The following is a 72,089-nucleotide window of genomic DNA, read 5'->3' on the forward strand; positions in this document are numbered from 1 at the left end:
TGTCTTCCATCCTTATTACTCACAGGTTAAAAGATTTAGATCAGGAAGGGTCATTTTGTATCATCAAGAATATCTAATCTAGTAAAATGAAACTTAAAGAAATTGAATAAATTTTTCAGCAAAATTATTCTACAACTTACTGAAAAATCTAACAGTTGAAGCTATCTCTTTATTTCTAGCCCTATATCATGTCTTTAGTATATAGTATATTGAGTTACTTCTTAATATTCTCTGTATTTTTATCCTTAGGTATCTCAAGACTACCCTTCCATGGGCCTCTTTTTGTCTTGATACTCAATAAATTTTACTTTTTGGAACCTCTATTCTGTTTTTTAAAATTTATTTGTTTTTAAATATTTTTGAATAAAAAATATATCTCCTACTTTTACTTTCATTTCTTTTCAGGAAAAAGAAAACATTTTCTAAACAAGTAAATATATTTCCCATGTTGGTTATGTTCAAATACATATACATATGTACACATGACTATGTATATACATATATAAATATAGTTTGTGTATGCTATCTACATATATGTGTATATGTATTAAAAATAGCCAACCCATAGCTGAATGAAACATATATATATATATATATATATATACATGCATGTGTTTGTGTGTATAAAATATGTATACATTAAACATATGTGTATAAATACAGGAAGTAGCAGAATATTTCATCATAAATCTTTTGGAATTCTGGTTTCTCTTTGCACTGATCAGAATTCTTTATTAAATTGGAGTTATTGATGTTAACAATGTTGTTTTTCTATACTTTGTTCTCTTGGTTTTGTTCACTTCACTCTCTCCCAATTCATAAAATTCTTTCTAAATTTCTCTAAAACCTAACCCTTCACAATTCTTAGAACAAAATTGTATTTCATCATATTTATATACTTTAACTTGTTCAGTCATTCCCCAAATGATAGGCATCCCCTCAGTTTCCATTTCAAGGCCATCACAAAAAACTGCTCTTTAAATAATTGCATTTATAAAGGTTTCCTTTTTTCTTTGGCATCTTCCTCCCATTGTATTGTTAATGAATTACTTTCTTTTCCATTTCTTATGGAAATGTTCATCCTATTCCCTGATAAACCACCTGAAAGCTATTTTTTCCCTAGAAATCTACCTTCAGTTAATTTAACCAATCAATGACATGTTAAGCAGTACTGCGTGTGTCATGTACTCTGCTAGCCATTGGATAGCTATAGTTAGAAGGGACTTCAGAATTCATCAAAAAACAACTCCATTATTTTCTATGTGAGGAAAAGTCAAATGACATTAAATTATTTGAGCAGAGAAACAAAAATGGAAACCATTGGTGAGAAGATTTGGATTTAGATCTTCTGATTCTAGAACCTGTGTATCTTCTACAACATAAAGTTCTCCAAGATTATTCACTTTTTTAAAACTCCTCTAATAAGGTCAACAGTAGGAAGAACTGAGATAGACTTTGTTCCTATGTCTACTTCTAGATCATTGATTATAATTACTCAATATTTTTTCCTAATTTGAAATTCGTCCTGAAACTGGATCAACTGACTCAATAACTGGTAGTCATATAAGGAAATGCTCCAAATAACTCTTGATTAGAAAAATGAAAATCAAAACAACTCTGATATAATCACCTCACACTTAAAAGAGTAGTTCATGTGACCAAAAAAGAAAATGATAAACATCAGAGGGGATTTGGGAAAAGTGGAACACTCTTGCACTGTTGGTAAAACTATGAATTAATACGATCATTCTGGAAAGCAATATAGACATATACCCAAAGTTTCATAAAATTATGCATACCCTTTGATCAAGAGATTTCACTACTTTGTATTACAAAGATATTGGAGAGAGGGGGAAAGGACCTACTTGTATAAAATTATTTTAGCATTTCTTTTGTTATTAGTAGCAAACAATTGGTGTCTATCAATTGGGGAATACCTGAAAAAAGATGTGGTATATGGAAAATTATTCCACCATAATAAATGATGAACAGGATGAGTTAAAAAATAAATCAGAATGGCTTATATGAACTGATACATACTGAAGTCGACAGAATCAAGAGAAAAGTGTATACAGTAGTAGAAATATTTTATAATGTTCATTTGTGAGATTATCAGCAAATGAATACTCCAAGATAACCTCAAGGGACTGATATTAGTAATAAAAAAAATCTATCTACATCCAAAGATGGAACAGTTAGAATATCATTAGAGGTCAAAAGATGCTATCATTCACTTTATTTCTTATTTGTTGTTGTTGTATATGTGATCTGTGTCTTCATTCATGACATGGAATATGGAAATACATATTTCATGAAAAGCACTGGTATAATCAATGTCAGAATATTCATCAACTTAGCAATGTGTTGTGGGACGGAGAAAATTTGAATCTCAAAGTGTCAAAAAACAGGACTGACCATTGTTTCATCCATTCTTCAGAAATTTCTGGATTAATCTTTGTGATCCTTACCTTTGGAGAGACATTTGATTATACATTCCAATATTAGCCTTTCAGATACTCTAAATGAAGGTAAAACACTTTTACGTACATTGCATAAAAACATTGTATATATGCATTTTCTGCCTCTATGAATGTTTTTGAAGTGATTTCTCTATTCTGCTAACATTTCCAATGTGTTAAAGCTGTTTATTATTATTATGTTCTCATGTCCTTATTTTTATTATTATTAGGAGTAGAAATAAAAGTGGCAACAGAAATATTGTTAACCAGGCAAAGGTTGAATTACAATTTTCCTATAACTATTGCACTTATGGGAGTTCAGATGATTTATGCTATTGATTATATACAACATCCACATTGAACTAGGGGGTTAAAGGGGAAAGAAACAAGGAGGCTCAGAATCACAACTCTCTGTTAGTCTTAAATAAGGTAGACATTCCACTTTTTTTGACCCATGAAATAACCATATGTATTTGAAACATTGACAATAGTAGCCAAAATGGAAATTTTACTTCTTATTTTTTAAGAGCTATCATTGTAACAGAGGTGGACTCATTCTGCTTGAACCCAGAGGGCTGAAATAGTGGCTAATTGCAAGTGGAAGTCAGAAGCTGATGTTTACTTCTCAAAGATGTGGGAGGTGAGAGTAAGAGAGATGGATGGTCAAATGTTGTTTCAACCACTGACCTTTTATTTCCATTACAATTCAAAGATTCTCTGACTATATAACTATAATAATTATGAGTTCTGCATTTTCTAATTGTATAACTTTTTGGGTGGTAGTGATTTTTTTTTGCTTTTCTTGCTGTTTTTTTTTTAAGTCCCTAAATGGAATACAGGCAGGAGTGTGAAATATATATTTTTAGAGAACAACTCCTTTGTAATTTTAATGTGTGCTTTATAGTAGGAATAAGAAACAGTGATTGCTGCTAATTTCAGTAAATTAGGAAGAGGCTATGGGGAAGCCAACTAGTAATGATGAAATGCAATCATGTGTAAAACAATATTGATTTCCTAACATAAAACTGAATAGATAATAAAATGCAGTCCTAAAATCTTATTCATTCGTATTATGAGAAAAGAGCAGATGCTGGTTTGAGCACCAAAGAAAAACACAGAGGCCATTGATAATTGCAACTGTTACTCACATTTTATACGTAGAACTCTCCATTGCTCATAATAGTTCACAACCCTAGTAGAAGATAGTATGAGAGAATCCATGAACAAGATTGTAACCAAATCACTTTTATCATGCACATAAATGACTACATTCAATATTTAGGTATAAATGAGAAAGGAAAAAAAAATAATCATATAGATTTTGAGAGTGCACATTTGTATTATAAATAGAACATATATATACCACCTGACACTATGCATCAGTGATCTTTTCCCATCTTTGTCTCAGAACAAAGTCAGTTGAGTAAACAGATTAAAGTTTAGGTTAAAAGAATGCTTAATAGTTAATTCTACCTCACCTCAAATCCTATTTTAAGGGAATATTCAAAAAATATTATCATGTACGCAATGAGAAAGATTTTAATTATTTTGCTGGTTAACATATCTGCAAGTCTGAAAGCTAAAGCTATATCTACCAATATGTCTCAGCAATTCAATGCCTAACCAATATCTTTAGAGTTGACAGAAGCCCAGAGAATGTGATTGACTTATAGTCACACAGTCAAGAAATATTTGTGACAGTACTTGATCCCAGGTCTTGCCAGCTCATGCATATATCCTATAGTCTCTTTTTTTTCTGGAGTTCTCTTTTAAATTTATTTTTCTTTTAATTTTTTCATTATTCCAAATAAAAAGCAAACAAAGAAAACAAGCATTTCCACATACAAAGATGAAGACTATTGATAGTAGTAAGTTAAATATCTGAGTTGGAATAAAAAATTCTCATCCTTTGTATGTAATGGTCCTAGCATGTTTCAAACTGACAACTTAATGAAAAGAACTAAATGACTAAAGATGCTTCAAGTTATATTTCACTTTAGCAAGAGAGGAAGCTAACACAAAAGCAGACCTATAGAGAGAACATTATGTTGTTTTTTGTTTGGTTGGTTTTATTTTTGCAGGAAGTAAGGGGGACCAAAAAAAAAAACAGAATATGCAAAGGCATGGGGAAATAAAAGAAAGGGTTGGGTGACAGTGATTACCCCTATGGCCAGGTAGCAAGATTCATTTCCCAGGAGTAAAGACATTGGTAATTATCTTCCTTAAACCTTACTTCCAATAGAACTATAGAAGAAAGTTTTGGAATTGTGATTTATTGTGGCACTTACTCAAGTGACTAGTCCATTGTGGAAAAACAAAACAAAATAAAACAAAAGAATTTTTAAAGTATATAATAATAAAAGATAATGGAATCATAGCAAAAAATAAACTAGTCAGGATTTGTAGTTAGTTAAGGAGGTTTAGGTTTTGAAGACAAGACTAAGAAAATATGGGAGAGAACAAAGAAGTCACCATTGAATCACTAAGTTGATTTGAAGTTCATAAGCCTTCAAAATGAAAGAGATCAAAGAAGTAATGTAAAGTAAAGAAGTAAAGAATGTAATACTCTAAGAGTAACTTCTGGTTATTATCTAATTTTCCATGTTTCAAATCTCACCATATGGGTGTTTGTGTAAGATTACATAGCTATTCAAATGGGTAGTGAACTGCAGATATAAAGTAAATAGACACTACCGAAAGTTAAATACAACTATGCTATAAAAATAAAATAGAAAGGAGAATTCATGCATACTTTTAAAACTGAAATATATACAACTGTACTTTAAAGACTCAATTTTTTAAACTTCCTATATTTTTCTATGCATATATGTGTGTATGTATATACATTAAGTAGAAGTCTGTATATACATTTGTATGTATATTGTATATGTATTTGTATAAATAATTTGATATTATGAAAATTTGGAACCATTAAAAGATTACATGTATTTGGGAATATCTAGGAGTTATTACAGTATCACTAAGGTAAAATTAGAAGAACTTCTCATCTAACTCCTTAATTAAAAAAATAAGGAATCAAAGTTTCAGTGAATGTAAATAATCATCTCTAAATAATAACAATGCTAAAAAGAAGAGCCTTGATTCAAACTCATGTCTTCATACTCCAGATCATGATCCTTTTGAAAATCATGTCCAGAAATATCCAAGGAAAATTTTATGGTGTCCAGGAATAGTCAAAAGAAGATCCTAAAATTATAGAGGAGGAATATAGGAATAATTGGTTTCTATTTCACTAAGATTTCCAGAAAAGATATGATCAAAAGTTTAGGACATTTGAGTTAAATATGTCAGAATCTCATAATGTATGAGTACTTGTGTGTATGTGAATGTGTAATAAAAAAAAGTGCTGTTCTATAAGTAAGGATTCCCATCTCTCCTCTGTCACTATCTGCATGATCTTACTTGTCAAATAGGTAGAAATATAACTTCTTAGTCCCAAGTGTAAGGGTTAAAACTATGGTTGAGACTGAATGTAATAAGTATATTTGTTCACCAAGGATTTTATTTATAAAATCCTAATGAAACACCCAAACTCAGCTAGAAATTTTATGGTGATTTAATTGATATAGTAGAGGAGATTAAGAAGAAGGAAGAAGGAAGGGGCTAGTACCAGGCAGGAAGATTAGGAGATCTAGAAAGTAAGGTTTTGTGTGTGAAGGAGGGAAGAATCAGCCTGACCTCCAAAGGGGATCATCAGCTAAGATGCCCAAACCTGAATCAGCTTAAGGGTAAAACTTACCACCAACACTCCAAGATGTTGAAATGCCTTGCACACTCTCAGCCAGGGTCGCCTCTCCAGGGAAAAAGGAGGAGAGAGGAAGTGACGTGCCTTATATAGACAGTTTTACATCACTTTCCTGCATCTCATCTGTACCAATGATGACTTAGCTTGACTTAGGACAACCGAGAGGTCTGTCCTTTTTTCTGCACATGTCTGTTGAAGGTCGTTTCCTTAGATAATTAAATCTTGGGTTTGATGAAGACCTTCCAAATCTTGTTAAACTAAGAAGGAAGGAGAAATGTAGAGTTTCCAAGATCTGATTCTGTTATTCCAAGTATCTCCATTGTTACTGATCAGGAAATAGCTAAATCAGATCTTCTAAAGAATGGTCTGATTAGGGTGGAATAACTTTAAAATTCACACAAGGTAAGTGGTAAGACCAAAATTTCAGATTCTTTCCACTTGAAAATACAAAGTCATGTTGCTGATGTTGAGAGCATACTTCCATATTGTACTATCATGTTCACAAAGTGTTAGATCCCTATAGCCTGTACTAGAGATAGGGAAAATAGGTACCCTGATAGATAGTGCTAACCTTGTAATTAGGAAAATCTGATTTCTAATCCTGCCTCAAAAATTTAGAAGTTATATAACTCTAGGCAAGTCACTAAGTTGTTCTCAGTATTATTTTCTTCATCTGCAAAATAAGAATTTTTAATTAATTTGCAGAGATAATATAGAGAACAATTAAATAGTATATGCAAAATTGCTTTACAAAATTCAAACATTTTTATTAATTTTCCCTTAACATTCCCACTTTATAAAGACCCTAAAGTTGACAGTAATAAAATAACTCACTCAAAGTCCTAGAGCTGGTCACTCAACAAGAATTTACTAAGAACTTTTTATTATGCCAAGAATTATATTCAATACTAGAGAAACAAAGACAAAAATGGCTCTTTCCCCTCAAAAACCTTACATTCTAATAGATGTAACACGAAAATATTTTATTCATATAAAATAGAGTATAAAAGGATGATTTCAGGACTTAGGTATTAGCAATGTGGGGAAATGTAGAGTAGGTCAACCACTTAAAATATTAAGTGAAAAAATTATAATTAAAAGTAAGTCTTTTCACACCATGCATATTGCTTTTTCTGATTTCCTTTTCAGACTGGATCTCTGATTGTTCTCACTAGGAAATGAAGAGTAACTATTATTTAAGTTTTATTATAATACTTTTCTATTTTCATTTTGAGGTTCGGAAAGCCAATGTTTCCTAACATTTGTATCATCATCTTAAGTTATTGCTTTAAATCTGAACAAAGCATATTCAAACCATATATGGATATATATGCCACTTTCCTTTTTGAACATTGTTGAAACAATAGACACAGGATTTAGGACAATAAAGAATCTATGCCATGGTATTAAGATACAAGATCTAGATTATTAACACCTGAAGTTCATGACCATAATTCACATTGGTCATGTCAGTAGTTAACAAATATGAGCACATAGGAACTGGATTTTATACCATGAAAAATCACAACTCCATAGTAATTATGAATTCCATACAAGAAATAAAAATACTACTTCCCAGCTGTGTGACCCTGGGCAAGTCACTTGATCCCCATTGCCTAGCCCTTACCACTCTTCTGCCTTGGAGTCAATATTGACTCCAAGATGGAAGATAAGGGCTTAAAAAAAAGAAATGAAAATACTTTTATTTTCATTCCTCATATGAAATTCAAAATCACTGGTGGTAGATTTGTTTCAGTGTTGAATATCTAATTAAAATATCTTAGGGATTTTTATTTTAAATGCAGTGCTTTTTGAAATTTAAGGATATACAAAACTCATTAATGTGATTATTATTATAAAACAAATATATTAAGTTTTATGCAGGGCTTCTAATTGAGGAGTCTTCCAACTGAGTAGACTCTGGTAGATTTTGTGGGTCAGAACTATGGTCTTCAAGAAGCCAATAACATCTCTTATGCCATGTGGCAAGGCTTCACTTTGGGGGTGTTAAGAGATATTTTCTTAATCTCTCCCTTTTTAGGATATGGACTTTAAACAATCACCCTAGTGCAAATATCAATAATATGGAAATAGGTCTTGATCAATGATGAATGTAAAACCCAGAAGAATTGTGCATTGGCTATGGGGGCAGGGGAGGGAAAGAATATGAATCATGGGGCCATGGGAAATTTTTCTTAATTAATCAATAAAACTAAATTTAACAAAGACTTAGGAAAAAAAATTCTCCCTTTTTATAATTGAGACAAGGGGTCAAAAATGTTTCTGAGTAGGAGCCCCCTGATATGAAAACTGTCAGTTGGTGATAGTTATAAAGGTGTGGCTGAGGGTTAGTCAGTTATAGCTAGCAGTTGAAAAGGGCTTTGGTTTCTGAATCCCCTGAGGAGGGAAGTGTGTGTGTGTGTGGCTCATTGTCTCTGGGACTATGAGGAGACAGAGAAATGGATTTAAGGCCTTGTAGCCCTATTGATTATTGATTATCTTGGGTAGATAGGTAGACAGATAGTGGGTAAATTATTAGATAGAGTAGAAAAGTTATACCAGAACCTGGCTCCAGCAGTAGGCACTGGCCACAAAGACAGAAATAATTAGAGTTTTCTAGAAAAAATTTAGTTAGGATTGGGATCTTATGTAGAGTTGTAAGCAACTATAAGATTTCTCTCACTTTCCTCCTTTCTATTTCCTATCCATATTTTTCTTAATAATAAATTAAGGTTTTGTGTTTAAGATGTTGCTTTCCTGACTTTTGTTCAAACTCCTACCCAAAAATGTAGCCCTTCAGAGGAACCATAGAGGAAATGATAGTCAAAATAGGACCATATTGAAATATTGCTGAATTTAATTATTTTAATAATGAATATATATTAACAAAATTTTATTTGAATTATAGAATATACTGTTTGTATGAGTCTATTTTTGTTCACTAGGAAGAATCTATATAGATATACATATATAAATTCAGAAAAAAATAATTTCATTTTTTTCCTGTAACAATTTCAAACATTGAAGTTAATACTATCTATATTTCAAAAGAAAGAACTTATATTATTTAATAAATAGAGGGGGGTGTTGGAATAAGAAGACCAAGGTCCATATCTGTCTTTAGCAATTAATAACTATGATCATTACAATGAATAAGTAACTACCTTTTCATCTCCTATGGAATCTCTCTGAAACAGTAAGTTATAGAAAAGTGGGTAATTTGCATCCTTGAAATGAAATTCCCATTAAGGATTCTATAAATGAATGATTATGAACTAAAAATCAAACTATTAGAATATTTATGTAGAAGTATGAAATACTAAGCTTTAAAATCAAGAGTAGTTTATAATACTATTTTAAATCGGGCAGTAATCTGCTGAAAACATTTGACCAATGAAGACCTGTGACCTTATAATGATACCTTGAGTATGGGAAAGAATCCTAGAGGTTATTTTTTTATAGCCACTCTTTAAATATTTTCAAATTGAGTCTCAGAAAGGTGAAACAACTTCCTTGCAGTCACACAGCTCATTTAAATCTCAAAGGGGTTTCAACCAAAGTTCTTTATGATTCAGAATCCAGTGGTCTCTCAAGGAGTCTTATCAATCAACAAAGACATATTGTTAATGAAGTTTCACAAACTTTATCCTCTTTGTCTTTATCTCTTCTTGCCAGATTAGATGATAGAAGTGGAAGAAACATTTTTTTTAACTCTGCCAATAAAACAGGGGAGAATGACCTTGATATTATTTTCCCTTTACAGTTTCTTGGTGATAAATATTTTTTTCTAAAAAAATGAATCATTAATGGTCTAAATACATTAACAGATAAATAGTACTCCCAAAAATGGTGTTTTTTTCTACCAGATTGTATGTAGGAGATCTATTTTATACATGCAACCTTTACTTATACCACAGATTAAATCAATTGTCTCGAGACACCAGAAAATGAACTACATGTACAGTTTATATCATGACCTATTACATATTTTCCTCAATGTCCCCAAACATTTTCCTTTTACATTTTTTGATAAAATAACTTTTAAAGGTCCAACTATGTTGTGGTAGCAAAGATATGGAAATAAAATAAAAGCTAAGTGATTCTAGAATGTTTAAACAAATTGTGTTTCAGACATGTCAAATTTGCAGTACATAGGAAATATCAGTCTAAGGCAAGCAGTCTGTCAAACTTCCAAGAACTGCCAAAACAACATTACAATGTAATTAGAAAATGTTTCACAAAATATTTTTTTTTAAAACTAAGGCAACAGAGATAATGGTATTTTGTGGTTTTCTTTCAATATATAGCCTATAGGTTGTTTCTTTTTTATTTAATCATGATGAATGCAATTGAATATTATTACCCTCTAAGAAAAGAATGAATGAATCAGTACACAAAACCTTTATCAACTCCTTATGTACATTAGCTTTGTGATAAGTGTTGGAGATAGAAAAGAAAAAGTGAATACATTCATACTTGCAAGGAGCATATATTCTTTATTTTTTTAATTTTATTTAATTAATCAATTTTGAATATTTTCCTTATTTACAAGAATCATGTGCTTTCCCTACCTTTCCCCCACCCTTCCTGTAGCCAACACACAATTCCACTTAGTTTTATATGTGTCCTTGATCAAAGACTATTTCCATATTATTGATGTTTGCACTAGATGTTCATTTGGAGTCCACATCCCCAATCATATTCCCCTCAACTTCTGTGATCAAGCAGTTGTTTTTCTTCAGTGTTTCTATTCCCACAGTTTTTCCTCTGAATGTGGATAGTATTCTTTCTCATAAATCCATCCAAGTTGTTCTGGATCATTGTATTGCTAATAATACAGAAGTCCATTACATTCAATTGTGCCACAGTGTATCAGTCTCTGTGTATAATGTTCTCCTGGTTCTGCTCCTTTTACTCTGCATCAATTCCTGAAGGTCATTCCAGTTCACATGGAATTCCTCCAGTTCATTATTCCTTTGAGTACAATAGTATTCCATCATCAACATATACCACGAATTGTTCAGCCATTCTCCAATTGGAGGGCATCCCCTCATTTCCCCAAATTTTGCCACCACAAACAGCATGACTATTAATATTCTTGTACAAGATTTTTTCATTATTATCTATTTGGAGTATAAACCCAGAAGGGTTATGGTTGGATCAAAGGGCAGACAGTCTTTTAGAGACCATTGGGCATAGTTTCAAATTGACCTCCAAAATGGATGGATCAATTCCCAACTCCCCAACAATGCATTAATATTCCAATTTTGCCACATCCTCTACAACATTCATTACTATCCTTTGATGTCAAGTTAGTCAATCTGTTAGGTTTGATGGAGTATCTCAGAGTTGTTTTGATTTGCATCTCTCTGATTATAAGAGATTCAGAACACTTTTTCATGTGTTTATTCATAGTTTTGCTTTCTTTATCTGAAAATTGCCTATTCATTTCCATTGTTCATTTCTCAATTGAGGAATGGCTTAATTTATTGTAAAATTGATTTAGCTCTTTATAAATTTGAATAATTAGGTCTCTGTCAGAGGTTTTTGTTATGAAGATTTCCCCCCCAATTTGTTGCTTCCCTTCATATTTTGGTCACATTGGCTTGTTTGTACAAAATCTTTCTAATTTAATGTAATCAAAATTATTTATTTTACATTTTGAAATTTTTCCTAACTCTTGCTTGGTCTTAAACTATTTCCTTTCCCAAAGATCTCATGAGTATACTATTTTGTGTTCACCTAAATTACTTGTAGTTTCCTTCTTTAGATTCAATTCCTTCGCTCATTCTGAGTTTATCTTGGAATAGGGTGATAGATGTTGATCAAAAACCAATCTCTTCCATACTGTCTTCCAATTTTCCCAGCAGTTTTTGTTAAATAGTGGATTTTTAGCCCCAAAGCTGGGAACTTTGGGTTTATCAATGACTGTCTTGCTGAGTGAGGTCACTTACCTCAAATCTAGTCCACTGATCCTCCTTTCTGTCTCTTAACCAGTACCATATTGTTTTGATGACCACTGCTTTATAGTGTAGTTTGAGATCTGATAATGCTAGGTTACCTTCCTTCACATTTTTTCCTTATTTACCTTGATATTATTGATATTTTGTTCTTCCAAATGAAATTTGTTATAATTTTTTCTAATTCAGTAAAAAAAGTTTCTTGGTAGTTTGATGGGTATGGCACTAAATAAGTAAATGAATTTGGGTAGGATTGTCATTTTTATTACGTTAGCTTATCATACTCATGAGCAATTAATGTTTTTCCAATTATTTAGATCTAGTTTTAATTGTGTGAAGAGTGTTTTATAGTTGTGTTCATATAGTTCCTGTGTTTGTCTTGGCAGATAGATTCCTAAGTATTTTATATTGTCTAGGGTGATTTTAAATGGAATTTCTCTTTCTAATTCTTGCTGCTGAGATGTGTTGGAAATATATAGAAATGCTGATGAGTATGTGGGTTTATTTTGTATCCTGCAACTTTGCTAAACTTGTTGATTATATCCACTAGCTTTATAGTTGATTATATAGTATATAGGGAGACAACAAGAAAGAAAGAAAGAAAGAAAGAAAGAAAGAAAGAAAGAAAGAAAGAAAGAAAGAAAGAAAGAAAGAAACAAACAAAGAAACAAAGAAACAAAGAAACAAAGAAACAAAGAAAAGAAGGAAGAAACAAAGAAACATAAAAAGAAACAAAGAAACAAAGAAAAAAGAAAGAAAGAAAAGAAAGTTAGAGGAAAAGAAAGAAAGAGAGAGAGAAAGAAATTGAGAAAGAAAGAAAGGAAAAGAAAGGAAAAAGAAAGAAGAAAGAAAATAAGCAAATAATTATGCTCATATTGCTTTGAATTTCTGGAGAAAAAATCTTCAGAAATTATAGTGAGATCATTGTAATTAATGGGGCAGCACCAATTATTCTAAAATAAAGTAGTCTTGTTTTATTCATTAATTGGAAATAACAGGGTTCTTTTTTTCCTGACTTCATTAGAATTTCAGGGAGAGGTTAAACCATGTGTTGTTGGATTTAAGAGCACTGCCTTATAACATCATGATATTTTGCAGCATTGTAAAATCTAAGAGAAATAATGTTGTAAATTGTATTGACAGAATTTTCATTCTTAAGCCCACATTTCATTGTTCCTGTATCCTTGAACAAATTGAGGCCCACTATTCCATTAGATTGGATAGACACATTATTGAACATACAAAAGAACAGCAAAGGTCACTGAATATTTTTGAACAAGGTCAATGGATGCTCAGTTATGTAGATTTATACAAAAAGAAAAGCCCTTCCATATCATAATTATTTTAGTTACATTCATATAATATGTATAGATAGTATATTTTAAATAACATACTTGAATATTTCTTTTATCATCATATCAAGATGTCTAACAATTATAGTTTAAAATTGAAATAACAAGGTAGAATTTTCCAGTATAGAATTCATAGCATAACAGGCACAGAGATTATCAACATTGGAAATCTGATTATATTTTCACTACCTTTATCCTCCATGCTTTGTCACTTGGTTTCTATAATCTTGTACTCCAGAGCACTCTTCTATAAAGTTGCAATTATTCCTCCTCTGATGCAGATTGCAACTTAGTCATGTCTACCTCTACCCATCTTGTCCAGTACTTACCCATAGTTTTCATCAGGCCATGAGGCAGAATCCCTTTCCAAAAACTGTTGGGGTTGGGGAAGCTTCCTTATATTTCTGGAAATGGTCATAATATTCATATATGATGTGGGCTTACCCTTGCCATATGAGCATCTTGTGTTTTGTGATCAGATATTTCTTTTCAGAAACTGTTTATGTTATTTCTCCTGTGTAATTACTTGTTTTTTATAGATTACAAATGCCTCACATCTGCCTGGTATCTCCATACTCCAGCAATCTACTTTTGCCCCTTTGACCTGGTTTTCCCATTGATGAGGTTCTCTGAGAACTTCTAATTTGAGGAAGGATTCAGACCAGCCATACTCCTTCACCACTAGATTTCTCCACCATACATCATCTGCCTTCTTCCCCTGTGCATGAGGCTTCCTTTTTATATGGCTGAGATCTTCTAAAACCTACATTTTAAACAAGTTTAAGACTAAATATCCTTCATTACATTGCATTTTATGTGCCTCACCCCACCCCAATACCTTCTTGCACACCTTTTCAGCTACCTGGATGTGTTGTATTCTCCTTTTTATTGTATAAGTTCCTTGAGGGAATGTGTTTTTTGGCTTGTATTTATATCTCTAGCACTTAGCATAGTGTTAAAAACAGTGAATGCTTAATAAATCCTAGTTGACTTGATTCTGTTCTTTCTTTGGTTCTCATCTACATTTCCCCCATCCTATTCATTTTGATTTCAATAATTAAATAATTTATTTAATTGTTATTTAATCTTTCCATTTTATTGAATACAGAAGCATATTTATAAAATTCAGAAGTATAAAGAGGGATTTTCCTAATCATTTCAAGCCTAAAAGGAAAAACATAGAATAAAGCAGAGAGTGTAGAATTGTCTCCACTGATGGCTTCCTCTTCTATCACCTTGGCCTTTCAAGAGCAACTAGTCAGGACCAGGTCAAACAGTTTTTATAAAAAATTCTATTTAAAGAATGATTGATTATAATCTTATTACCTAAATTCCTATCTTTTATTACATGCCTATCATCATCCTGGAGTGGAAATTATATTATACTTTTAGTAAGTAGATTGACAGAAAGAGTCAATTTTCTCTCCTGGACTGAGGCAACTGTGGTTAATAAATTATTCTCCTTCTTGAGGAAATCTTCTGGTTTTATAATTTTCCTTAGTATATTCTCTCAGACTATGATTTAAAAAAAAATTAGTCAATATTTTCTACTCCCTTTGGAGTGTATCTGTTCACCACTTCTTGCCCTCAGGTTGGTGATCAAAATCAGAAAAAGAACTAGACCCTGTTAAGCTGTATATTTCATAAAACAAAGGTTTTTTTTTTTATTTTATTCCTTTTTATTCCTGTTGCTAAATTTTAGTTCAACACCTGTCCACACATTCAACCAGAAATATGATTTCTGATGTTCACTCTATTTTGCATTTTAGTTCTCTCATGCCATTACTTATTCTTCATCCATACTTCATGTAACCTGAAGATATTAGAAGGGAATGAAGTGAATTGGTAATCTACCAAGGAAGGCCTCCAAGAAATCTATATTCTGTCCTCAAATGCTTAAGAAATCCCTTCAACTTAGACCATGGGTATGGCTAATTCCCATCCAATAATTTATGCCACTAAATTGTCAAAGTGAGATATAACTGTAATGGTTTCTTCTTTAAGTTTTACTCTCAGGACTCTGAGCTTTTGTATGGATTCCATATTTCTGTTTTATTTTTTGGTTTGTTTATTTTATTCTTTTCTAGTAGGCGTACAGACTGGGCCTCATTTTTTTTTCCTTCTGGCTCATTCCAAGCCAAGATTTATGATGAGTGTGGCTTGGCCACAACTATGGAATGGAGGAGAAGGGTAAACTGTAAAATAAAGAAAAATAGAGCTTTTTGAGGATCCACATTGTTCATCCAGTGACCGTACAACTAGAAGTCTTTGTTTTAATTTGGCCTTGTCTATATTCTGCCAGCTTTACAAAAAGCTAAAAAAAGTATCCTAGCAAAAATCTAAATAAAAATACCCTAATTCTATTCCTGGTACTAATAAATATCTGGGGGAAAAAACTTGCTACTTGATATGTTTTATCAACATATTCAATGTTTGAATATGGAACTTCTTGAATGTTGTATGAAACATCTTGTTCTGTGCAAATGTGTATAGTTTGAATATGTAACATTTTGTACTTCTTTTTACTTTGTGGCAAAGCCTCCTTGAAACCCACATGCCATGAAACTAGTTACTTTCTTTTGAAAATTGTATACACACCGATTTAGGTGTCAGCATCCAAGTACATTCTTTAAGGAAAACAACTCACACATTTCAGTAATTCTTGTATTTTTTTTTTTTTTTGCAGTATTGTGCTGCTTGATGTTCCAAGGAAGCTGGTATGGCCTCTTTGAATTTTCACATTCACAAGCCATTACTAGATTTTTTGATGGATGTTAGCACTTCATACCAATCTTCTAATCCCTGACCCCTCTCCCCACCGTGGACTGATTCATAGATAAAAGGTAATTACATTGGATTTACATGTGTTCTTTTTCATCTGTTTTCTCAATACTTCTCATTCAGAGTCCACCCCATTACAATTTTGTATAGAATCTCTTGTCAGACCATAATAATGACATTTTACATAAAGTAACCCAAACATTAGCATGAAGAGAGTTAAACTGAGTAGACACATGAAGCCATGCCTTTATATCCCAGTTGGTCTCTACTCAAGATGAGTTATAAATAGTGTAAGATGGTAACAGTAGAACAGTGTCTATACCTTCCCAAAAAACTTGTATATTAGATTTAAAGATAAACTGCATTAAAACTACTCTGAATCACATCTCATTTTGCTTGTGGCTTGCTGATAATGGAGCCTTAGAAGTCTTAAACATGGAATATTCACTGATGGTTCAGGAAGGGGGGTTAGAAATTAAATCACTTCTATATAAGGCAAATCAATTTACATAAAACATGCATTTTTATTGGATCACAAATTCTTTCTTCTGCTATTTTTCACAAGTGCTTCAAAACCATGACTCTGACAGGTAAATTATAGATAATCTCCTGGAAGATTTGAAGGGAATTAGAAGTAGAAAGAGAGATTCATTCTATTTCAATACCTTTATAATTGACAGTTTTATTTCAAAACCAATAAAATTCTGTTTTCATCTTGCTTCTGGTCTCCTCCTAGCCATGATTTGTTTTAATTAAAGAAAATGAGTTGTGAATTGCTGATAAAATGTGTAAATGTGTGGGCAAGCCAGTGAGATCTCATTCCGCATTAACAGAATAGGGAATGTAGATTAGCAAACAATTATATTTTGTCAAAACTCCTAAGTGACAGGCTTTAAAAATAATTTGCCTGAATTACATGAAGACAATTTATATTTATTCATTTGTACTTTTAAGTTTACAAATACTTTCCATTTTTACTAGGCTAATAGGAAATTTCCTTCCTGTTGGTATTATACTTAATAAATAAAGGTGCAAGAGGTTTGTGCATCCTTCTAGGGCTAGATGCAGGAAAGCCTCAGAAGATCTTAGACTTTAGAGTTCAAAGAGGCCTTGGAGATAATCTATCCTAACTCTTATTCAGTGTCTTTTTCAATCTTGATGACCCCATTGGGGTTTTTATTGGATGAATTACTAGAGTTGTTTATCATTTCCTTCTCCAGATAATTTTACAGATATGGAACTGAGGCAAATAAAGTTAAATGACATGCCTGGGATCACACAGGTATTAAATATCTGAAACAAGATTTGAATTCAAGAAGTGAATCTTCTTGGCTCTGGACCTATCATTCTGTCCTCTGACTCAACTAGCTTTCACCTATCTGTAAAAATTAAAATAAGATCTTAAAACTAAAAATATTATATTTTAGGAGATTTATTTATTATCATTAGAAATAAAGGAATAAAGAGAATACAAAATAAAGACCACATGCCCATGGCTGATTAGCCATTTCAAAATCCCCACTTACCACCACCATGCTCACCAAAAGGGCCAAAATGAGGTGGGACCCTTCAAATCCTTGCCTAATATGCCCTGTTTACAGTAGCAACAGGAAGTCAGTGGGCTTCTGGAACCTGTAGTTCTTTTCTTATGGTAACAGATTTCCAATTATACATATCCTAATACCATTACTTTATAGTTAAATTACATATACTGGCAAGTTAAAAATAACCTGCAAGGGAAACACAAAAGTATATGAAAGAAAATTCAAACCTGTAGTGTCTGACTCCAACTCATATTCTTTCTATCCCATCAAAGGACAAACAAATAAGGTGGATTGTTCAGAATATAATACCTTCTCCTCCTAAATCTCTGTGTCTTTAGGGCTTTAGGGAGCAGTAAAAACAGTGGAGACTAATTGGATTAATCCTCTTTTAAGGGCATTTAGGGTCATCCAATAATTGGAATGGACATGGTGCATACCTTAATGAGACCAACTGGAAGGTGAATGGAATTTATAAGTGAGCCTCTTTGTAAGTGGCATGACTGAATAACTTTGGAGGGTCTAAGTGGGAAAGGATGTCTGTAGTGCCCAGGGTTTTGGCACTGTGTTAATTTTTCATTTAAGTCTTTATTGAGGTGAGTTAGAGCCTTAACAAGATTTGTTTTTGGTCTGGATTTCTGTTGCCTTCTTTCCCAAAGCCCACATAATATGAACTAGTAAAGCTAATATCATATCATCATATGCATTCCAAAGATGCCTATCTCAGTCACACCAGTTAAATTTACTCCCAACACCACATCATTAAAAAAGAGTATTTCATGTTGAGGGTGACAATCTAACACCTATTGTAAGTGGGCTTTTTATATTTTCTCTGTCAATCTTATCATCTTTCCAAAGAACTTTCTGGCATGTGGCAGAGAAAGTTGAATGCAAAAGATTAGAATCAAGATTGCTAATCTCACTTAACCTGACATATAAACATTTTACATAGCAATCCTCTATGGTGCAGGGTGCTCCCAGTCTTTGGATACCCTGAAAACATTACAAGGTATGTAATACCTAGTACCAGGAGAATATTAACCAAACAATTATAAATTTCAGAGACCACAGAGAGCATATGACTTTAGTAAGCTTGTATTGTTACTAAAGCAAGTCCTGTAGACAGTAACTTTCTGGACTTTCTTCTTTGTTCCAGAACTATTTATCCATGCAAAAATGGAATAGTTTTCAAATAGAGGTAGTGAGGGCTCCACTTCTCTTTGATAATATGTACTTTCTAAAAGTAGCACTATCATTTGTAGGACACTGGTATATTCTTCAGAGTTGTAGATGGCATCTGCTTACTTCCCATCCCCAAATTTAATTATTTTACATCTTTAGTTACATTAATATTAGTTATATTTCCATAAACCCAATAACAAATTATTAATTCTCTCAATTTAAAATCATACTGTTTTCACCATGATGATGTTATATAATTTATTTATGGTGGTGGTAGTGAGATATGTGTATATACAAATAGAAACAAAATAAGCAAAATGTAAATACAAGATGAGAATGAGAATTGTCACTAGTAGAAAAAGCTTCATATAGATGGAGCCATTTTAAAACAAGTTATGGATTCAAAGAGTTAGAGATCAGTAGGAAAATTTTCTTCAATATGGAAGACGTTTTGTTCAAAGACATGGAGATCAGAAGTTCAAAGGTGTTTTGAGGAAGGAAAATATAGAATTTATACATAAGTCCAGCTTTGGTTAATAGAAGTCTCAAAAAATATCTATGTAGTTAATAAAGTCAATGAAAGGCAAAACTCTTGTACAGTGACTTTAGTCTTTGACTTATTATTTAATCACATGAGAATCCTACACTCCTTTCCATCCCTCTCACCTATTTCTTCCCAGGAATATAATTGCTTACTAAATTTGTGCTTTTGCATGGATACTGTATTTAGTCATATGGCTATCAATCTTACTTGGGATTAATCATCATCATCATCATCATCATCATCATCTTTTTATTATTATTATACTTCTTTTTCTTTTTCTTCTTCTTTTTCTTCCTCATCCTCTTCTTTTCCCTCTTCTTCCTCTTCCTCCTTCTTGTTCATTTTCTTGTTGTTGTTGTTGTTCTTCCCTTCTCTCTTAGAATCTATACTGTGTGTATCAGCTCCAAGAAAATTAAGGAATTAGAATAGGGAATGAGGAAACTACACTATTATTCTTTGCAGATATGATGATTTACTTAGAGAATCTTAAAAAATCAACAAAAAATCTAGCTGAAATAAGTAACTTCAGGAAAATTGTAGGGTTCAAAATAAATCCACATAGACTAGAATTACAGAAGAAAAACAACTGCTTAATCAGATGGATTCATGGGGATATGACTGGGCATGTAGACTCTAAACTATCACCCTAGAGCAATTATTAATATTATGGAAATAGGTCTTGATCAATGACACAAGTAAAACCCAGTGGAATTGTGCATTGGCTATGGGAAAATATTCTAAATTAATTAAATAAAAATTTTCAATTAGAAAAATAATTAAACTCCCATAAATCATCACCATTTCTACACATCACTAATAAAGCCCATCAGGAAGAGATAGAAAGAGAAATATTATTGAAAGTAACTGCAGATTGTATAAAATAGTTGGAAGTCTACCTGCCAAAACAAACTCGGGAGCTATACAAACACAATTACAAAATGTTTTGTTATGTCATATCTAAATAATTGGAGAAATATTAATTACTCATTGGTAGGCAGAGCCAATATTATCAAAATGATAATTCTTCCTAAATTATATTTAGTGCCACACCAATCTAACAAATGAGAAGTTATTTTGTATGACTAGAAAAATTAATATACAATTTATCTCAAATCAAATGAATTAATGAAAAAATGTGAACAAATATCATCTAGGACTACCAGATTTCAATCTACATTACAATGAAATCATAACCAAAATAACCTGATACTGGATAAGAAATAGAGTGATAATTCAGTGGAAAAGATTAGGTAGACAGTTCTAACCACAACAATCCAAGACTTAAGGCCAAGTACTCACTATTTGACAAAACATTTGGGGGAAAATGGAAAGTAAATTGGCCAAAACTAGGTACATATCAACATTTCACAACACATAAACAAACTAAGGGAGCATGCAAAATTTAATCTGCCAGATCTATATATAATTGAAGAATTTATGACTATATAAAATTGATGGCATTGCATGATGTTAAATAGATAATTAGATTATTAGATGGTTATGTTAAATTAAACACAATTAGTCAAAACATAAACAATGCAACCAAGATTAGAAAAGAGAACAGGCAACTAGTGAATATTTTTATGTCAAACTTCTCTGCTAACAGAATCATTTCTCAAATATTTAGGGAATGGATTTAAATTTAGGAGAATACGAGCCATTCCCCAACTAGAAATGGTCAGGCAGTTTTCAAATGAAGAAATCAAAGCTACCTACAGTAGCACTTTTAAAATGTTCTAAATCTCCAATGATTAGAGAAATATAAATTAATTCAATTCTAAGATGCCATTTCTCTTCTGTTGGATAGAATAACATGACAGAAAAGGAAAATAATGACAAATGTTGGAGGGCAAATGAAAAAATTGGGTCACTGTTATTGAAGTTATAATGAGTCCAACCATACTGAAGAACATTCTGTGTCTATACCAAAGATCTTTAAACCTGTGCATATCCTCTCACTCTGTAATACAATAATTAGATCTATATCCCAGGGAGTTTAAAGACAAAAGGACTTATTTGTACAAAAATATTTATAACAGTTATTTTTAAGGTAGCCAAAATACTGAAAATCATGGGGATGCCCCTCAATTGAGGAATTGATAAACTAATTGTGACATATGATTGTGATGAAATAGTATTGTGTTATGAGTTAGAATGAACTGGATCATTTTAGGAAAATCTGGAAAGAATTGCAAAAACTGTTTCAAAGTGAAATGAGCAGCAAAAACAAAACAAAACAAAGCAAAACACTGTACACAATAACACTATTGAAAAATGATCAATTTTGAATGACCTAACTATTTTCATAATCCAAGACAATTCAAAAATACTTGTGATGAAAAATAATATATACCTCCATATAAATATGATAGAATAAGAATGCATATAGAAACAATTTTTGTTTCATCTCATTTTGTTTACTCTGTTTTTTTCTTGTTTGCTTTTTGGCCTATGATTTCTTTTGCAAGGTGGTTAATATGGAAATATGTTTTGCATAACTTCAAATATATAATTTTTATCAAATTGTTTGCATTCTCAAGAAGTGGTCTACAGATGAGGGAGAGAGAGAATTTGTAACTCCATTATTTTTAACCATTACTTTATATACATAATTGCATAATATTTGATGATTCCTTGATAAAATTATGTTAGGAAAAAGAAAAGAGTAAGGTCAATGTGTGATTATGATATATAGCATAATAAAAGGTTGTGCCTGTGAAATTGGGATTTTGTAGTTCATAATTTGAGATATCATGTAATTTTGAGAAACTATAAAGACTCAATAGGTGAAGATGCCAGTCTGTAGATGAAGTGGAATGGAAGAAACAAGATGATCAAGAATTTAAAAGTCAGGTTGTGAGAATTGTAATCAACATTGCCATGAGGATGATGGGAATGGATAACAAAAGATAACATACATCATTCTCATTAATATAGAGAACTGAGAGACTAATCTGGGAGAAGGAAGATGGTAGAATAGGTAAAATTATAAATCTCAAAAGAGGATATTGGGAAGTGATTGTTGTGCATTGGTTTTTAAAACATAAATGAACAGCAAGACTACTTTCTTTTTGCTATTTTTGAGTCAAAGAATTTGAGAGAAAGACTATCCATGAGAAAAATGTATCAAAAGAAATTTAGTATCATAAGTTGTTGGACAAGATTTTCATTTATTATGTAGAAGAAAGGGTGATAGAAGAAATCAAGAAAATGGGAAATTTTGTCCAAAACAGCATGCAAATAGCACATAACCGGTAGATGGGGAAAAGGTTGAAATGAGCCTTTGAAAACATAGGGATGATTAAACTGAGTTTGAATTTTCAAGAAATAGTGTGAGCATACAGTTAACTTCTAAGCTCATTACAATACAAGTAGAATTTAATATTTATAACTTATGAATACCTCATATATGAAAATGGGAATTGAGATACTAAATCTAATAGAACTTGCTTCATAGTCCTAGAGTCAAGGAAGTCATTAACTAACATTAAAATTGCTACAAAAATGAGTTACTATCATTATATATAAATCATCTTAGCTCATTCATTTAAAAAGTCTCTTGGGGGAATTTCTGGGTAAACATGGCAGCAGTCTAGACAAAAGATTCATCCTCTCCTCAGCACCCACCAATATAGACTACTCAAAAGACCAAAAAAACCAAATTCATAAGAATGAAGGGACTCTACAGTAGGGCACAGCATTGAAGGTTTTTGGAATTTAGGAATTTCCACACCATAAGGGGGTGAAAAAGGTCCCACCAAATTGCAAGTTGATCTACCTTCCTCCACCCCACTACAGAGCCAGAGTCACAGCCAGCACACCAAAATCAGCTAGTGAGAAAGGGGCACATCTAGATTGAGTAAGGGGTACCTCTGGGTCCTTAGGAGCTGACTAAGACCACCAAAGACCTATCCCTGAGAGCAGCTACACCTGAAACCCCAGCAGACTGAAGACCACAGAATGTGGGTGCTTGTGGTAAGATAGAACAGAGAAGGGCAGCAAACAGCAGAAACTGCAGAAATTTGAGAACTTGTCTAAGGCAAAATCCTTGCTCCTTAATTCCATATGCAGAGAGCCTGCCCATTTCACTCAGATTTCTGACTAAAAAGGGAAGGGAAAACCTCCATAGTGATGACAAATTGTGCCCAGGAACAACAACCTCCCTCCAAGAAAAAAACAAAACAAAACAAAACATAAAAGGCATTGAGAGTGGAAAATTTTTATGAAGGAAAAATCCAGGCCACAGAGGAAATAAAGTAGGAAATTTAAATAAATGCACCAAAACCTTCCAAAAAATGGAAATTGCCCACAAGCTCTTAAAGAATTTGAATTGGAGCTTATCAAAAAGATGGAAGCCTTCTGGCAAGAAGAGTGGGAAATAGTTCAAAGAGAAAATAACAGTATAAAGGACAAGAACTCCCAATTAGAGAAACAGCTAGAAGACACAAAAAGCAGGATAGACAAAACCAAAAAGGAGAATCAAAAGATTATAGTGGAAAATCAGTCCTTAAAGACAAGAGTTAGGCAACTGGAAGAAAATGATCTTGCAAAATAGCAAGAATTAATGAAGCAAAGTCAAAAGACTGACAAAATAGAAGAAAACAAAATATCTTACTGACAATATGACAAATCAGGAAAACAGATCATTATGAGACAATTTGAAAATCATTTCTCTACCTGAAAAGCCAGAAATAAACAGAAATCTTGACATGATACTACAAGAAATCATCCCAAAAAATGCCCTGATGTTCTTGAACAAAGGGGAAAAATAGATATTGAAAGAGTTCATAGAACACCCTCCACACTAAATCCTCAAAAGAAAACTCCCAGGAATGTAATTGCCAAACCCCAGAGCTTTCAAGCTAAGGCAAAAATTCTACAAGAAGCCAAAAAGAGACTACTCAGATACCAAGGAGCACCAATAAGGATCACACAAGACCTGGAAGCTTCCACACTAATGGATCACATGGCTTGGAACATGATATTCAGAAAGGTAAAAGAATTGGGTCTTCAACCAAGGATAACCTATCCATCTAAATTAACTAGAAACTTCCAGGGGAAATTATGGGCAGTCAAGAAAATAGAAGATTTCAAGTACTCATAAAGAAAAGATGAGAACTAAGTGGAAAGTTTGATATCCAAACATAAAGATCAAGAGAAACATGAAGATGAAAATTAGAAAGAGAGGGAAAAGGTGAAAATGTTCTTTTATTCAAACTTTCTTCTTTTAGGGCTTCAATTAGATCAAATTATATATATATATATATATATATATATATGTATATATATATATATTAATATATACATATATTAATATATGGGGAAATGTTATGTGTAACTCCCAAAAATTATATTCACTATTATAGTAATTAGAAGAATCATTCACAGGAAGAGATTGGGGTAATAAGTGCTATAAGATGATATACAAAAAAAAGATAAAGGGAGGGGGAAATCTAAGATGTCACCAAGAGATACTTGAAGAAATAAAATTAATGTAATAATCTTTATCACACAAAGATATGCATAGGAAGGGGAGGGGAAGAAAACTCTTATAAGAAAGAGAGGAAGAGAGTGCTAAAAGGTAATACTTAAACCTTACTCTCAGGGAAATCAATTCTGAGAGGGAAGAGCATCTAGATCCATTGGGTTCTTGAATTCTATCTCATCCTACAGGAAAAGTGAGAAGGGAAAACTAAAGGGGTACAAAAAGGGAGGGAAAGGGCGGGTGGGGGGGAGATGGAACTTAACAGACCCTAAAAAAAACAAGAAGGGAACAAAAAGGAAGGGGCCAGAAAGGGAAGGTATATCAAGGGAGGGGATTAGGGGGATTGATTAGAAGTAAACCACTGGTTTAAAAGGATATAGCAAAAGAAGAAAGGACAGAACTCGGAGAGGATACCAAAGTGCTGGGGAATACACAAGTGACAATCATAACTTTGAACATGAGTGGGATGAACTCATCCATAAAATGAAAACAAATAGGAGAGTGGATTAGAATCCAAAATCCTACCATATGTTGTTTTCAAGAAACACACCTGAGGTTAGAATTAAAGGTTGGAGTAAAACCTATTGGGCCTTAACTGACAAAAAGAATGCAGGAGTTGCAATCATGATATCTGAGAAAGCCAACATGAAAATATATCTGATTAAAAGGGATAGGGAAGGTAAATACACCCTGATAAAAGGGAGTATAGACAATGAGGAAATATCAGTAATCAATATGTATGCACCAAATGGTATAGCATATATTTTTCTAAAGGAAAAACTAGAGGAATTGAAGGAGAAAATAGATAGTTAAACTATACTAGTGGGAGACCTGAACCTACCACTATCAAATTTAGATGAATCAAATAAAAAAAATAAGAAAGAGTTAAAGATGTGAAGGAAATCTTAGAAAAAAATTAGAGTTAGATATATGGAGAAAAACAAATACAGACAAAAAGGTATACACCTTTTTTTTAGAAGCACATGGTACATTCACAAAGATTGACCATGTACTAGATCATAAAAACATGACAAACAAATGCAGAAAAGTAGAAATAATAAATGCAACCTTTTTAGATCATATCACAATAAAAATAATGATGAGTAAGGGTACATAGAGAGTCCAATAAAAAATTAATTGGAAATATGATTCTCCAAAATTGGTTAGTTAGAGAACAAATCATAAAAAAATCAATTAATAATTTCATTGAAGAAAATGACAATGATGAGACATACTTTCAAAATCTATGGAATGCAGCCAAAGACATACTAATGGGAAAATTTATATCCTTGAGTTCATATATTAACAAATTAGGGAGGGCAAAGGTCAATGAATTGGAAATTTAAATCAAAAAACTTTAAAGTGAACAAATTAAAAACCCCTAGAAGAAAACTAAATTAGAAATCCTAAAAATTAAGGGAGAAATTAATAAAATTGAAAGTGAAAGAACTATTGAACTTATAAGTAGGAATAGAAGCTGGTATTTTGAAAAAAAAATAGACAATGAACGGATCAATCCAATTAAAAAAAAAAGGAAAGAAGAAAACCAAATTAACAGTATCATAGAAGAAAAGGGAGAACTCACCTCCAAAGAACAGGAAATTAAGGCAATAATTAAAAACTATTTTGCCCAATTATATGGCAACAAATATGGCAATCTAGGTGATATAGATCAATATTTACAAAAATATAAATTGTCTAGAATAACAGAAGAAGAAATAGAATTCTTAAATAATCCCATATCAGAAAAGGATATTGAACAAATGAACAAAGAAATCTATAAGAAAAAATCCACCGGGCCTGATGTATTCACAAGTGAATTCTATCAAACACTTAAAGAACATCTAATCCTGATGCTACACAAACTATTTGACAAAATAAGCAAAGAGGGAGTTCTACCTAATTCCTTTCATGACACAAATATGGTATGGATCCCAAAGGCAGGAAGGTCAAAAACAGAGAAAGAAAACAATATACCAATCTCCTTAATGAACATAGATGCAAAAATCTTAAATAGGATTCTAGCAAAAAGACTCCAGGAAGTCATCACATGGGTTACTCACTATGATCAGGTGGGATTTATATCAGGAATGCAAGGATGGGTCAATATTAGGAAAACCATACACATAATTGACCATATCAACAAGCAAACCAACAAAAACCACATGATTATCTCAATAGACTCAGAAAAAGCCTTTTAAAAAATACAACACTCATTCCAGGATGCCCATTATCACTGCTATTATTTAAAATTTTACTAAAAACACTAGCATTAGCAATTAGAGAAGAAAAATAAATTGAAGGTAATACAATTGGCTATGAGGAGACCAGGCTATCACTCTTTGTGGATGATATGATGGTCTACTTAAAGAATCCTACAGAATCAACTAAAAAGCAAATCAAAATAATCAACAACTTTAGCAAACTTTCATGATAAAAAATAAACCCACATAAGTCATCAGCATTTCTATATATCTCCAACACATCACAGCAGCAAGAATTAGAAAGGGAAATTCCATTCAAAATCATCCTAGACAATATAAAATACTTAGGAATCTATCTGCCAAGGAAAACACAGGAACTATATCACTGCAAAACGCTTTCCACACAACTAAAACTAGATCTAAACAATTGGAAAATATTAACTACTTATGGGTAGGATGAGATAACATAATAAAAATGACCATCCTACCCAAACTTATTTATTTCTTCAGTGCCATACCCATCGAACTACCAAAAAACTTTTTTACTGAATTAGAAAAAAACATAACAAAGTTCATTTGGAAGAACAAAGATCAAGGATATCCAGGGAAATAATTTTTAAAAATGCAAAAAAAGGTGGCCTTGCAGTACCAGATCTCAAACTATACTATAAAGCAGTGGTCATCAAAACAATATTGTACTGGCTAAGAGACAGAAAGGAGGATCAGTGGAATAGACTTGGGGTAAGTGACCTCAGCAAGACAATCCATGACAAGATCAAAGATCTCAGCTTTTAGGACAAAAATCCACTATTTGAAAAAAACTACTGGGAAAATTGGAAGACAGTGTGGGAGAGATTAGATTTGGATTAACATTTCACACCCTATACCAAGATAAACTCAGAATGGGTAAATAACTTGAACATAAATAAGGAAACTATAAGTAAATTATGTGAACACAGAATAATATACATTTCAGACCTTTGGAAAAGCAAAGATTTAAAACAAAGCTACGTTTAGAAAAAGCCACAAAATCTAAAATGAATAATTTTTGTTACATAAAATTAAAAAGGTTTTGTACAAACAAAACCAAATGCAACCAAAATTAGAAGGGAAGCAGCAAATTGGCAAACAATCTACATAACAAAAACCTCTGACAAAAGTCTAATTACTCAAATTTACAAAGACCTAAATCAATTGTACAAAAAATCAAGCCATTCTCCAATTGATAAATGGGCAAGGGACAGGAATAGGCAATTTTCAGTCAAAGAAATCAAAACCATTAATAAGCACATGAAAAAGGGTTCTAAATTTCTTGCAATCAGAGACATGCAAATCAAAACAACTCTGAGGTATCACTTCATACATAGGAGATTGGCTAACATGACAGTGATGGAAAGTAATGAATGCTGGAGGGGATGTGGCAAAGTTGGGATATTAATTCATTGGTGGTATAGTTGTGAATTGATCCAGCCATTCTGGAGGGCAATTTGGAACTATGCCCAAAGGGTGATAAAAGACTGTCTGCCCTTTGATCCAGCTATAGCACTGCTGGGTTTGGACCCCCAAAGAGATAATGAGGGGAAAAAAAAAGACTGACACAAGAATATTCATAGCTGCGCTCTTTCCGGTGGCAAAAAAATGGAAAATGAGGGAATATCCTTCAATTGAGAATGGCTGAACAAATTGTGGAATATGTTGGTGATGAAGGAATAATAAAGTGGAGGAATTCCATGGGAACTGGAACACCCTCCAGGAATTGATACAGAGTGAAAAGAGAAGAACCAGGAGAACATTATACACAGAGACTGATACCACATGGTATAATCTAATGTAATGGACTTCTCCATTAGTGGCAATGCAGTGATCTAGAGAACTTGGAGGGATCTATGAGAAAAAACACTATCCACATTCAGAGGAAAAACTTTGGGAGTAAAAACACTGAATAAAATCAACTACTTGATTACATGGGTAGACAGGATATGATTGGGAATATAGACTCTAAATGAACATCCTAAAGCAAACATCAAGAGCATGGAAATCTATTCTGATCAAGGACACATGTAATACCCAGTGGAATTGCATGTTGGGTACAGGAAGGGCAGGGGGAGAGGAGGGAGGAATAGAGAAAATGATTTTAAACCAAGGAATAATGTGTGAAATTGTCCAAATTAAAGAAGTCTCCTGGTAATGGAATGTTTTTTTTATCTTCCAAATGAATTTTTTAAAATTTATTTTTAAAAATGATTTATTTACAAGATCTGAAATTCTGCTAAGTAAAGGAAAAATTAATGATATCACCAATCCTTCAGAATTACAATCTCATTCAATCTATTTCTTACCAAACTAAAATTCACTAATGGACAAGGAATGAATTACATTTCCAAATAGTCTCAGCTAAAAAAAAATCTACAACACAATTGTATCAACATTGTTGAATATTAGCTCAAAATTATATATTAGATAGTGCTAAGATATAGCCACAGGTATTTGGAGGAAGGAGAGGTATGTCAAAACAAATGTAGAGGATATACTTGAATAAGCTGTATAATTCCAAATGCTTTTGTTAAAACCTGTCACATGAAAAATGTTTAAAGAGAATTTTTAATTATAAAAATTGGCTTTAATTTCTTTATTTCTAGAGCATTCTAGAAGATTTATGAGTAAAATATAATGATGGTTTCCATAGTGTATATATATATATATATATATATATATATATATACATATACTGTATAAATGGAGATTTTGAACCCTAGACTTCAATCCCCAGAAGTCCTTTGTATTTCCCAGAATTCTCTATAATCTCACCTGAGTCTCCATGTAGGTGAGAACACAACTGGTATTTAACTGGCAGTAAGGCCTACCATGCTCTCTTCTCTTCAATTGCAATGATGTAGGAAAATAGTTGTAAGCTAAACTCGGGGATTCTGAATTGGCTAATCAGCCATGGCATGTGGTTTTTAATTTTGTATCCTTGACTTCTAATAATCCTTAATAAACCTATTAAAATATAATATTTTTATTAGTAAAGATATAATTTAATTTTTATAGTTAATGGCAACTACAAGATTGGATGAGAACTTCTCAATTTTTTTTTTAAAGATAGCCTAGATAATTTTTTAAAGCCAGGTTTCTCCTGCCAAGGCTCTCTTGATTTAGCTCGCTCCTGCTGCCTGCTTCTGCACTCCAAATGTCCACTCCTGCCTTTAGTCATCCATTCCTGATCTTCTTGACAAAGATCATTCACCTGGTCCCTGCCCAGCCCCAGCCCAGACCCTGGAAGTATGGCATATTTTATGAAAGAGCAGTGCTTTGCCTATTTAAAAGGATATTTTTTTTAATGCACTGATCCTTTTACTTTTTTTACCTGAGATTCAGGGGAAAAATTTATCTCCCTGCAACTCTTTGCCATTTGTGCCTGCCCAATTTGAGATTCCTAAAATCCATGTTCTTTGCTATGGAGGATCCCACTATGCTGACAAAAGGAATCTCAATTGATTAAAAAAAAAGAAAGAACTTTAAAGAGACTGGAGGTTATATTTTTAAGACTTTTCAGACTCCAATGTTTTATAAAAATCTTTATTTTATTACATTTTGCTGATTATTTTCTTTAAGATTTAATTTTGTTGATTTTAAGTTCATATATTAATGTATTCAATACTATTCTATTATACTGAATCATTTTAATGTACTGGGTTTTAACTACTGTTTTTCTATTGCTTTTCCCCTGAAAAAATATTATTGAATAAGCCCATATTAAAAAAAAAACAGCCTTTTTTTTCTATTTTGACTTTGTAAATTGTCATATAGAGGGTGGATAGACTTCCTTTGGAAAATTTAATGAACTAAATATCTCATATTGACTTTAAGGGGTCTTTAGACATTATTTTTAGATTTTTTTAACTACTCTGATCATTTTTCCTGGCTCTAACAGGAGGTATGGTCCATTTTATTAGCTGACGTGAAATACAATTATAATCCCCACCTCCCAAATTTATAAAAATGTGAATGAATGGGACATCACAGTCTCATAATAAAGGAGTTGGGAAGTTAATTCCAGGGCATGGTACCCTTGGATAGCTCCCAAAAAAGAAAGCATCTATCATTTATGATTCTTCAGCTCACTTTACTTCCACCAGAACAATCTAGATTTCTTGATGATGTTCTAGACCCAAATAAATTTTACTTTGTTTAAAAATATATTTGCCAAGATTGAAAGATTTGCTGTATCTGTAAAAATTGTGACAAGTATCCATTTTCTTTAAATGTCATACAGCAACTTATGTGAAATATGATAATAGGTTTGTTTGCTATTGTAATTAACTGGGCTAGTGTGAAATTTGGGGATTGTGATACTTTTTGAATGTGCATTACATGTTGTACTACTATTCTTTATAAAAAACTGTTACTTTGTGAATATTCATTTGCTTGTACTCACAGTGGATCATGGCCAGGTATAAAGAAGAAATGCATTTCGTTTTTGGTGAGAAACCTTTGTATCATACATTTCCTCAATGATTATAAGCTATATTTTTTATTTTAAAAACTCTTTTATTATTATATTTTTCTTGCATGTGCAATATACTATTTCATATTTTTTTAAATTTTTTCTCTTTTTTATATTTTGAAGCACATGCCACCAGCATTAAGATTTTCTTTAACTTTTTTGATTTAGCAGTAATATAAGTTTAAAATATATTTGCTATAATGTCAATGCATACCCAAAAGCTTGACACTATAAAAATGATACCATTGATTGTTTAAAAAAAATCATGGGACTTTGCTTAATGATTCTGTCTGATTCCAGGACAAGAAAATACAAAAAGTGCCATTACACAGTGCCAAAGAAATACAAAGCTAACCTGTATAGTGCTAATCGAGCACAAGATCAAAAAGACCAACCAATCCTGGTGGGGTTGATGAAAATTTTGAGCCATGACAAGAGGACTTCAACATGTTTGAGGTTCAAGGTTGTGGCTGTTTAACATGTGTTAAAGGCAGCTCTTCCTTATTCCACATTCTACCAAGTATCTCAAATTTGGCTCCTACCTGGCTCCTATAATTTAGTCCTTTTTCTGTCTTTCATAGTGTGGCAAACTTTCTGTAGTCCTGGCTACTGATTAGGTAAATGCTTAAATGCTTATATTATTTTAATTGGGCCCTGATTCAAGGACCTGTTATAGATTTATTTTTTCTTTACTTAGAATTTTTACACATAAGATTTTAATAGTCTATATTTCATCCAGAAATTATCTTTTTTTATTTGGATTTTTTTGATGTTTTTGATTTCTCTTCCAATTGATTCATGTACTTCAGAATTCAGCCATGTATCCCTAAGTGATCCCTGTGTTTTTCAATCACCCTCTTTGGGGGAGGGGAGAAGGTTATGTATAAAATATTATTATTTTAAATTGCAAAGTTTAAATACCTTTTGAGAGTAATTTTGGGTTAAGAAACATTCTACCTCTCAAAATTCAGAAATTGAACTGTTTGGAGAAGACACCGTGAAGATGCCTCCACAAAACATATGCTACACAAGAAGATCCAGAGTGAACTTTGTTATGTGGTGATTTGAACTGTGTGGGGTTTGAATGCATTTGTTTTGTAGGTATACTCTTATGCTAAAGGGGACTGCCCCCTGACTGACTTTTTGTCAGTCTGCCTAGCAATTATTGGTTTTGTTCTATTTTCCTTTTATCCACAAATTATTGCAAACTTTAAGTTGATTATATTTCCATGATCCTTTTGGGGAAACTGGTTTCCCAATAGTTTCACAGGGGGTATTTATAAATGGAGATTTTGAACCCTAGACTTCAATCCCCAGAAGTCCTTGGTATTTCCCAGAATTCCCTATAATCTCACCTGAGTCTCCATGTAGGTGAGATCACAATTGGTATTTCACTGGCAGTAATGCCTACCATGCTCTCTTCTCTTCAATTGCAATGATGTAGGAAGTTAATGGTAAGCTAAGCATGGGGATTCTGAATTGGCTAATCAGCCATGGGCACGTGGTTTTTACTTTGTATCCTTGATTTCTAATAATCCTTAATAAAACTCTTAAAATATATTTTTATTAGTAGAGATATAATTTAATTTTTATATTACCATCAGGTAAAATGCGTATAAATGTGTTACTTTAAACATATTACCTATTTTATGACTGAAAGAATAAAGATTCTCTCATTCTTATTACCAGTTTGATTTGTATTATGTACATTTAGTAGCAAATATTTTGATATGAAATTTGATAAAATTAATGCCAAAAGAGCAGTTATCATGCTTTTAAAATCTAGCTATTATAACTATAACTATTGGAAGAAAAATCTAAGAATAAAAGATTATTAGTATGTTAGTTACCATTATAGCCCATATAAAGAGTGATGGACTAAATGTACAAAAATGGATAAATTTTTCTAAAATGATTTTAAACACACCGTTTTGGTATAGAGTTTCTCAGGTGGCGGCAGTTTGATTTGATTGGCATTTGAGAATTTTACTTTGGGCTTGGAGGGGAGGGTCATTGGAGAAAAAAAAAGACTTCATAAAAAGTTCATGTTAGCTGTTAATCATCATATACAAAATCCTGCTTAAACTCTTGTATTCTCAAAGCTAATTTCACCCAATTGTCTTTTAATTATAGCCTCTTGCTCAGAATCCCAAATATAATGACTTTTTAATATAACATGCACTGTTCTGTATCCAATGTAGGATGTAATCATGTAATTTATACAGTGAAAGCCAATGCTTTTGTAATTAAACTACACACAAGAAAAAAAATCTTGTAGTAATGTGAATGAGGTCCTAAAAGGTAAGAGCTTGGGAATAGAATCCTGAAAATTCTTAGTCCAATGTTAAGTGTTTGAGTTTTGCTGAATTAAAGGAAATCATTATTATTCTTTACTTCTAGATCTTCTAGTATGCATGAGAATATGTACTTAGAAATACCAAGATTGAAAATAATTTTGTATTTATAAGGTTTATAATTCCACATGCCATGCCATTTTTTTTTTGTTACTTGTATTTGTATTTTGATGAGCAATCATAGTATTTTCTACCAATGAGAAGTACAATTCCTTATTAGGATTATTGTGAAAAATAAAAAGTAATGGTCAGCCTGTCTTCTTCTAACTCCACTTATTATGCATAGGTGGTTTTATTTTTGGCATCATCTAAGGCAAGTAGATAATAGGATTTTAAATATTGACTTCACCCCTTGAAGCAAACTGATAATATGGCTTGAAAGACTTTCAAGAATGGAACTCAAGGGAAATTCTTTGCCCAGAAGAAAGTCCCTGAAATCATGATTCCTATTACTTTAAGAAATGATTATCAATAGTAATCATAAAGACAAAGAAATTCAAGTACTCAAGATTGTGTAAAAAAGTATTTTCCCTTTGTTTTTGAAGAGGACCACTAACATAAGGTGGTGAGGTCTTGTTTGTGAATTGGATTTGTGAGGACTGGTTTAACAAAGTTGTCAGCCTCACTCTTTCTTCTAAAATCATCAAAGTCTAGTAACAAAACAAAAGTCAGAATACTGGGTGATGGTCTAAAATTCAGTGGATGCCTTGGTCATCTTCAATATCTGTGGATGACTTTGACATCTTCAATTTATGACCAGACTCTAAGCACTCTACAGTGTTTACTTCGACCACCTTCATGGTCATTGGAACAGACCTTTGTCATCCACCCATTCAATAAGGGGAAATCTTCCCATGCTTGCAGAAGACATCCCTCAAAGTCACAGATTGGTTTAAGACCTGCTAGCCCCAACTTGATTTAGCTTGCCTGCCCAGACAGTTTTGTGTGACAGGAGTGTGACCACTGTTCAAGTTTTAGCTGTTTGGAGTCACAAGGACTTAACAAACTCTAACTCCAGAGTTTCTAGTCCTTCCTAAACACTCCATACACCTCTATGGATAAAAGTAGACCACTTATATTTAGTTGAGTAAGATACAATGTAAAAAAAAAGTCTTACATATACAATTGCTCTTCAAATCAATTAGAGAAAAGAACAATATTCAAAATCATTTCTGTGCACCAGAAAAAAACTATATATCTTTATATCCTCCCTAGTATTCCCTATCTAATAAGATTGTTTGTAACTGCCTTCTATTCTTATAATTAAAAGTAACACATCATTTTTGTTCTAATTCAAAACTAGAACAGTGGAGAAATGCTATTTAATTATTAAAAGTTTTGAATGAAGGAGATCAAAATCTATTAATAACACAAAGCTGATTCTTGATTTAGTCAAATAGATCCTTTTGCTCCCTTGCTTTTCTATCAATCATTATTTGAGTTATGGAAAAGGATAAGGAAAGGTGAGTGTATTGCTGTGTCTCACCAATTCAAAATATCTAGAAGGTAACAGTACAATTCTGGAAAAATTACTCTATTACTAGGAATGGCTAAAAAGTTTGCTTTCTAACAATTGTTTGGGGGATTCTTTACTAACCCCCTCTAGTCTGGTAATCTCTTTGGCAAATGTCTCTCATTCATCATTTCTCATGAGTAACAGGCAAAATTCTATTTTAAAAAATAGATATGTGGCATTTACCTAACTTAACTACTCTATTTCCTTCTTTAAATAACATTAAAACTACTTGAATGATATTACTTAAAAACCTCTGCTGTTCCTCCAAAAGTAAATTCTGATTTATTCCAAAAAAATCTTCTTCAATTAACAATAACTCCTGAAGACTCAAGAAAAAAAATTAAAAAAGTTCTCAGTGCCAAAATCCCTGGCCCTGTCAAATGGTTCAAACTAGGAAGGAAAAAAGAAATTATTTTATTGATAGATATAACATAAAAGGACATATATTATCTTTTGCTATGCTATTGCAACTAAAGAGTCATGGTACATTTCCATCTCACTTTCATATAATATCCCATGTCTGTATTTGGGGGGGGGTTACATTTTAATAAAATTTTAAACTTTCATGTTTGTTTCTTGTGAACAAGAACTACAAAAAAAGATTTATATTTAATCCTAAGGATAATAGAGAGCCAGTGAATTGTATCTTCATTTAAAATATCTTGAAATTATATTGAATTATAGAACTGACATTAAACCTTAACCTCACAAAGTCATATATTCTGTTTCTTTAATCTTATTTTTTTAAACTCTCCTGTCTTGGAGTCAATACTTGGAGTATTGGTTTCAAGGCAGAAGAGCGGTGAGGGTTAGGCAATGGGGGTCAAGTGACTTGCCTAGGGTCACACAGCTGGGAAGTGTCTGAGACCAGATTTGAACCTAGGACCTCCCATCTCTAGGCCTTGGTCTCAACACACTGAGCTACCCAGCTGTCCCCTATTTCTTTAATCTTAAGCGAGTTACAATTAGTTCGTAGGTAACCATTGTAAAAATTGTGATTTTGAAGATATATAAATTTCAACACTTTCCTGTATAAGAAATTTTGTTTTACTCAGCAAGTCACTTAGCTCATATGCTCCCTAGGTGGAAACAAACCCCCAAAGCAAAAAGTCTCTTAACAAAAGTACAACAAATTGTACAAAAGTACAAAAAATTGATAGCCAAATTCACCATTTACAAAGATTCTTTTTCTATTTCCTTTCATTTTTTTGTATGGTATCTTGGTAAAACATGTACTCTTTGAAGATGAACTGTCATCAAACTGATAAAATGTTGCAGCACAAGACAATTTTCCTGTCCTCAGTGTGCTATGACAATATCCAATGGTCTAAAACCTTTCAAGAAATAAAATAAAAGAAAACAATGAAAGTAAGAGAATAAGATTGGAAGTGATGACAAGCCATTTGAATCAGATAAAATGGAGATAAAAACATTAACTTGATTTTTGAATTATGGGAAAAACCTTAATTGAATAAAAATGATATTTTCTACTTTAGAATCAATACTGCATAATGATTTCAAGACCAAAAAGTGGTTAAGAGCTAAGCAATAGATGTTAAGTGACTTGCCCAGGGTAACACAGTTAGGAAATGTCTAAGGCTAGTTTTGAACTCAAGATCTCCTGTCTCTGGGCTTGACTCAATCCTCTGAGCCAGATAGCTGCCTCCTGCAATTTCTTTTTGGCAATCTGAAATAAAAACTATTTTCTAAATGACATGGGAATTAGTAATTTTAAAGGATTCTGTTGGATCCAAGGGTTTGGGGACTAGGAAATTGAATATTCCAAGCATGGGGGGAAATTAGCATTTCCTGAGAACAGTAAGGCGTCTAGAGCTGCTGGATAGCAGAATAAGTAGGGGAACTGAAGTGTAATAATACAGGAAAATAGGTAGGGGCCATATTGTAAAAGGTCTTACAATCTAAAGAGAAGATACTTGACACTGAAAGTAATGGAGAAGCATTGAGTTTGTTAAAAGGAGAGAGGTTGGCCTGATAATTCCAGCACTTTAACAAAATTAATTTGGCAGCAGAATGGGGGACAACTCTGAGTCCAGAAGACTTCTGTCTGGACTCCCCACAAATTTGAAATAGTTCAGGAATGAAGTGATTCAAGCTTAGACCTCAAGTGATGACAGAGAAGAGAACACAATTAATTAGTATTAATTTTATATTAAGAGTCCTCAAAAAAAGCTTCATTTAATCCTTCTTTTCCCACTACCTATCAGTCTGTAACTGATCTCTCTTTTGTGGCTAAATTCCTTAAAAAGGTCTCTATAGATTAATTCCTGCATTGCATGAGGGATGGGAGCAGAGATGGTAAGAGGGAACACAGCTCCAGATTTCAATAGTTTTCTTCAGGACTCTTCAAGATGAGTCTTATCTCAGAGCCAAGGTAAGCACCAGTGAGTCTCCTTTGGCAATCTTACTTCTTTCCAAGAAGTATCTTTAAATAGAGAGTAGAGAGAGTTATGGACACATTTATGACCTTCCATTGAGATGGGATTTGAAACCTACCATAGAGAAGTGGGAAGAAATAGGAGGGAGATGTGTAGTGTCCCTCCCTTTGAGTCACACAATGACAATGGTAACCACAATTGTGACTCACTCACTAAAGCTCCTACACTTAATTTTCTTTCATTCACTTTTTAAAACTTTTTTTTTAGTTTAATTGAAACTATTTTCTGCAACGTTATCAGTGACTTCTTAACTGTCAGATCTAATGTCATTTTTTTTCTGAAAAATCTCCCTCAATTTCTCTGCAGCCTTTGGCATCATTGATCATTTTTTGTCAATGTTCCATTCTCTATAGTTTTTTGACTATTCATTATCTTTTCATTTTACTTTTTTCTTTTTGATGACATTGTTCTCTCCTGTTTCTCCTTCTTCCTGACTGCTTTTTTTTTTTCAGTCTTCTTGTCTCCATTTTCACTCAAGTTTTACCTGCTAACTTTCAGTGTCCTCTACACCTTCATTCTGGGTCTTCTTACCTTTCTGCCCTCTTTTGTTTAGTGATCTTCTTAGCTCAATTAAATTCACCTCTCAATGCTATATCACTGATTTTCAGATGCATTTGAACTCTAACCTCTGACTTCATCGCTGGTATTTCTTATCCAATTTTTATTGGGTATCACAAACACTGTGTCTTGCATCCCAGTGGAATTACCTTATTATATTCTCTCTCCCTATCTCTAACTCCTGACTTTCTTCAATTTTTTACTGCAGTCCTAACTTCTATAAGAAACCTTTCCTTACTGTTTTTTCCCTTGTTATCATTTCCCACTTACTCAGAATATATTTTATTTTTATATTTTTTCATAGTTTCTTCCCCTTTATACTTTTAGGTCTTTTAGAGCAGGAATGTTGTTTTTTACCTTTTTTAAAAATATATCTAACTCTTCAGACAGTACATATCTTCAGATAGGCAGAAGTATAATAAATGTCTTTTTAAGAATGAAGGTTTAATATTAGGAAACTGTCCTTGTAATTGACCATACCAATAATGAAACTCATAGAAATCACACAATTATCTCAATAGAAACAGAAAAAGCCTTTGACAAAATACAATGCCCATTTCCTATTAAAAACACTATAAAGCATTGGAATAAAAGGACCTTTCCTTAAAACAACAACTAGTATTTATTAAAAACCATCATCAAGTATCATCTGCAAATAGGAATAAGTTATAACCCTTGTCAATAAGATTAGGAATGATGCAAGGTTGCCCATTACCATAAATATTATTTAATATTGTACTAGAAATGATAGTTTTAGAAATTAGAGAAAAAAAGAAACTGAAGGAATTAAAGTAGGCAATGAGGAAACTAAATTATCACTCTTTGCAAATGATATGATGGTATACTCAAAGAATCTTAGAAAATAAAAAAAAAGCTAGTGTAAATAATCAACAACTTTAGCAAAGTTGCAGGATACAAAATAAACCCACACAAATCATCAGCATTTGTATATAATTATAACAAAATTCAGCAGCCGGTGTTAGAAAGAGAAACTCCATTTAAAATCACTCCAAAACAATATAAAATATTTGGGAACCTATCTGCCATGACAAACTCAGGAATTATATGAATATAATTAAAAAATCTTCACACAAATAAAAACTAGATCTAGACAATTGGAAAAACATTAATTGCTCATGGGTAGGCTGGGTTAATATAATAAAAATGATAATCTTTACTAAATAAAATTGCTTATTCAGTGTCATACCAATCAAACTACCAAAAAAAAGTAATTTTATAGAATTAGAAAAATTTATAACAAAGTTAATACAGATTAACAAAAGATCAAGAATATCAAGGGAACTAATGAAAAAAAATATGAAGGATGCTGGCCTAGCAGTACCAGATCTTAAACTGTACTATGAATCAATCAATAATCATCATAACTATGTAGTGCTGGCTAAGAAATACAAGGGTAGATCAATGGAATAGATTAGTGCTAAATGACTCTAGCAATCTACTGTTTGATAAACCCAAAGATTCCAGCTTTTGGGATAATAACTCAAAATTTGACCCCAAAATGCTGGGAAAATTGGAAAATAGTATGGCAAAAATTAGGTTTAGATCAATATCTTACACCTGTGAAGATTAAATTAACTCTCCCCTGCCCATTTTTAGATTTAATCACCAAAAGCATATAGACTACACTTACACTTGAGTGGGGGAGGTCTGTGACCCACCTATGCAATAGTGGGTGACAAGTCAGAATGGACTGACCACCCCCTGGGAAGTCATAAACAAAGCTTTAGTTGTAATTGGTACACATAAAATGGAAAGAAGTCACAGGAAGTGATGAAAAGAAACAGTCTTTAAAAATGTCAGGAACTTCCTGTAAGAAGTCTTTTTGGTCTTTTGTCATCAACTTGACTTTGGAGGAGCTCTGACTGAGATTCTCTGTCTGCTTCTATTTTCTGTAAAACTACCATGTGCGGTGTGTTATAAAGGCTGACTCCTTTCCTGGATTTTCTGAAGGGACCAGCCTCAGGAAAGATTGACCTTATTGAGAGAGGCTCCCTGCATCCCCAGGTCCTCCACTTAAGGCTGAGGACTTAATTAGCCCTGCCAGGGTTGAGCCAGGGGCCTGAGCAAAATAATTAGTGCATAAGCTATAGACATCTTACCCTTTTCTCTCTCTGGTTTCCTTACTTTCACTCTTTCTATATTTTATAAATAAAATTTAAAAATAAATCTCTTTGGAATTTGACTAAATTCCTGGTGACCCTACTCCTAAATAATCTAGTCCAATATTTTTATATTAATTAACCCCTTACATTCTGCCCCTTACACACCCTATGCCAAGATAAGGTCAAAATGGGCATCTGATTTAAACATAAAGAGTAATATTATAAGTAAATTAGGGGAAGAGAGAATAGTTTACCTGTCAAATATATGGAGAAGGGAAGAATTCACAACCAAATAAGAAATAGAGAACATTATAAGATGCACAACGAATAATTTTGATTATATTACATTTAAAAGGTTTTTGTACAAAGAAAACCAGTGTAACCATATTAGAAGGGAAACAATCAGAAAAAAAATTGATAAATTTCTCTGATAGAGGTCTCATTGCTCAAATATATGAAGAACTAAGTCATATTTATAAGAATTCAAGTCATTCCTCAATTGATAAATGATCAAAGGATACAAGCAGTTTTCAGATGAAGGAATCAAAGATAGCAATAATAATATGGAAAATATTGTCATCCCTTTTGATTAGAGAAATGTAAATTTAAAAATTTTGAGGTACCACCTCAAACCTATCAGATTAGCCAATATGAAAGTAAAGAAAAATGATAGATGTTTGAGGAAATGTGGCAATATTGGGACACTAATGCATTGCTGGTGTAGTTGTGAACTGATCAACCATTCTGGAGGGCAATTTGACTATGCCTAAAGGACTACAAAACAATATACACCCTTTGATCAAGTAATACCACTAGTAGGTCTTTATCCAAAAGAGATTTTTTTTAATGGAAAAGGACCCTGCTTGTACAAAAATATTTATAGATGCCTTTTTTGTAGTGGCAAATAATTAGAAACTGAAAGGGATTTCCCTCAATTAGGGAATGGCTAAACAAACTGTGGCATATGATTGTGATGGAATACTACTGTTCTACAAGGAATGATGAACACAATGATATAAGAAAGAGATGAAAAGACCAACATGAACTGCTACAGAGTGAAATAAGCAGAACCATGAAAACCTTATACATAGTAACAGTAATATTATGGAATGATAAAAATGTGATAGACTTAATTGCTAATAGCAATAAAATTATCCAGAACAATTCTGAGAGATTTATGAAATAGAATGCTCTCTGGGGAGCTGGGGGAGCTGGGTGGCTCAGTAGATGGAGAGCCAGGTCCAGAGACAGGAGGTCTTGGGTTCAAATATGGCTTCAGATACTTCCTAGTTGTGTGACCCTGGGCAAGTCACTTTAACCCCTGTGTGGAGAGAAAAATAATTAATTTCTTCTTCTCAGGTTTTATAGACCCCATTAGACAATGGAAACCTGCTTTGAGTTTCAAAATAAGACATCAAGGACCTTCTGTTATTGCCATAGGTCCAGTGAGTTTAGAGATCTCTTATATCAAAGAAAGCAAACCTTTAGGCTATGTTATCTCCTTATCTCCTGAGGACAAAACTACCTCTCCATAACCTCCCCCAAACCTGCTGGGACTTGTGATAAGGCTCATGCAGGGTACCTTGTTTTATAATTGATTAGACTTTCTTACCTAGATTATAAATTCAGCCCCCAGATCATGGGGTATTGGACAGAGAGAGGAGGGAGCCTTGGGTCAGGAATCTATAAAATGTTTGTATCTGCACCCATGCATTGGACATTGCCAATAGGGTGTGATCCCTTACTCATGAGTAAGAATAAAGACTACATTTTCTGCTATCCACTCTCTGAGGTCAGGTTTGTAATTATAATTTGGTTCTGTTTCATCCCACACAGACCAATACACAGTATGGATTCTAAGATGGAAAGTAAGGGTTTAAAAAAAAATGTCATCTACCTCCAAAGAAAGAACTTTTGGAGTGGGAATGTAGATAAAAGCATATGATTCATCACTTGTTTGGGTGTTTTGGTTTTATAAGTTTATTCACTCATATAAAAATAATATGGGAATGTTTTTACATGATAATATATGTATAGCCCAGATTGAATTACTTGCCATCTCTGGGATGGGGGAGGGAAGAAGGGAGTGAAACAATTTGGAACATATAATTTTGAAGAACTTATTTGGATATTTTTATTAATATGAAAAAATAATGAATTAATTTTAAAAGGAAAATAAATTAGGAAAGAATTCAAGAAAATTATTATTGGGTAGAGTTAAGATGGCAGCTTAGAAGCAGCAAAAGTTGAGTCCTCTGTGAAAACCCTTTCACACCAATCAAAAACAAAGAGCTTCTAGAGGGACAAAAGAACAAATTCAACAAGACAGAACAGAGGGACCCTCCTCAATACAACTTAAAAGGTATGCAGAGAAGGTTGATTCTTGTTGTTATGTACTTCCTGTAGACAGGGGATGAATTCAGTGGATGTGCCTGCTCTGACCTCTTTGGCTTTTGGTCAGCATAGTGATGGTAGTAAGAGGGGATTTTAAAGAAGCTGATTAGCCATGGGCAAATAGTTGGTTTTATTTTGTTATCTTTTTATTCCTTTGCTTCTGATGATCATTAATAAATCATTTAAATATAATGTTTTTATTATTGAGATTTAATTTTAATTCTTACAAATGTTCCCATCAGACCCTATAGTATCTTTCATATCATGTTGATCATTTTTGTTTGTATTGCAGAAATATTTACATTCATTCTGAGATCTTGCAGGCTATCTTTCCTCTATTAAAAAAAAAAAAACAACAACTTTCCATTGATTTATCTGTTTGTTTATAAAGTTTTTTCAACTGAATTTCCTTCCTCTTGGGATCTTTTGCAAATTGGTCCATTATTTTCCTTGTCTTCTTCAATTATTCAAATTTGTTTAATAGTATATTTCTGTACAACTAGAATTCAAAAATGCCTTATCTCTTCCTGAATTTAGGAATTCAAATTTCACTAGTTTAATCTCTTTTTCTTGTGATTTATGCAGGGATAGAATTGGCCTCAATTGTATTCCAGCCAGTCTTCCCCCATGTTTGGGGCAATATTCCAAACAAGATGATGCCCTGCTACAGCTCACTGTTTTCATTAGTTCTGGCTGAACAGTCTATAGACCTTTCTTTCTATCATTATAATCAGTGTTCTTCATCTCTTCTATAACTCTCCCTCCTCCACAGTGGGCTTGGATTGGCAGAGATGATTTCTGCTGGTTTTTTGCCACAGCACTGTGAAGTTAAAGCAAGGGCAGTTTGTGCTGGGAATGTTTAAGAGCAGCAAGGAAATTACTGAAGGGATTCTCTAGTACAAGCTTATGGGTTCCATTGAGAGTTTGTGGGTACTGAGAATATTGAGTAAACACATCAGGGATCAGGTTTTACCTTTCTTAACCATTAGTTTCTTATTTTGTCACTTCAGTAGATATTTTCATGCCTTGGTTTGGGGAAACAAAAAAAATTATTCTATCACTTATATACAATTATAGTTTGGGGAAGTTCTGAGATACGAGAATCAGAAAAAAATGTCTAATCCTTCATTTTGTTAATAATATCATTTAGACATTTAGTCTAATAATATTTAACACTTTGATGAAATACATGCATATAATATACTTGATTAAATAAAGATTTCATATCTCTAGTTTAAACTTCCTTAACCATAAATTCCTCTGACACTTATTTTCATCCAGAAATGTCCCATCCCATCTTATATTCATTGTGCTTTCCTAACTTAATTCACTAGCTTATATTTTGATGAATTAATTTTGATTGAACACAAATTTCTAAGATAGTTTCATATTCAGAATACTTTGATAGATATGAGAAATATGCAGATGAAAATTAATCATGGAATATGACCTCAAAATGTGGAAAGTGTAGTTGCAGAATTGACTTATGTACAGAAATATTTATAATATAAGAGAGAATATGGTTAGGTAAACAGTATTTTAGGAGAGTCAAAGAGGCAAGTGTAATTTCTAGCTGAAAGGAAAAATCTACATGAAGGATATAATGCCTAAGACAAGCCTTGAAAAAAATAGAAGGATTTTAAGAGGCCAATAAGTTGTAAGGATGAAATGATATTCCATTCCTGTGCAAATGCTGGAAAGAAACAAAATAATCTGTCTCAAAAAATTAATAATCGGGTTTGGATAGAATCTGGACTGAATGTGAGATAATGCTCAAAAAGTAGTCAGATCTATTTTGTGGGGGGTGGGGTTGGAATTCCTATACTTTAAAACATATTTTTAAGAGTAGTATCTCTATTTTTGTATTCCAAAGACAAACTTTCATATCAGTATTCCTTTTTCTAGTATGATGTTAACTCTCAGTTTGAACAAGTTTTCATTTTTTATAGCTTTTTATGAGCCAAAATGAGTGAAAAGTTTAGTAAATATCTAAAATTATCTTTAGGGATCTCTAAAAGAACAGAAATATTCTCTAGCGACTGTAGGGAAAAGCAGTTTGGGAATGTAGTTAATGTGTTGGGTTGAAGGCAAGCAAATTTATGTTAAAGTCCCACCTCTCATCTATTATCTGAATTACACATTAGAGATTTAGGTGAGCTTGGATAAATCACTTAACACTTCTAAGCCTTAAATATTCTCCTTGAACTTCTTTGCTAAGAGGTGATTGTTTCATAACTTTTTCTAGAAAGGCCAGTTATTAATTGATGGGTTACCTAATCTTTGTTTCCCAAAAAGTGGAAAATATTTTGAAAAATCAAGTGGATTTGGCTCAAGAAAAAATGTTAACTCAATGTGATTGATGTGATTGTTAATATAGAAGACGTTTTTGATGCTAATATCAAAAATGAAATTAAACTGAGTATAGAGTCAGATGTGGGTTCAAAATGAGGCTTTACTATATCTACAGAAGACACTTAAACTCTTTATACTTCAGTTTCCTCACTTGCCAAAGAAAAACCAAAAATAACAACAAAAAAACAAAAACAAAAACAAGGCTACATGCAGTAAACATAAAGATTCTCTCCAAATCTGAATATCTATATAGGCAAATTACAATATTTAACTTTTTTTTAATAAGGAGAATATGCTAGCTATCCAGCTGCAAATATTAGTAAGAGTAACTCTAATCCTAAATCAGTTTTGGCAAACAGTATTTTGGCCTTTTAAATGAGATTATAAATTAAACTTTTCTAAAAATTTAGAATGAGAAATTAATGTCTCTGGTAACCATTTCTACATCACTATATATTTCCATATGTTTCTAAACTAGTAAAAATACTAAAGATCATTACAATGGGAATCAAAGGGCTATGATTTAAATTCAACTTCTGTCATCTGTGACCTGTTTGCATTTTTACCTTGTGCAAATAATTATCTATTTTGGTCTCAATTTCCTCTTCTGTAAGAAGGGGAAGTGCTCTCAGTCTAGTTCTAAATATGTAATCTTATTAATTCTTTGTCCCATGCCTTATCTGTCTGTATGTCTGTTCTGTCTGTCTCTCCCTTTCTGTCTGTCTCCATGCATATGTAGACATATGCATGGACAGAGAAATTATATGTATATAATTATTTACATGCATGTATAAAACATATGTTTTATATAGGTACATTCATATGCATATATTTTATACATTAAATATATTATATGTTCAACCCATATGTTAAAATGCAATATGTATATTCACATACATATATTTAAGTATCTATGCATTCATAAGGAATATTTTTAAATGCTTTGAGTATATCCTTGTAATAAATCTTTACTAGGTACCACATAGCATATTCTGAGTACTTTTCTCATAAATACTACAGTATATAGCATACATATTTTATACTAAATGTTGATATTATATAATACATAATGTAATCTGGCCTTGTACTTAGGCCACTTGAAGTGCAATGTTGTTAATATACAAACAATATAATTGTAAGAATGCCCACTTTAAATCATTTCTAATTGTTTGAGTTAAAACAGCTTTATAAATTGTGTTTACATTTTCATTAAAAAAATAAACATCAAATCTCGGCTTCCATCTGGGATCTGATGTTTGGATTTTGGTTTCTAGGCAGGCAGATGAAGCAATTTCTAGTGAGCATTTCACTTTTCCCAAATAGAAGCATTCTGCTACTTTATTCTGGGAAGAATGAAGCTTGACATCAAGAATTTATGCTTTCCACAGTTGGTATGCTCTTTAGATGTAAAGCTTCGCCACATAAATATTGTCATGTTTCATTTTCTCTATGAGAATTCAGTGATGGGCTATTTCCAGCTCCAAGTAGAGGGTTATGTCTGCAGAGCCCAAGGACTGTTCTGAAGACCCCAGATGCTTCCCTGATTTCTGATGATGTCTTCTTTAATCCGTGTCATAAACTGCTCTCTACATCCCTGCCTCCTGCTCAGTGATCTAGCTATATGATATACCTTCAGATTAATCCAAAATTTTGACTTAGCTAGAGGATGTTTGGCATCTTTGATCTAGCCTATAAAATATTATCTTTATTTTTTTTATCCTTATGTAGGTTTAATGGTACCTACTTTTGTTGTTGCTGGGTTTTGTTGTTGTTTTTTTTTGGTAGAGACATTGCTAAGCAAATAAAGCACTCAACTGAATTTTTTTAAGACTTTCAAATGCCAGATATAAAAAAATAATTAATAATATTAATTGTTATATATCACTTTAAGTTTTACATATAGCATTTCACTTGATTCTCACAACTCTATGAATTTGGTGATATTTTGATATTTAATTTACAGATCAGAAAATATTATTTAAGAGACTTGTTAAATATCTAATGGAGACTAAGAACTCCGTCTTTCCTGATTCCATGCCTAATATCATATCCCCTGTGCTATTCAGAATATTTAAGCTTGTGTGCTTCATACATCCTGGAATAATTCCATTCTCTACTCTTGCTCCATCTATTCATATACTGTACATCTCTCAAGGTTCAGCTAAACATAAATTTTTTCTATAAAGACTTCATTAAGAGATTCTTCTTTAAAACTACCCATGCATATGAATACATGCCATCACTCTCTCATACACTTATTAATGAATTCAAATTAAATGTCTATAGATATTAAGAAAGCACTCTCTATACACATACAACTCGGCCAAGTTCTGGGGGAGATATGAAATTGCAAGACGTCATGGCCCTAGAATTTATAACTTAGGAAGGAAATAATGTAGTGTGAATTCTAGGTAGGATGCTCTTACAATACTCTGGGCAGGTGGTTATGAAGGCAGAGGCTAAATAATGGAAGTAGGAGGAATAGAAATGGAACTTGTGGATGGTATTATGAAAGTAGAATTGAAGAAATTAAATGCAAGAGAGAGGGGAAAAGCTATTGTTTAAAGAATTATTACACTTCTGCTCAGTATATATTGATATGTACATTGGGAAACATTAGGCATTCACGAATAATTATCTGTTTAATAATTACAGAAATAGAGAAATTAATAAATGAATATATAAACTCAATTGGGAAGAAAAGCACTTCAGGTCCTCATAATTCACTCAAATAGAATTGGAATGAACAGATATGACACTTAGAAAAACATCCAAGACTAGAGACATAGACTTGGGATCCATCTTTAATAGATGGAAGAGATGAGAGCAAAGGACCTCATCAATGAAAAGGTAGAGTTGGAGAAGAGAACAAAACCAAGGATCAGTACTTCACAAATAAAGATTATATGTTTAAGAAATTGGACTCTTAAATGACTCATAGGTATGAAAAACAGACTGAGAGATGCTAGAAAGAAAGTGGCTAAGAATAGAGAGGGATTAGACTTAAGAAATGGGAAGTTGATTTAGTAATAGATTGGGAGAAAAGACTGGGTTTTTTTTTTTTGTTCACTTAGGGTTTATGACAATTTAGTTTGTTTTGAAGGCTATGGAAAGAAACTAGTGAAAAAGGAAAGACTGCTAGAATAAAATCCTGGAGAGGAGGAAACATGGGAAAAAGGAATTGGCCAATGATAGGAATACTTCTACAGCAATGGTAGAAAGAAAGCATGGAAGATAGATTGATGATGATGATAATCTTTGAATCATAGATGAAGGATATGAGGGAATCCTGGGATTCCTCTTTGCTTATGTCAAGTATGTGTATCTAAGTTCTCTTCCGTAACTACATTTTGTAAGTGATAATATTTTATTTTTGAATCCAAACTTTTAAGTTATTATATTGATTCTATTAGGTTTCTAATGATGTTTGGAAATAAATGATAAAAGGGAATAAACATTGTAAGGAGACATAATGATACCGTGAAAAGAACACTAGCTCCGGATTCTGAAGTCTTGCGTACTAGTATATCAGGCACTGTGCCTTATTTTAAATAAGATGAAAATGTGAGAATAATCTTTGGAATATCATGGTCATGTGATCAGGTTTGTCTTTCACTTATTCTATCAAATAAAAAATTCTACATGCAAATTAGTTTGATATGTGGTTTAAATGCAGACTGCCCTTTGTTCTACTGTTGCACTTTTGACAATTGTTTATTGGCAATGGTTACAAAGCATTTAAGAACCATAAAAACTTATTTCATTATAATTTTTTCTATCAAAACTAGAAAATATATACATAATAGTGATTTGAACCACAGTTAATTTGGTGCCTAAGTGGTGTATCATTGAATGGCTTTGGAAACAAAACTATACTTGAATGAACTTCCAAAGCCTGACAGGGTGTACAGTTGAGTTGCATATAAAGGATGAAGCACAACAGCTTCTCAATTGGTACTGTTGTAGAATTTAATTATTTAACTCCAAGGAAGGAAGTGAGGAAGGAAATGCACAAAAATATTTCCTGTGGCAATTTTTTTAAGTTTTTAACTTGGGTATTATAACATTTTGAATTATATTTTTTTAAAAACTACAAGAATACCAATTTATTTTCCTTGAGAGACAGAGAGAGAGGCAGTGTGGCCCAGAGGATAAATAGCTGATAGTATCAGTAAGAATTCCATTCAATTTCTCAATCTGGTATATGTTAACTGAATTATCTGAGAAAATTCAGTTGTCTTTTCAGTGACCCAGGCAATGCTGAATATAAGACACAGAATGATTGCATTAGAAAAGAGAATTGGGTTTTAATTGCCAATGAAAACATGGAACTGAAATTAAAGTATATATATAATCAAAAGCTATTGTTTAAAGAATTATTCCACTTCTGCTCAGTATATATTGATATGTACATTGGGAAACATTAACCTTCAGTTCATTAAAAGAGTCTCTGAAAATGCCTTGAAATAATTTCTTCAAAGCATCTTTCTTTCTTTAGTGAACAATATGCCCTGGATTTTAGCCATGGGGAAATACAAGAAATATAAACAGGAGTACACCTAACTATAGCAATTCAAAGAATCATTTAAAGTTGAAATTGTAGGCCTTCTCAAACTGCAATACTAAAAGATTGACAGAAAATCAAAGATCATTCAACTATGGCAAAGTAAATTATTTAATAAGAGGAGATAAATAAGAATATATATTTTTGTGATGTTACCAAAAGGGATCAATTGATAAATACATAGATGTCCCATGAAGCATTATATTTTCTAACACTCAGACAATGGGGTAATGATTATATACATACTTAAATCATTTGATTCTAATTTATGAGGAGAGTTAACATAATATTCACTGCAACATTATAAAAATAAATAAATATATCCTATATATGGTATATATGGAATCCATATATACCATATATTTGGAAGGAAGGGAATGGAGGAAGCATTTATATAATATGTGCTATGTACCCAGTGCTGTGCTAAGCTCTTTATTTTTTTATTAATTTAAATTAATTTATTTAGTCAATTTATAACATTATTCCTTGGTTACAAGAATCATATTCTTTCCCTCCCTTCCCTATCCCCACCGTTCCTGTAGCTGACATGGAATTCCTTTGGGTATTACATGTGTCCTTGATCAAAACCTATTTCCATGTTGTTGGTGTTTACATTAGGATGTTCATTTAGACTAGAGTCTATATCCCCGACCAAATGCTCTTGACCCATGTATTCAAGCAGTTCTTTTCTTCTGTGTTTCTATTCCCACAGTTCTTTCTCTGAATATGGAAAATGCTCTTTCTTATAGATCCCTCTGAGTTGTTCAGGATCACTGCATTGCCACAAATGGAGAAGTCCATTACATTCGATTGTACCACAGTGGTCTCTGTGTATGATTTTCTCTCCTCTGGTTCTGCTCCTCTCACTCTGCATCAATTCCTGGAGGTTGTTCCAGTCCCCATGGAATTCCTCCAGTTTATTATTCTTTTTAGCACAATAGTATTCCATCACCAACATATACCACAATTTGTTCAGCCATTCCCCAATGGAAGGACATCCTCTCATTTTCCATTTTTTTTTTGCCACCACAAAGAGAGCAGCTATGAATATTCTTGTACAAGTCATTTTTCTTATTATCTCTTTGGCACACAAACCCAGAAGTGCTATGGCTAGATCAAAGGGCAGACAGTCTTTTATCGCCCTTTGGGCATAGTTCCAAATTGCCCTCCAGAATGGTTGGATCAATTCACAACTCCACCAGCAATGCATTAATGTCCTGACTTTGGCACATCCCCTCCAGCATTCATTACTTCCATTTGCTGTCATGTTAGCCAATCTGCTAGGTGTGAGGTGATACCTCAGATTTGTTTTGATTTGCATCTCTCTGATTATAACAGTTTTAGAGTACTTTTTATGCACTTATTAATAGTTTTGATTTCTTTATCTGAGAACTGCCTATCCATTTCCCTTGCCCATTTATCAATTGGAGAATGGCTTGATTTTTTTGAACAATTGGTTTAGTTCTTTATAAATTTGAGTAATTAGACCTTTGTCAGAGGTTTTTGTAATGAAGATCGTTTCCCAATTTGTTGCTTCTCTTCTAATTTAGATGTTAGTTTTGTTTGTACAAAACCTTTTTAATTTGATGTAATCAAAATGATTGATTTTACATTTTGTGATTTTTTCTAGCTCTTTCTTGTGAAGCCTACCATTTGCTGCTGAGAAGAAGGTGTATTCCTTTTTGTCCCTATTTATTTTTCTCCACCTATCTACTAAATAATTTTTCCAAGATTTCATTCACCTCTCTTACTTCTTTCTTATTTATTTTTTTGGTTTGATTTGTCTAGTTCGGATAGAGGAAGTTTCAGGTCTCCCACTAGTATAGTTTTTCTATCTATTGCATCCTTGAGCTACACTAGTTTCTCCTTTAGAAATTTGGATACATTTGGTGCATACATGTTGAGTACTGATATTTCCCCATTGTCTATACTACTGTTTATCAGGATGTAATTACCTTCCCTATTTCCTTTAACTAGATCTATTTTTTACTTTTGTTTCATCAAATATCATGATTGCTACTCCCGCCTTCTTTTCATCAGTTGATATCCAATAGATTTGGCTCCATCCTCTTACTTTTACCCCCTGCATGTCTATTTTCTTTATGTGTGTTTCTCATAGACAGCATCTGGTAGGGTTTTGGTTTCTAATCCACTCTGCTTTTCGTTTGCATTTTATGGGTGAGATCATTCCATTCAGATTCAGAGTTATGATTATCAGCTGTGTATTTTCCAGCATTTTGATTTCTACTCCTAGTCCTGCCTTTTCTTCTTTCACTATTTCCTTCTACACCAATGTTTTGTTTGTAATCTGTTCCCCTAATTCCGACCCTTATTTTACTTCCCTTTCTATCCCCCCTTCTTATCCCCCTCTTGTTTTCTTACAGTATTTTATGTTACCCCCCCACTCTCTCCCTCCCTTGCACTGCTTCCCTCCCCACCAGTCTGTTTGTTAACCTTCTAATTCCCTATAGGAAACAAACCTGTTCAGTTTATGTATTAAGGACATTGTAATAACACTGTATTTAATTCTTCAATAATAATGGATGTAAACATGTCATCAGGCATGTTAAACAATATGTTAATGTTATGGGAATATATATTGTATATACCTTATGGTATATTTGTAAGTTTCCCCAACTTTTGTCACCTTGTATTTGAATTGGAATGTATGAAACCTGTAATGACATATGTTCCCCTTACTATAATCTGTGGGTTTGTCTTGTAAAAAAAATACACATAAGAGTTGAGTATTTCCTATCTCCAACCTCTTTACCCTTCCAGTGTATTGATATTCTCCCCCCACCCACCATGAGCTTCTTTGTGATATATAATCTTACCCCCTTTTGTTTCTTTGCCCATTTCTCTTATTATTAACCTCTTTTATCGTTCTAATTTTAGATATATATGTATACATATATGTGTAGATATACATATTTATGCATACATATATCTACATATTTATGTCTTGGCATTTCATCCTATAGAGTTTGTCACTGTTCCCTCTAAATTTAATTCTTCTAGCTGCCCAGGTAATAATAACATTTTTAAGAGTTACAAATGACCTCTTTTCTTATAGGGATACAGTTCATTTTAACTTATTGGGTCTCTTAAAAATTTTTTTTTTGTTGTGGGTTTGTTTTTGTTTTGTTTTGTTTTTCTTTTGTCACTCTTAATTACCTTTTGATGATTCTCTTGAGCTCTGTGCTTGTGCATCAAAATTTCTGTTCAGGTCTGGTCTTTTCTTTATGAATTCTTGGGATTCTTCTATTTTGTTGAATGTCCATACTTTACCATGTAAGACTATAGCCAGCTTTGCTGAAAAGTTGATTCTTGTTTGTAGACCTATTTCCCTTGCTATCTGGATTATCATATTCCATGCCTTTTGGTCAGTCAGTGTAGATGCAGCCAGGTCCTGTGTTATCCTCACTGTGGTTCCTTGGTACCTGAATGACTTCTTCTTGACAGCTTGTAATATATTTTCTTTGGTCTGACAGTTCTTGAATCTGGCTATAACATTCCTGGGTGTTGTCATTTGGGGATTAAATACTGGAGGTGATCTGTGGATTCTTTCAATCTCCACTTTTCCCTGTTTTTCTAGAATACCAGGGCAGTTTTCTTGGATCATTTCCTGTAGCATAATGTCCAGGATTTTTCTTCTGTCATGGTCTTCCGGTACACCAATAATTCTTATGTTGCCTCTCCTGGAATGATTTTATAAATCTGCTTTGTGAATGAGGTGCTTCATATTTTCCTCAATTTTTTCATTCTTTTGATTTTGTTTTATAGTGTCCTGCTGCCTTGTGAAGTCTCTTGCTTCTAGTTGTTGTATTCTATATTTTAAAGACTGGATTTCTTCCCTGGACTTTTGGTCATATTCATTCTGGTCTGATTTTCTTTGGAGTTCATTTTTCATCTTTGCCACATCTTTCATTTTCTTTGCCTGATCTTTCATCTTCTTGGCCTCATCTTTCACTTCCTTTGCCTTATTTTCAAGCTGATTAATTTTGGCTTTGAAGACACTGTTTTCTGTTTCCAGATGACTTATCTTGCTTTTTAAGTTCTTTTCCCAGTTGTCTTCAGCCTCTCTTAATTGTGTTTTGAATTGGATTTTGAGTTCTTCCAAAGCCTGAATCCAATTTGCTGGAGTTTCTGTTTTCTTTGTTTGTTTGTTTGTTTGTTTTTTTCTTGGCATTCCTTCATCCTTCTCTGTTCATTTGCTCTTTGTTCATTGCCTGTATAGAAGTTGTCAATTGAAATTTCTTTTTTTTTCTTTTTCTGTTGTTTGCTCATATTTACCCCTTCTTTAATCCCTGCAGATGCCTGAGCTTTTGCTCCTCTAATATTTTTCTTTGTGATTTTGGGTTTTTCTGTCAGCCTTCACCCTTGATAGAGGGGGCAATATGGAGTGTCTGTGCTGCTGCAACTAAGATGCTCACTCTGTGTTCTGCACTCTGTGCTTCTTTTCTAACTGCTTTTGCACCATTTGTATTGGAAGCTCTGAATCTGGCACAGCTTTGCCTGCAAGGTACTCCTTCCAGACCAGCACCCTTGCCCAGCCAGAGGTTCCACCTGCTCCTGGAGGCTTAATGCTCTGGGTGGTGGAGGATTCCTGGGACCTTCCTTCTTCCTTCTACTTAAACCCAAGTGTTCTCCAATTCTAGCTTTTGGGTGTGTACCTTTTAAGTTGAGTCCAGTAGGAGTGTTCCTTGACTCTGTCTTGTTGTTAGGTTTCATTGTCAGTCCCCTAGGAGCATTTAGTTTGTAATCAGTGAGGAAGGGTTTTCAGAGGTCTGAACTTTTGTTCCTTCCATACTGCCATCTTGACTCCACCTCCTGTGCTAAGCTCTTTAAAAAATTATCTTATTTTACAGTTGTAAAAACCTGATTAAGTAGATGATATTATTATCTTTATTTTCATTTATTTTCATTTGAAGTAACTGAGGCAAATGGAGTTTAAGTGATTTGCCCAGGTTAAAACAACTATAAAGTGGCTGAGGCCACTGTAATATTCCTAAACTATCTTTATTATCATAAATGTCACTTGATGGAATGGGGTTCACTTCTGTAAAATGGTTTGGGCTAGGCAAAAGTTATTTAAATACATATGAGAGGAGAAGGGATTGATGGAAGATGGAATGGGGTAAAGAAATAGTACTGCATATTTAGAATAGATATATGTTTTGAGCCTAATAGCTGATGACATATTATGTACTCCATTATAAAGTGACATCCTTTAGATATGGAATTATTTTATATTTCTGCTATTGCCATTGTGCTCTTTTGAGAGGTTGCATTTGCATCTCCAGAACTTAGCACAGTTCTTTACATCTACTAAACACTCGATAAAACTATTTTTACTTGATTTTACTTTCTTTGTTTCTTCTCCTGATTTCACAACTTCATTTATCTCCACCAAGGATATTTATTTCATATATGCTTCTTAATGTGAGAACTCTTTATTTTTTAGAAATTTTGCAATCTATCTTTATTTTCAGTTACAAACTCTACCCTCTCCCTCTTCCTCCCCTTGCCCATTAAGAAGGCAATAAATAGAATTATTTCTTTTTTATTTTTATTTCCCAATATCTCTTGGGGGTGCTAGAGCATTATAGATGATTAATGCTTGCTAATTTATCAAGTGTTTCCTTCTCTCCTTTGGCAGTTTAATTTATATCCATTACTTCATCTATTACCTCCATGTAGATAATAATCAAAGCTCTCTCTTTCCTTTCCTGAAATCTTTTGAACTCAGTCTTAGATAGCTGTTTCAACACACCTCAAATTCAACATCCGGATTTTTTTTTATAATTTAAATTTTTATTTTTCTTAAAACTATTTCTATGGTACCAACCTATACCTTTTTTTGTCTTCCAAAGCTTAGGTTTATCTTAAACTCTTCTAATTCACTGTTACCCCCCCCCCCCCCTCTGTTTTCAACAACTTTTATATAGATCATCATCTTTTCTAATTCGTACAATCTTTTCTATGAAAATATAGGAATTGAATCTCATTACTACCTACCTGATGTGTAATGGCCTCTCAAGCAGTCTTCCCACTTAACTTTCTATACCTCTTCTCATTCATCCTTCATGCAATGTAAAAATTTAATGTTCTTAATTTTCTGCTCAAAAATTATCATTACTTCCTTATTGCTTTCCAAGTAAATCTCAGACTTATTTGTGGGATTTTAAAGCCTTTCATAGTCTGACCTTCCAGTCAGCCAACTTTCAGACTTGTGTCTCATTGGCCTCCTTTCTATAACTCTATATTTTAAACAAATTGGACTATCATCTGCCCCAGACTCTACCCACAAAAATATACTTCATTCTCCCTTAACTATATCTTTGCTTTCACTGTTTGGTTTGAATGATACCTTAGGCATTGCTGAATTCCAGCCCTTCTTTTAATGCCCCACTAATGTTATATAGGAATATATTCCTTAATACCTATATCTATTACACTTTCTATTTTTGACTCTTTTTTTAATTGTTTAAATATTTTACATGTTTGCATATTTAATTTTCTTTCCCTCCCCCCTTTACAGATCCAATAAAGTATTTCCACTGGGTTATACAAATGTTATAACTTATATCTATGTCATATTATTCATTTTTGCAAAAGAGAAATCTTTAAAACCAAAACCTTAAATTACATATCTATACAAGCAAATCTTAAGTCATTTGTTTTTCTTCTGTGTTTCTACTTCCACAGTTCTTTTTCTTGTTGTGGATAGCATTTTTTTCATAGGCCCCTTGAGATTGTCTTGTATTGGCAAAGTTCATTACATTGTATTGTGCCACAATGTTTCACTTTCTGTGTATAATGTTCTCTTGGTTCTTCTCATTTCACTCTGCATCAGTTCCTGGAGGTTCTTCTAGTTCATACAGAAATCCTTCAGTTATTTTTTACTCTTTCAAACCAACTCATTAGAACAACATTTAACAATTTTTTTCATACTGAACCAAAAATCTTAAAATTTGTAGTTATCTCTATTTGTATCTTATAGATATTAGCATTGTAATCTTTGCTCCTGATTCAAGCTGTTCTGTTGCTTCAGTCTCAATATCAATAGTGATAAGTATTAAATCAACAACCTATAAAGAAAACAAAACATGACTCTGAAGGAAAAGTTCAGTGGAGATTGGTCCAAGATTTAAGAGCAGTAAATAACTTTGTGAAAAAGTCCCATGCAGTCATTCCAAGCACATCTAAAATAATTTCAGAAATCCCAAGTAACTCTAGATATTATACTGTTGTTGATCTGTGTAGTGCTTATTTTAGCATTCCAATTACAAAGGAAAGCCAAAAAGTCTTTGCTTTCACTTGGATTGGGACTCAGTTGACATGGGGAAGATTACCAATGGGATTCTGTGATAGCCCAACAGCAGTTTGCCAAATCTTGCAACAAGATTTACAGAACATCCAATTCAAGGAAAGCAAAATCGTGCACTATGTGGATGATATTCTTCTTGCATCCCCATCTGCTAAAGTTTGTTACCAGGACAGTACAAAACTCCTCCTAGAGCTATATAAGAAAGGTCACAAAGTTTCCAAATCAAAACTACAATGGGTCATGCCTAAAGTGGAATACCTAGGATTTATCTTGGAAAAGGGAATGAGAAAGATTTCCAAGAAAGAGTAGAAGACATATTGAAGCTCAGTGTGCCAAAGACTAATAAATAACTGGGAGCCTTTTTAGGAGTGACAGGTTTCTGTAGACAATGGATCCCAGGCTATAGCCAAATAACAAAATGCCTTATGGACTTAACCAAAAACACAGTCACAGAACCTTTTAAACTAATGAAAGAGCATCTCCAAGCCTTGGCACAGCTCAAAGAAGCAATCATAACAGCTCCAGCCTTAGGTATTCCAGACTAAAACAAAGAATTCCATCTCTTTGTACATGAAGCAAGAGGCATAGCTTCTGGAGTGTTAGTCCAAACTTTAGGACCCAATTTTAGGCCAGTGGAATATTAAAGTACACAGCTAGATATAATTGAGAAAGGAATGATTCCCTGTTTGAGAGCAATTGCAGCCACAGCAACCATGATTCAAAAGTCATCTGATTTGGTATTAGGATCAGAACGTAATGTCTACTCTGCACACCAACTAGAATCCATATTGAAGAAATGTCATTTACAAGCTTTCACCCAGCAAAGACTTTCTTAATATGAAATTGTGTTACTAAGCAACGAAAATATCTCTTTAAAACGTTGCCAACCATCAAATCCAGCATCCTTGATTCCAGATCTGCCTTTGGAAGGGGAACCCATACATAATTGCCAAGAAACAATATCAGTAGTAGAAAAACCAAGAAATGATTTAAAAGACATTCCCCTGGAACAACCCGACATTGAAATGTATACCGATGGTTCGAACATGATAGTTAATGGAGAGAGGTATACTGGAGCAGCAGTAGTAACACTAATAGAGACATTATGATATGCATCCTTACCAAAGCACTTGAGTGCTCAAGGGGCAGAGCTAGTTGCTTTATTAAATGCTTTACAAATCGGTAAAGATAAACGGGTCAATATTTACACATACTCATGCAATACAGATTCTCAGTATGCATTTTCAGTAATTCATGCCACTACAGAAATTTGGAAATATAGAGGAATTTTGACAAGTGCAGGTAAAGAGATCGCATATGCCAAAGTAATAATGCAACTTCTTGAGACTGTACAACTTCCCAAGGAAGTGGCAATAATCCACTGTAGATCACACACAGGGGCTAATGATCGTGTGTCTTTAGGAAACTATAGAGCTGACATTACAGCAAAATTTGGAGCTAGAGAAGGACCTTTTCATGTATTGAATTTCTCAATAATTGAACAGGACAATCTAACTGATGCCTATAATGAGCAGGAAATTCAATCATAGATAAAGAACTTAGGAGCAAAACAAATAAGAGGAATATGGTTTTCGCAACTAGGCAAGCCCATCCTGCTGAAAAATTTATTTTATCACGTGTGCAAATACAATACATGCACAAGGACACTATGGAACTGTAAAATTGAGATTTGAACTCTGGACTTCAATCCCCACAAGTCCTTGCTCCACTTCCCCAAAATGCTTTGTAATCTCATGGAATTCTGAGGTGGGCGAGATCGAGAAGGTACTTAAGCTGATTGCAAAGACTTTTGAGGCCTCTCTCTCTTTCTTTTGGACTTCCGTTTTGGAGTAGACGCATCTCTTCCGTGATGTGAGGTTATCTTGCCTAGGCCTCTGGCCTAGGCACATGTTTTTTCTTATTCTGTATTTTCTTTAATCTTTAATCCTTAATAAACCTCTAAAAATATAATACTCCTTGCAGAGAGAAACTAATTTCTACCTGCCATAGTCTCTCCCCATATTCCTAAAATTTAACTGTTACGGAACCCAAGCTGTGATTGATTCAGTGAGACGCTTTTGGACTGCACCAGGAATATCCTCATATGCCATAAGAGTTTGTCAAAAATGTAAAATTTGTATGCAGTTCAATCAGGGAGTTTATAAGACCAAAGGGTTAGGAGGTCTTCCCTTAGCATATACTCCATTTGAATGCATACAGATAGATTTTATCAATATGCCAAAAGACAAAGGGTTTAAGTATTGCCTTGTCATCATAGACAGGCTGACTAGATGGCCAGAAGTTTTTCCTTCCAAAAAGAATAATGCAGCATTTGTGGTCAAAATCCTATTAAAAGAAATCATACCTAGATAGGGGATTCCCTCAAAATTGGACTCAGACCATGGAAGTCACTTTACTGAGTCAATATTAAATGAAATTTATAAAAATCTAGGAATACAAGCAACATACCACACACACCATATCTTCCCCAGAGTTCAGGGCAAGTGGAAAGATTAAATAAAGACATTAAAACATTGATGGGAAAATTTTGTACAGAAACACATCAAAAATGGACAAACATTCTGCCATTAGTTCTGTTCCATCTTAGAACACGACCCAGTGGAGATTTGAACATCTCTCCATTTGAGATGCTATATGGACACGCAATTTGGCAAGGAAGGACTTGTAAACCAGCTTACATTGCCATGATAGGTGGAGACTGTCAATTAACAAACTATATACAAGCTTTACAGACAAGAATACCAGAATTGCATGAAATGGGCTTGATACAACAAACAGTACCCCTGGATTACAATTTGCACAACATCAAACCAGGAGACATAGTATGCTTAAAAATTTTCAATAGAAAATTGGCTACAGACATAAAATGGACTGGTCCACATGAAATATTGCTTACTACCCCAACAGCTATAAAGTTGCAGGGAAAGACTCATGGTTTCACTGTTCCCACGTGAAACCAGAAAAAGGTCAACACCACTGTAACAGACATCGAAGATAATTAGACAAAAGATAGGGCTGATAAATGAAAACAAAAACTGATTAACATGAAAAGCACCACACAAAGAAATAATAGTGACACATAATGTTCGAGACAACTTTCCAGCCCAGAGGAAAAGCAACCCAGAGGAAGAGCATCCCAGAAGTAAAGCATCCCATAGAAAAAGATTTTAAACCAGCCCAGAGGAAAAGCATCAAGAAAAGATGCTAGAGACAAGAAAAGAAAAAAAAAAGGTGAAATGGACAGCTAAGAATTTGAACTTTATAAATTTGTTTATATAAGAAGAGGACAGATTGAAAATGGGACTTATGTAAGACGGAGTGTGTTGAAATAATCAAACAAAAGTAATTTCATATATTAGGGAAATAGCATGCATCACTACATAGCATGGAAGAAAGAAGAGATTCATCAGTCAATATGAGAAGTGGAAATCTGAACACAACACTATTAGGCACAAAACACAAAATCACTAACATATTGAGAGACCTTGTTTATGTAAACAAGTGTCTGAACTTGTATTTATGCAAAATGTAACTATGTATATAGTTAGTTCCATAAGGTCTTAGGCAAATAGATAGATCAATAGATATTTCTATTTGACTGACATCATGATGTAGAACAATGTGTATTGTTGTATTATATGTAAATACTTTCTGTAAATAAGGTATTAGTTTTAGTTAACATAGAGTAAGTGGTATTCGCACTAAGATTCATATTTCTTGTAATAGTTTTGTTCAACGTATATTGTACTGAATTTATTGTAAAACCCCAAAACTACCCTTGCCCAAACTTTTCTGCTAAGAATTCCTTAGAGTAGATTTAGTAAATTGGTAACCATGATATAAATAAGTGACCTTGGGACGGTCACAACAAAAAAGGGGATGATTGTGGAAAGAAAACAAGACTAACGGTGGGGGAAGGGGCAACTGGGAGTGGCAGTTGGGTCTTGTGACTAGCACTTCCTTCCTGCCAGGGGGGATTTGCTTCCTAGGGTTCTAGGCAGAAAGAGCTTGTCAGCCCAGTCTGTGTGGTGTGCCTCTTCTTGGTTCAGCCCGAAGATTCAGGCCCAATCGCTTCTGAAAGTGAGAACTGTTCTTGCTTGCTTTCTGTCTACTGCTAAGATTCTAAAAAGACAAAACTGGACTGATAGAGAGTAGACGGGAGTGGGAGAACCCTCCACCAGCCTCTGAGCCCTGGCCTCAGTTCTGAAGCTGAGAAAAACTCCAATCCCAACAGGTTATTAAACTTTATATTATTTGAATTTGTAGTCAGATAAGTGGACTATCTTTTCTGGTCATAGAAAGAGCTGAACTTCAGTTCAGTCATTCTACAACAAACAATCCTTATTGGACCCCTGCTGTTTCCTCTCAGCAGGTGGCATCTCCCGCCTTTGCTTCACCAAGCAGTGTTCCCTCTCCCCTTAATTCCTCCTTACCCCATACAAACTTCCCATTATCCCCTATTTTTCCAATCCCATTTCATTTCCCAATAAATATTACAAAATAAATTAAACCCTGATAGAATATCTAACAACCTAAAAAAATAGAAGTTAACTTACATATAGCACAGGAAGGATAGTCATCAAAGGCATACCATTGATTCAATTAAGAGATTTACTTCTCTTTCTCCATATGTAGTTTTATCAATGTGCCAGCTAAGCCCAAGAAGAGCACATCATGAATCTTCCTGGACTGACTTTTATATTTGGTCTTTGAAGAAGTTATAGCCATGGCCCAAGCCTTAGTCAAAAAAAGATTTGTCTCAATGATACTATCAATATCTTTTAAGGAAAAAAAAATCTTAGCCCACATGACAACATTGATCTTACCACAAGAGGGATTATATCAAAATTTGATATCTCTCTTAGTACCTAACAAAATATTACAGATATATTAAGTACTTAGAACAAAATTGTTAAGTGAATAGTTTGTTGAATTGGTAGGTTAAAAAATGAAGTCCCTTATTAAAGTGACAACCAAAACAGAATTGTAGATAATAAAGGAATGAAAACAAAATTGCAAGGCAGAAGTTATATTTCAGAGCAGATCATTTTTAATTTTTAAAAATTCCTTAGTGAAAATTTTAGTGACAATAATAATAGGCAAAGGAAATAGAAGAATAGTTTTAAGGGTAATATTCTTCTTCTTCCAAGTTAATCATTATTCAGTATAGTTTTAATGCATTATTCTTGGATGAATTAAGATAGACTTTCTTGTTTGCCTAGTCCTTTGAAGGTCAAAATCTGTAAGTGGAACATTTTGGAATTAGAAAGAATGATATATGTGGTGAAAGTTTCATGGCAAATACATGAGTAAATTGCCAAAGATACCTATAAAATGTCTAAGACTAAATTGCAAAACCTACCTTATCTCCCTAAAGTACTGAGTCAACATTTTTTTTTCTTAAAAGGAGGCTTGGAAAATGTAGGGATTCTTCTGTCAGCACTGGAATTTCCTATGCCTTCCTTTCTCTAGACGTTAGTCAAGAAGGCCTCTTGCTGGTAGTAGGCACTCTATGTTTCTGGAATTGAATTAAATTGAAATACTTCTTTGGAAAAATCTAGAGTTCCTAGGCAGAACAGGACATGTTTTCAGTAGTAACTTTACCCCCCTTGCCCAGATATAGATTTTTTTTAATGAATGTTAAAGTCTTATTTTGGCAGTTCCTACTGTAAGGCTCTTGAGATTTCTAGTTAATAGAAATGGTTCCTCACAATTCCCTTCAAAGAGGACTTTGTTTCTGTCTCTTAGCATAATACTTTCTATTTTACTGAATTCCACTCAAAGAAATTGAGAAATCATTAAATACAATAGGATAGTTTTTCCTTTAATGCTGTCGATATTCTTCTCTACCCCTGATGAGCAATGTAAATTTGGGTAGGTAACTTATTCTCTCAGAACCTCTGTTTCTTCATCTTTAATAATCTGAGAATAATTAGATTAAATTTTCTGTAAATCAAAATCTTATGTACCTTTTTACCTATGTCTTATAGTTTGAATTTCTGGGGGAAAAATTAATTTCTGTTAAGTGAATCCAAGAAGGGACACTCTGTATAACATGTTTTACAGTTCTGGAATCTTTAATCTTATTCATTGAAAAATGTTTGGAAAAAAATTTTAATTATTTAAAATAAATGTCATATCTAAGTAGGCAATCATATATTTCTAGGGAAATGAAAATGTTTTGATAATGCATTCATAATAATATCCAAAATAGCAAATGTACAATGTGGTATTCAAAATAAATAATAAATAATGGTCAAAGTGAAAGTGAAAGTATGGCTTATTATTAAAAATTCTACCTAACTCTGTTTCATTATATCTTCTTTCTGTAGACTAAGCATAAAGAAAAACTATTACAGTTTGTTTAAATTTTCCTCAACTCCAAACTCCCTTAGTAATTCCTTATTATTAAATTAATTATAACAATCTTTTTTCTCATGATTTAAACTTTGTACAATGATTTTCAAATAATAGGCATATAAAGCTTGCTACAGTGAATAAATGCTTAGATCACATATATTTTTACTTCACAATGGGAATGACAATTGTCTAATCCATGCTTAGAAGAGATGATCTTTTTTCATGTCTCACGCCCTGCAGCAGGCTAGAATTGGTTAATAGTCTTCAAATTAGCAGGTGGTGTCTATGTTGTACTTTCCAGTCCCAGCATAATCTCTCATTTGTTATATTTCCATGAACCATAAACACAAGGACCATCAGGCACTTTCTGCTTATTTATTAATTATCCATATATAATGAGAGATCTAGATACCTCAGGTGTTAGGAGTATGCAGGACAAGAACAATTAATCAATAAATGTTTATCATATGACTACTATGTTTTAGGTAGTATGTTAGGGAATTGCGCAATGAAGACAGACATAGTTCCTGTCTGAAAGGACCTTACAGTGTATTTCAGAGTTGGTAGAACCCTTAAAGGAAATCTAATATAACCCATATCTAAATAAGAAATGTTTCTGTTCTGTATGTCACTGATAGATGTCATGCAATCACTGTTTGAATACCTGCACTGACAAGTGTGAAGAGGATTTGACTCTCCCCTGATTGTAACAATGAAGGTACTTAACTCTTCCTTGATTGTGAAGATTAAGTTGTAATCCCATCTATTTTTAGATTTTAATTCCCAAAGTGTAAAGCATAGTACTTAACGTTGAGTTTGGAGATCCACCCACTTTGGATTTTAACCATAAAAAGGTATGAACACCCATTTCATACATTGAGTGGGAGGTCTGTGACCTACATGGGAAAGAGTGGGCAGTCCTGGAGTGGAGTGTTGGTTGTGATTAGTAGATGTAAAATTTAGGGGAAGTGACACAATAGAAAAAGGTCTTTAAAAATGGAAACAGGGACACATAGAGGACAGAAACTCAGCTTTGGAGTGAAGAGGGACACTTAGCTGTGGAACTTGTCCCTGGAGGAGCTCGTGCAGGAAACCTTAGACTGCTTTCCTTTTAGACAGTCACTGTAGTGAGTGTAAAGGTTGACTTCCTTGCCCGTTCTGGAGCCTCTGGGAAAGGCCCATTGTCTTGAGACTCCTTTCCCCTGGCTGGGGCCTTAGATTTGCTACCTGGGTCAGAGGAAGCCAGAGCTCTCTCTCTCTCTCTCTCTCTCTTACTTTTTTACTCTTTTTTTTTTACTTTTTTTTACTCTCTCTCCTTTTCTCTCTTACATAATATTTTCCCTCTATTATAAAATAAACCACCATAAATTCCATTTTACTTTAGTAATTCATTTTGGGATTTAGAAATTAAATCCCTGGTGACCAATTAAAGATTCAGTCCAACCAGAATAAAATTAATATAAGGAATTCTCATCCTTAACAAGGTAGCCCATTCCATATTTGGTCTGCTTTAACTGATCTTCTTATACTAAGTTAATATTTGTTTACCTATAAATTTTTACCCATTGACCCAAGTCACATCCTCTAAGAATAATTAGAATAATTATTAATTGTCTTTATTGTGGTAGTCATTCCCTCTTAGTAGTCTCTTCTACAAACTCCATTTCTTTCAGATAATCTTCACACAACATGACTTCTTTCATCATCTTAGTAAACTTTTCCTTCTCATGTTCTCACTTTTCAATTTCTACCCTCAGAATTATCTCTAAAACTGAAAAAATATTACCTTAGTTGGTGTCTAACCATTGTAGAGACAATAGAACTATCACTTTTCCTATCTGAATATTATGTTTCCAAATGCAAGCTGATACTGGATTTCCCTACCAAGATCCTTTAGCAAAGATTGCTTTTGTGACCTAGGTTTCTTTTGAGGATTATGCTAGTAAAATTTGTGCTCTAAAATCACATATAAATCTGATAAATTTTTTGGTATGAATCCAGGGATCAATTGTATGTCTACCATATGAGGAAAACCTATTTAAATTTAAAAAGGGTTATTACCAACTGATTTGCCATTAAGTGTTATATGTATCCATATTTGCTTATATATAATGCATATATTTAGGGGGCAGCAGGGTAGCTCACTGGATTGAGAGACAGGCCTAGAGATGGGAGGTCCTAGGTTCAAAATCTGGCCTCAGACACTTCCCAGCTGTGTGACCCTGGGCAAGTCACTTGACCCCCATTGCCTAGCCCTTACCACTCTTCTGCCTTGGAGCCAATACACAGGATTGACTCCAAGATGGAAGGTAAGGGTTTAAAAAAATACATATATTTATTAATGTAGGTTTGTATTTATGTATAAATGACCAAGTATATTTTTAGCCATAACTCTTAAGTGCTATTTACAAAGGAAAAGAGATTCTCTGACTCATTTTGGTGTCCAGAGTAAATAAATCATTAAAATCACAATCATTTGAAGTGTTGAAAAGACTTAAAGTGAAAAACTCCATTCAGATAGTAGCCATCTTCTATTTTTTCATCATCTTGACCCCAGACTGGGGTACATTTTGACTGGGTACATTTTGCTTTTATGGTTGTCTATCTTTACCTCTACACTATGCTTCTGCGGCTGGTTGTTGAACTTTAGAAATGATTCATGAAATAAAGCTCCAAATCTATTATCCTCTCGGATGTCTGTTCCTCGCTCTCAACTTAGTTCTGTGGTAATTTAGGTTCAATTTTGGAACAAAATCAGCCATTTGAGGGTTATTCTAAAGGAAACAAAAATAGATTTCCTTAGTGAGAATAAGATTAAGCTATTCAAAAAAGACAGGCATGCAGGATGACTTCAGTAGATTCACATATGGAAAGCTACCTTGCTTAAGCTACCAACAGGGATTTTAACAGCCAAACATCAGAGATCCTAGACCTCTTATTGCATGGTTTGTACTCTTGAGTCCCAGAAGTGATGACAAAACAAATAGAATTTTGATTTTCCAGTGCCCTGAGCCAATCAAGTTTCAAGGATAGTTTAAAATTTTCAGTATCTTTGAAGAAAAAACAACAACTATCTTAAATGGAATGAAGGTGTGAATTAAGATATTATTTTCACCATACAGTGAATGGTGTTTTCTGGGCAAAAGTATGGAAGCAGAAATTGATGAAGTATGAATGATACAAAAATTGCCATAGACCAGAACCAAGATTGCAAAAGTAGAACAATAAAAAGAAAAGGGAACAAAAAGAAGATTGCTAAATTGAATTAGGACCTGAGGGACTACTATAAAAGTAGAAAGTCTGCCTGATCTAGCTGACTTGGGTCAGATAGTTTTAGAGTTCACATTATAATTTTGAAATAGTCATGCATGAAAGCATTTTTTTTCTGAAATTGCAATTCAGATAAAGTAAACACAAAAAAGAACAAAATAGTAAATGTACCACTCAATTTTTCAATTTCCCTTAAAAACCATTTTATCAAATATATTGTATAAATATTTTGTTGTTCATGTATTTAACCATGTTTTACTCTTCATGACTCTGTGGATCATTACTGTCAATGGGGTCTTTTTGGTGAGGACACTGGGGTAGTTTGCCATTTCCTTCTCCAGTGGATTAAGGAAAAAGAGGGTAAGTGTCTTGGCGAGGGTCACAGGGATAGTAAGAGTCAGAGGCTGTATTGGTAGTCTGGTCTTTCTGGTTCTAGATGCAGCACTCTATCCACTGAGTCAAGAAGCTATCTCTAAACTGCCTTGAAGGGACTAACTCCCCCATTATTTCATTCAATCTCTCCAGCTCAGCAAGTGTGAAGAATCCTACATAGGATGCTGTTACCTTCCTTGATCACTTAGGACTTGTGAACATTTCCTATACTATACTGCTATAAGTTGTCATGATGCACTAACTGTAAGAAGGACATTTAATCAAGCAGTCCTTCATTTGCATTAGCTTAAAAATCCCTTTAGTGTGGTGCTTTGTAACTACGTGATTTGTGGTAAGAATATAGTTCTGGGCAAAAGTCTGTGTGTGTAACCAGATAAAGAATGTAGTTGCAGGATAATACCTGAGCTTTCATTTTAAGTGTATATATTGGCATAGTCATTTCAGGCATGTGTGTTATCTGATTAATCATAAAAAAGTCACTATGTAATCCCAAAGTTGTGAACCCATTTTATAATGTACTTTGTAGCAAACTTATTCATGTAAGAAGTCACAGAGAACAGAAGGTCCTCCAAAGGTCATGAAGACCAGGGATTCCAGACATGGCCTCAGAGACCAGGAGGTCCAGAAATGACCTTCAAGACCTCATGAAGACCTTCTGTGGAAGACTGGGGGCAGACGAAACTGTACAAATGTACATGTGTGTGCTGCAGTTTGGGGTGTCAGGTTACGTCTGATGGAGAAAGCTGCAGAGCTGTGGCTGTGTGATTTCTCCGCTCACAATGAAACCAGCTCTTTACCAAAAGGAACTCTTGGTATTTGCATAATACAGTACACACACACACACACACACACACACACACACACACACACACACACACACACAGAGCCCTTTAAGAGCTTATGATTCAGGAAACATTGTGCTAAGGTGGGAAAAGAGAGAGGAAAAATTTAGATAAGAAATTGCCCATACTTGTAAGCAGTTACAAACTAGTAGATAAATAAGACACCAATATAATTTGCTAAAATGTATAGCCTTGCATAATATGTGTTGCTATAGATGCAGAACCAAAAGAGATCTCAGAGTAAGTCCATTCAACTTCTTCATTTAACTGTTTGGAAAAAAGGGCTCAGACAAGTTGCAAAATCCAAACATCACACAGCTCATAAGTACTAAAAGTGTGATGTGAACTTTTTCACTGCCCCCACATACACAATAAAGTTGCAAAACAAAGTATGTTGTAATTTTTTAGGAAGTCATTACCAGAGGGGAGAGAGAGAGAGAGAGAGACAGAGAGAGAGAGAGAGAGAGAGAGAGAGAGAGAGAGAGAGAGAGAGAGAGAGAGAGAGAGACAGAGAGAGAGAGAGAGAGAGAGAGAGAGAGACAGAGAGAGAGAGACAGAGACAGAGACAGAGACAGAGACCGAGAGAGACAGAGAGAGAGAGACAGAGACAGAGACAGAGACAGAGAGACAGAGACAGAGACAGAGAGACAGAGACAGAGACAGAGACAGAGAGAGAGACAGAGAGACAGAGAGACAGAGAGACGGAGAGAGGGAGAGACAGAGAGACAGAGACAGGGAGACAGACAAAGAGTGCTGAGGGGGGTATAAATCAGGAATTTTTCAGGAATTTAAAATTATTCAGGATGGGGAATACAAGATAAACCTTACTGAGTAGGAAGGCTATATCTTTTTTTTTTTCTCTAACCAGGGAAGATCATACAATGAACCCTAAACTACTCTAAAAGGGAAAGATATTCAGCAGGAGGGAAGAAAGTAGACGTGAAGGAAATTTTGAAAATGTTATAGGATATGAGCTCATTTGAAAGAGGAAGTGATGAGCAACAGTGAGGATACAAGTTGATATAATCAATTTGTCATGGGCGAAATTAGCCCAATTTTATTACTTTGTCCAGTGACATTTAAAATTTCTATAAAAGTAATATAAAATACTAGTAGGGATTATTCAATGATAAAAGTGATAAGGGTTAAAAAAAGTAGCCAGGGATTCCAGAGTATCAGGTAGTGAAATAGAAAAATAGCTGACTTTGAGGTTAAAGAGAAAGTGGGGCAAGGTCAGGTAGTTAGAAGAGATGGGCTAGAAAATAGAGATAAAACAGGAATACAGAAATTATAAGGTGAAATAATAAGCTTGATTTTAATGAGAGAGTTAGAAGGATAGGAGATTGTTGTGGAATGGGAGATACAAAGTGTTTGGTCTCGAGAAGATGCAATTCTGAGACATGGTGAGATTGAATGTTTGATTTCCTGAGTGTATATATGAAGGAAGGTAGACGATATCACTGAAGAGGATTCCCAGAGGTCACAGGGAACTGTCAACATAAAAGCTGAAGTTCTAGAGGAAGATGAAAAAGAATTTGGTATAAGGAAAATCATGAGTCAGAGGCTAAAATTATTGAGATGGAATAAGTATAGTGGATAAAGCACTGATTCTGGGGTCAAAAAACCCAAGTTCAAATCCTGCTTCTATGGGTAATTACCAATATGATCATGGCAAGACATTTTACTTCCTGAGACCTCAATTATATTATCCATAAATGAGACTAGAAGGCCTTTCAGATCACTTCCATCTCTAGATATGTGGTCTAATAATCCTACTGAAAAGTCTAAGAAAATGACACTGAGACCTATAAAATGAAAGAAAAATGATTGGGACAGGGTGGCACAAGGAATTTGTATAACTTGTTAAAGAGAATAAGGTCAACTTTACATAGTATTTAAGGTATTTTTTCCTTAAATTTGCTTTCTGAAGAGATTTCCTCACAACTTCTCTATGAATAAGTAGTGTGAGATGTGTCATTTCCATTTTTTTCAGCTAAATAAACTGTCTTAACAAAGTAAAGTGACTTGTCCATAGTCATGTGAACAACAACAACAACAACAAAAAAAAAAAAAGCAGAGCTAGGACTTGAAATCTTATATTTTAAATCTCCCAGAGATCATGCAGTAAATAATAAATTACATTTATTTGTGGATTCTTTTACTCATAGTAATATTGGAAAAGTGAGTAATGCATGTGTTATTATCTCCACTTTACAGAGGAGAAAGAAACTCATAGAAATTAATTGACTAGCATTACAAGATATTTAGAGAACCAGGATTTGAACCTTTGTGATCTGATTTTCAATTTTGCATACCTTCTATCATATCACACAACTTGTCAAAAAGCATAGGTAAGAGGGCAGCTGGGTGGCTCAGTGGATGGTGAGCCAGGCCCAGAGAGGGGAGTTCCCAGGTTCAAATCTGGCCTCATATACTTCCTAGTTGTGTGACCCTGGGCAAGTCACTTAACCCCCAATGCCTAGCCCTTATTGCTCTTCTGCCTTGGAACCAATAACCAGTATTGATTCTAAGACAGAAGGTGAGGGTTAAAAAAAAACATGGTAAATTAGAGTTCAATTATTTTAAAGCTTTAAGAGATATCATGGCCCATCTCCACCTCAGTTTACAGATGAAGGTGCTAAGTCTCAGAGGTGAGGTGATTTAAACAGTTTCTCACAGGAAGGAGGTGAATAGCAGACCTATAATTCCAATTATTACCTTTCATATCCTCTTCATTGCTTTTTCTGCAAAACCACACATTAATTGGTCCTAGATGATGTACCAGATGCCATTCCAGTGTTGTTCTATTCTACTTCAATTTCAGCTCAAATAGTGCCAAATGACCATCTCTGTGCTGATGATTCTTAAATCTCCTTATCACCCTTAAGCTCCAGCCTTGCAACTAGAAGCAGGTGCCTATTAGATATCTCTGACTGGATGTCTGAGAAATCACAGTATTTCCAAAACAAAAGATGTTATCCTTTCTCCAAAATTCTACATTCTTCCCAACTTGCCTATTATGATTATAGTATGCCCTGACCCCAATCACTCAGGCTTTCACTCTAGGTATAATCCATTGGTCCTTACTCTATTTTACCCTGAGACATAGTAATCTATTGCCAAAGCCTGTCAACATTTCATTGAAACATCTCTTGCATGTGCTCCATTCTCTCTTCTGCCATTGCTCTTCTCACCTAATGTGTGGATGGTTATAACAGATTGCCAGTTGATTTTCCTGTAATAAATATCTTGCCCATCTCAGTTCATTGTCCTTTCTACTATAAAAGTTATCTTCTAAAAGTTTGGGTCTTACTCTTTCTACCTCAAAAAAAGTAAAAAAATAGTACTTATCCGAGAAGCAGTCACTAAAATATTAAAAATACAGCCACCAATATGGAAATGACTAGAAAAAATAGACCGAAATTTGGGTTTGTGGGATGGAAACCATAGAATTATAGATTCTGCAGTTCTATGATGTGGGGAAAATTGATTTACTCTTCTTCTTACTGGATTTTCATTCACTTTATGATTTTATTACTATGATAACAGTACAATTATTATCAATTTATTTAAAAAATAGAGATAGAGGCTTTTTCGTTTGTTTGTATTTTTCAGAAACAGTTAATACACTTTCCACTCAAGTGACATAACAGAAGAATCTATGATTAGCCTAGGCTGCTGAATTTTGGAAGTCTGATTTAATTAAGATGCTTACTTTCAAAAAAGTAATGTATTATTATTTCAGTTTGATAGAAAAAGAAACTGAGGGTAC

The sequence above is a fragment of the Monodelphis domestica genome, chromosome 6 (genome assembly GCF_027887165.1).
Source record: "Monodelphis domestica isolate mMonDom1 chromosome 6, mMonDom1.pri, whole genome shotgun sequence".
Classification (NCBI taxonomy): domain Eukaryota; kingdom Metazoa; phylum Chordata; class Mammalia; order Didelphimorphia; family Didelphidae; genus Monodelphis; species Monodelphis domestica.